Below are 72,089 nucleotides of genomic sequence, written 5' to 3'. Positions count from 1 at the left end.
TGATCCTCCTACATTGGCAAAACTCCTCTTAGATATATGTTTGATGTGAAGCAATGTAGTCTAAGCTTCAAAGATTTAAATTGAAAAAAAGACTGTATAGTCTTCTGCACTAAATGAACTAAGCAGATGTTTAAATAAGCTAGTTCAATGTCCTCATTTGAACATGTGTCTGAAGACACATCCCATGTCTATTATCACTTGTGCTCCATCAAAACTTAGCAACAAGCAAACAAATGACACTGTTTAGGATTGTTAAAGCTGAACTGGATTTGGGAAACCAGTACCTCTGTAGTTATTATTTCAGGTAGTGCAGGTGTCAATCTACAGCAGGTAGCATGTGTGCAGGGTGATAATGAGGAGCTGCCATTAGGCTGTGGTCACCTCTTAACCTAGATCAGCCCCAAGTGGAACAACACATCCAACTCTACCCATAATCTTTTATTTTATTTAGGGACTTTTGAAAATTTAGCCCAGAAGCTGCAATGTCTTCTACATAAATTAGAAGATAGTGCAATCACATTTCTTCATGTCAGCAATTTCATTTACTATTAATTATGATTCAAGTATAACCATGGGCTAAGTTTGATGTGGTGTCAAAGGTTCAGTGCTGCTGTACATGTATAAGAAAGATACTTTTCTTCTCTCTTTTTACCATTTTCATTCTCTGAAATAAGTTGGTATGTTTCCCTGTATTGCAAAAAGCCAAGAGCAAGGTAAATCAATAGCACTGAGATGTGAAATGCATAAAAACAAGATTAGCTGAAGCAACACGCAAACCCAAAATTGATAGAACATCTATTTTTAATTAAAAATGGCAAAACAAAAAGTCATTTCTACTTCTGAAATTTTGTTTTCAGACCAAATTACTTATATATTTTTTTTTGTCAGTTACTTATATATTTTTTTCTATATATTTATTTATTTAGCCCTTGAAGGCCAAGGAAGATGGGAATCCGGTTTTACTGCATAAAACAAACAAACAAACAAACAAACAAAAACAAACAAACAACCCCCAAAACAAAACAAAAACTAGGAAAAGAATACACCTACCCTTTGGAAATAACTGTCAAAAAAAGCTGTACCAAGAGAATACACAGCACTAAGACAGAACAAGAAGAGAAGGTGAAAATAGCACCAAAACTGATGTGCAACAATATAACTTACCCTTGTGCTTTTAGAAGGTCACAAAAATCAGTAGTAACTTTCCCACTGCATTACAACCCATTTTTAAAATCAGTTTGTTTCAAAAAGCTAAATACTCTGCTTTATTGCTCCATAGTCCTCCAAGTAACTTAACATTCCTTAGGACAATTTTTGGATCCAAAAAATTTGACAAATATTTATGGAAGAAAATGTTTTAGAAAAAATGTAGTTTAACCATAGAACTATAGAGTTTTCAGACTGCATCAATATCTGGTCTCCAGGGGAAAACTACACGGTATATTCTGTAAGTAAACCAACAATAAAATTTAATGTACTTAATTCTATATCCCAGAGGACTAATTCTGAAGAAAAATTGAGAGAAGTTTCTGCCACCATATTTCTTATGAATGAGTCTCCAGTGAAGGGCGCAATAAATTCTTTGCTGCTTGGGATTTGAAGCAGTGAGTGGATATAATATTTTTTAAAAAGTACAATCATATTTTCAGATATATTATTCCAGAATTTCTTACCTTAACTTCAAAGAAATTTACCTTGCCATATATACAGTTGTCCACCTGACTACATTTGTCATGTATTCTAACACAGCTATTAGTTAAAGGTTAAAGATAGGAGGTCTTTTTTGTTTTATACCTCTAGAACAGTTGTTACCAATAGGAAAATCTCTACAATGAGCATGTTTCTTTCCCTACCTTTACTCCCACTACCTTTTTTTTTTTTTTAACAGTTAATTTATGCATTAAAATAAAACTTTTTATTTGTTGCTTGTTAAAATTGAACAATTTTACACAAAGAATTTGGCTTGTAGAAAATATATATCTTTTAAATGTGTGTGTTTTGAACTCTTTGTTCACATGGTCAGGGTCATCTTCTGGTTAAAGCAGAGATATGAGCCAGGAAACCTATGTTTTCATTATCACGGTGCTATTGATTTACTGTGAGATTTTGGAGGAATTCTTTTCCCCTCTGTGCCTCCAGTTCCCATGTAAAGAGGATGAGAATATTATTCATAGGGGTTTTAAGATACTTCTGGAATCTCCAAAAGATGCTCAATATTATGATTAATAATTACTCTCAATATGTGTATAGACTAATAAACACTGACCACATTTAAATAGTTAAGATGTCTCTGGCATTTGTACAGTATTCAGCTATGAGAAAAAGAGAAAGAACTACTTCAAATGTTAATCTAATGGTATTTGAAATTTGAGATAAAACAGAGAAGCAAAAAGGATTTTTCTTTTCTGGTAGATAACTACAGCTTTAATAAATACAGTCCAACCAATCAAAAGCTAATCTGGTTAGTTTTATGTTTTGATTAACATCTCCCTTGTTTTAAAGAACATCTGAATTAAGCTTGTAGATACTTAGTTAAATATACCTTACTAGGAAAGTGTATAGTTGCACTCTGAAGATACATCTTACCAAAGATAGTGTGGTTATGGTTTTGATATCTTTTTTTTAATATTCTGACTTCAATATCTATTGTAATGCACTTAAAATGAAGACTACATTATAATTTCAAAATTCTTTATCAGATATAATGGCAACATGGTATAAATGGCATATTAATTGCTAGCTTAATTTTTATTATGTCTTATTTATCTTGCCTATTAAAGAGTCTTCAAAATTGGACCTCCTCATACAGACTACTACTGACAATTAAAAAAAACACTAACAAGAATAAAACCACCCTCATGATAGTCCTAGTGTCAGTTTGAATGAGAAATTAGGATGTTAATAGAATTTATTTTTCTATCCATGTTTAAAATGTGTTTTGCCTTTACAACATTTATTAACAATGACTAGAAAAATTAATGTTTTTTTCCTAGAAACATTTCTACTTCAAGTGTAAAAGGAAACATAAACATAAATGCAATTCAGACACAAGTAATAATATGTGACCAGTTCTTTATATTTTTTGTTTTATAACTACAGGAAATTATTCAAGTTGCAGAAAAAGAATTATAATGGTCAGGTTGTGACCTTTTCTCACTCATTGATACAGAAGAGGTAAGATTCTCACCAGTTCCGTTACACAGCTCACACAGGTTTGAGTTGGGCTGGGAACATGATCCTTGTTTTCAACAGACTCCTCACTATGAACAGCAACCCAGAAGGACAAGCTCTTGTCCTGGTTTGATCTTAACATGTTGGTCTAATGGTTTGCTAAGCAGCAAAGTAACAATGGTTCTCAGTCATCATGTAGATTTGTATTAAACTGGTTTCCCACTCCCAAAATGTTGGAGTAAGAGAATTGTAAAATAAACATTGTCTCATAAGATTAACAGCTTCAGGAAAATATGCATTATATAAAACTGATGTTGCATAAGACAAGATAAGTATTGGGCCATATGTTTCAGCAGCACTTAATGCTAAAATTGCTTCAAAATCTTGTACATAAGCTAAAATTACCTTTGCTATTAAGGGAGGATGGTAAGATTGTGCTGAACCTAAAAGAACCACTGTAAAGCAAAAATGAATATTTTTAATAGAAGAAGAAAAATATCTGGGTAAAGTCAACCATCATGTAAGTGTATTGGGAAAATTATGCAATTTACTACAGAAAAAAATCTGTTTGATGCAGTCAAATACTTAGTATCATCAGCCCTTCATTATGGAGCCCAGCATAAAATAATATCTGTCTGTATGTGTGTGTGTGTGGTTTCCATCTCACGTAACAAAGAGCTTCAAGAAATTTGCATTGCAGTTTATTAGTCTCTTCCCTAAAAATTAATTTGTCAGTATTAGCTATTAAGAGTATTAAATATTAAATAACATTGAAATATTAATTAATATCAAATAACAAACATTAAATAAATCAATAGTTAGAGACATTTCAATTGAACAACTGGTTAATTGTAGTTCCTAGACTTAAATTATGGTTTTCTAATTTTCTTATTCTTCAGTATGAAACCTATTCAGTGATGTGAGATTCATTCAATGATGTGAGTAAACTTTCATGTAAACTTTAACTTTCCTAAGAAATAACCTAAAGTCAAGGTAGGTCGAAATTCAGTGAAGAGATTATCACCCATTTTCTTGTAAACATGCCTTAGCAGGAATTGCATTTTTACACTTTTGATAGGATTTGACATTAGATATATTAACTTTTAACTTTCTGTATGTAATGGAGTTTAGAGAACATATAGAATGATTCAAAAGACTGACTAGTTCAGTTGCAATTCAGTTATCTAAATGAAGAGGTTTCCCCCCATGTGAAACACCCCAGAGCATCTGAGCTATCTGTGTGGATCTGGCAGATATGACATAGGCTTCACAAGTGCCCCCCATGTATACCTGGGGAGGAAGGCAGAGGCCAGGTAGGGTAGTTTAGAACTTTTTGAATACTGGGAAAATGTGTGTGTTTATCTCTTATTTAAATATCATTGACTTTGAAGATTTGGTTTCCACTGGGAGTTTAGGCTGATAATATAAATTCACCGAATTTTAGAAACTAAATGGTGTGTGGTGCCAGAATATGGGTTTGAATCTCTCTCTTTGTAGTCTGTGATACAGGAGGTAAATAACATCAACAGGTTTGGATTTAGTGCAGTGTCCAGTGAGCTTGGAAATATATGTAAACTTCCATGATCTAAAGGTCTATATAATAAGGTTAAACCTTCAGGGAGTTATGTATTTCAAATGTCTGGAAATATAAATTTAAAGCACAGATTCAAGATTATCCAGCAATTTGGGAAGATACACAAAGATCCTGAGGAAAAAATGTGTTTGTTTTATTTAATGATGTGTTTGGATGCGGAAGAAAAGAGAGGTCAATTTGGATTCAGTTGAAAATCTAGAAACTTTTAGGCTGATTGTTAAATATCTGAAAAATATAAGTGTTAAAAAATGGAACAGAGAACTGAGTTCAGCTGGAGTAGAAAATTATGTGCTAAATAGAGGAATTCAATTGCTGCCTGCTTAGCAAAAAAAAAAAAAAAAAAAAAAAAAAAAAGAGTAGCTTAAACCTTTGCCTCAAACAAATTCAAAAATAAATCAAACATTGAACATTTCTGAAATTCCAAAAACCCATGATCAGCTTTTATTTTAAAAAGTAAAACATGGAACGTTCATGTCAGTAAATGTTCTAGCAGGTTTTGACTGGGATGTAGATACAAACATGAAATAATATTAATTCATACATTTGAGAACTATAAATAGACACAAATTATCCACATTCAAAGTATAATTAGAGATCTTTTTGAGAGCTACTGATTACAATGATAAATATAAAATAAATGTTTTAAGACAAATGGCCACCCAGATTAGGAAAAATAATTTTGTGAACCCTGATATTCTGAAGTCCTTTCAACGTGTCCTGTATTTTAAAGATATTATTTACTTATTTTCAGCTTCTGCCACTCTTGCATTGAATACCAGGTCTTACAGTACCAAAAAATTCATTCGGAATCTATGGAAGTCACTACCAAAACAAGCTGGAGAGCAACATCGAATGATTTAGAGAGTATGGACCAGATACCAAAAACAAAACAAAACAAACAAAAAAACCCAGAAGCAGCAGCTTTCTTCAGCCTGCTGTAATATGTAATGTCAGGGCCTTGTTTCAAGGTAGGCTGTTTTACATGGCAATGCACACAATGGAGGATTGTATTTATCAGTGAATGGAACCCTAGAAACAGTCCAGTGCGTAAATAATTACTTGCTTCCAGAAAGTGAGGGTAACTTCTGTACATGTGAAGAAATATGACCATGTTGCTTCTAACATTTCTTCGTTTTTATTTTATTTCTCTGTGGGGGCACCTTTGAGCTGTAGTGTTTTCAATCTACCAGATGAGTTTACTGCAGGTTCCAAGTAGAGTTGTTTTTATTGCTTTTCTGTCAACATAATAACAGAGAAATTAGAATTAAACTCATGTTTCAAAATTGTGATTGCCTTCTAGACTACTAGGGGTAATACTGAGCAACAAGGGATGTTCTTAGATGTTGTATTTGTTTGACAGTTGCAAAAAAGTATTTCACATTTCTTAGCAGCAGAAAAAAGCTAGTGGCTGCAAGCTTTTTGCTAAATATTGTTATTGAGCAGCAGACACAATATTTCTCAGGTATTGCTTTTTGGAGAGGTATTTTTAAATTAACTTATTTATTTTTTAATCTAACCAGAGCTATCAGAATTTTAAAACTACACAAGAAGAATGAAATAATTTTTGCCTTGGAATTTTTTGAGCTTTTTAATCCTGGGTTTGCTTGTTTGTTTGTTTATTTGTTTGTTTCAATAATGTTAGTCCAGGTGAACTACAGTTTAGCTAGGTAAAAATGTGTTGACATTTGAACAAGTAACTGAGAAACTATTTTGGACATGTTGAAAATTATCTCAGAAGATAGGTATTGGCTTTAGCTTACTTTCATTAACTGTGCCAAAATTCACCTCTGACTTCACCATATATGTTTGAAAAAGAAAGATTAAGGATTAAGAAGAACTGTGCTATTATGTTCAGGATTCATTGGGTAGCTTTCATTTTTGTTTATTAAAAAAAAATAAAATAAAAAAACAAACAGGGAAAAATGAACGAGAGATAGATATGTAGAGAGGAAAGGAAAGTCTGCCTATTGGATTTAAGTTTCCAGTTTGGTGTGATGGATTCCTGAGGAGGCAGAGGCAGAACGTAAGGTGTCATATTTTATCTCTTTAGGAATCCTTGATAATGAGGAAGTCTCTAAAGTAGGTAAGCTGCATTCTCATTCTAGTGTATGTTGCTCCCTCCACGAACATCACTCTAAACCTTTTGAAAAATTTCAATCACTGGTCTGGAGAGAATCATAGTAATGAAGGATTTTTCACAAGCTCAAACTCACAGTAGTGACTAGTTCATAACTCTGGATTGTGGACAGAAGTGTTGAGGCCATGGTCCTCTGCTCTTTAGCTTAATGTCAGAGAGACAGATATTTTTATAGTTGCTGATTATGTCTCACAATTTTAAAGAGAACTTTTCCACTGTTATCAATCCAACAGGCGGTAACTAGGGAACAATGGAAAAGGTGAGACAGGACATATCAGAAATGGAAAAGGCACAGAATGTGAATGGCAGTAGACAGTGATATAGTGGCTGCTACATTTATTTCTCCTGCAGTAAGTGCTCCATCTGCGGAAGTATGAAAAAGACTGGAGCCTCGTGAAAACACGTTATTACCTTCTTTTTTCCCCTTGATGATTTTCATTTTCCTTGAAACATCTTGTGCTACTCAACAGAAACTCTCAGTAAGGTAATATGGCCTTTCCACAAGTTCTTAGTAGCCTGTGCTATGTTTTTAAAATTAATACATGAAGAAAGCAAATTATGTCACACGATCTCCTTGTGTTGATTTTTATAGGTAGGTAAAAGGAATTACAGTAAAAGAAATATAGCTTGACATATACTGAGAGCTAGGTGAATTGATGGAAGTGTTGTTAGTGCCTACATCTAACCCGCAAGTGAAATGTGGTATTTTCTCAATTTCCAGAAGTTATCTGTGGCGAAGCACGTCATATTTAGTGGCAAACTTCAGAAAAAAAAAAAAAATTATATTTATTTTAAAGCAATTAAATGGCTAATAATTTAATTCTGTTACATTGTTACACCAAGAAAAAATACAGAAACTGAGTAACTGTTTTTGGTTCTTGTAATGTGACTTGTTGTGTATAACCAATGCTGTGCAATACATTGAAAAAAGACAGCAGATTTGACTTAAATATATCTTGATATTGGATGAACAACGTATGCTTTATTTATTTTATTTGCATATTCAAAGAAGTATTGAGATCAGTAGGTCTTTTATGGAGGTTTAAAATAGAGCTTGAAAGGAAAGAAGACAAATATTAGTTCCCTTGTATAAAAAGAAAAAAAGAAGCATGCAAGAAAACGTTTCCAGACATTTTTTAAGTGTGGGATTGTGGGAATTTTTTGTTTGTTTGTTTTGTTTTGTTTTCTTCCTGTCATAGTACCTTTTCTGTCCTAGGCATTTTCAGTCATTTAATAATTTAATGTCAAATTTTGAGTCTTTAAATTAACTTATTGTTTCATAACTCGGTAAATGATCTTGAGGCTGTGACAATAGTAAAATTATGTCTAGACACACAATATGCCTCAAAAGTGCAGACAGATTTTTTTTTTTCCCCTACAGCTATCTAAACATAATTTGGGAGGGGAGAGTGCACATAAATATATCAGTCTAGAAGTGACAAGGACAGCTTTGCAAAACACATTTTAAATCAGTGAAATATACATTTAACCACTATGAAAATACACACTTCTATTCCTCAGGTAGACAGACAGGGTTTGAGTTCCTAACAGAAGATTTAGAAGTCTTAGGAAGAGTTATAGCAACATATTTAAGGACCTGATCCTACTTCCAGTGAAATGAGATAGATTTTTTTGCCAATTATTTCAAAAAGACAAGAATTGAGACCCCAGCTTTCTTATAAAATATTTCCTCTCACATATCTATAAATCTATATATCACAGTATCACAGTATGTTTGGGATTGGAAGGGACCCCAAAAGATTATCTAGTCCAATCCCCCTGCTGGAGCAGGAATGCCTAGGTGAGGTCGCACAGGAACATGTCCAGGCAGGTTTTGAATGTCTCCAGAGAAGGAGACTCCACAACCTCCCTGGGTAGCCTGTTCCAGCGCTCTGTCACCCTTACTGAGAAGAAGTTTCTTTTCAAACTTAAGCGGAACCTCTTGTGTTCCAGCTTGATCCCATTACCCCTTGTCCTATCATTGTTTGCCGCCGAGAAGAGCCTGGCTCCATCCTCATGGTACTCACCCTTTATATATTTATAAACATTAATGAGGTCCCCGCCTTAGACTCCTCTCCTCCAAACTAAAGAGACCCAGCTCCCTCAGTCTTTCTTCATAAGGGAGGTGTTCCACTCCCTTAATCATCTTCGTTGCCCTACGCTGGACCCTCTCCAGCATTTCCCTGTCCTTCTGGAACTGAGGGGCCCAGAACTGGACACAATATTCCAGATGTGGTCTCACCAGGGTGGAGTAGAGGGGAAGGAGGACCTCTCTCGATCTACTAGCCACCCCCCTTCTAATACACCCCAGGATGCCATTGGCCTTCCTGGCCACAAGGGCACAGTGCTGGCTCATGGTCAACCTGCTGTCCATCAGGACCCCCAGGTCCCTTTCCCCTACACTGCTCTCTAATATGTAATTTCCCAACCTATACTGGAACCTGGGGTTGTTCCTGCCCAGATGCAGGACTCTACACTTTCCCTTGTTAAATTTCATTAGGTTATTCCCCGCCCAAATCTCCAGCCTGTCCAGGTCCCGCTGGATGGCAGCACAGCCTTCTGGCGTGTCAACCACTCCTCCCAGCTTAGTGTCATCAGCAAACTTGCTGATAGTACACTCTATTCCCTCGTCCAAATTGTTAATGAATATATTGAATAATATTGGCCCCAGTACTGACCCCTGAGGCACTCCACTAGATACTGGCCTCCAACTAGACTCCTCACCATTGACTACCACTCTTTGGCTTCTCTCCTTAAGCCAGTTTGCAAACCACCTCACTAGTCTATTGTCTAGACCACACCTCCTCAACTTAGCTGTGAGGATGCTGTGGGAGACTGTGTCAAAGACTTTACTGAAGTCAAGGTAAACCACATCCACCGCTCTTCCATCATCCAGCCACCTTGCTACATTCTCATAAAAGGCTATGAGGTTGGTCAACCCTTGGTAAAGCCATGCTGACTGGCCCTAATAACCCTCTTATCCTTGATATGCCTTGAGATGGCACCAAGGATAAGCTGTTCCATTACTTTCCCAGAGACAGAGGTGAGGCTGACTGGTCTATAATTACCCGGGTCCTCCTTCTTGCCCTTTTTGAAGACTGGAGTGACATTTGCTTTCCTCCAATCCTCGGGCACCTCCCGCGTTTCCCCAAGACTTGGCAAAGATGATGGAGAGCGGTCCAGCAATGACTTCAGCCAGCTCCCTCAGCACCTGCGGATGCATCCCATCTGGACCCATGGATTTATGGATGTCCAGACTATTTAATTGCTCCCTAACCCAGTCCTCATCAACTAAAGCAAACTCCTCCATTGACCTGGCTTCATCTGGGGTCTCAGGGGTACAGGGCTCCCCAAGACAGCCTCCAGCAGAGTAGACAGAGACAAAGAAGGCATTCAGTAATTCTGCCTTCTCTGCATCTTCTGCCACCAGGGCACCCACCCCGTTCATCAGTGGGCCTACATTGCCTCTGGTATTAGTTTTATCTGCTATGTATTTGAAAAAGTTCTTGCTGTCCTTGACCCCTCTCGCCAGCTGTAATTCTAAGGAGGCCTTGGCTATCCTAGCTGCCTTCCTACATCCTCTAACAGCAGCCTTATATTCTTCCCAAGTGGCCAGCCCCTGCTTCCATGACCTGTAAACTCTCCTCTTCTGCTTGAGCATACCCAACAGATCCCTATTCAACCACACAGGCCTCCTGGCTCCTTTCCTTGAGTTCCTTCGTGTGGGGATGCTCTGATCCTGAGCGTGGAAGAAGCAACCTCTGAATGCAATCCAGCTATTTTGGGCCCCTTTTCCTTCAAGTAGTCTTGCCCATGGGATTTCCCCCAGCAATTGCTTGAAAAGGCCAAAGTTAGCCCTGCTAAAGTTCAGGGTTGCAATTCTACTTGCTATTCTGTTCCTGCCACCCAAGATGCTGAACTCCACCATCTCGTGGTCACTGCAACCCAGGCAGCCCTCAACCTTTACTGCTTCGACCAGACCCTCCTTGTTAGTGAGGATGAGATCCAGCAGTGCACCTCTCCTAGTCGGCTCCTCCACCATCTGCATGAGGAAGTTATCATCAATGCACTGGAGGAACCTCCTGGACTGTGGCTGGCTGGCTGAATGGTCCTTCCAGCAAACATCAGGGAAGTTAAAATCCCCCACAACAACCAGGGCCTGTGACTGTGAGGCCACTCTCAACTGCCCATAGAAGACCTCACCAACTTCCTCAGCCTGATCTGGTGGCCTGTAACAGACGCCCACAACAGTGTCACCCCTGCCAGCCTGCCCCTTGATCCTGACCCATACACTCTCAATTCGCTCATCATCCACTCCTGGGCAGAATTTAGTACATTGTAGTTGCTCTCTCACATAGAGAGCAACTCCACCACCACGTCTGGCTGGCCTGTCTTTCCTGAAAAGGGCATAGCCATCCATGACCACATTCCAGTCACGTGAACTGTCCCACCATGTTTCCGTAATTGCCACCAGATCATAATCTCCCGACCGAACACAGGATTCTAACTCCTCCTGCTTATTCCCCATGCTGCGTGCATTGGTGTACAGGCATTTCAGGGAGCGAGCAGAGCACACCAATTTCTCCCTAGGGGCATAGGAGGCCACCCGGTCCTCATCAGTTTTAGAATGCTGCCCCACTGGGACAAGCCCAGCTACAACCCCATCCCCCTTCGGGCCTAGTTTAAAGCTCTCCAAATGAGCCCAGCTAATTCCTGCCCCAGCATCCTTTTGCCCCTGCGAGATAAACCTTTCCCGCTTAACACTGTCTGGACTGGTGACTTATAAAACCAACCATTACCAAAAAATCCAAAGCCCTGCCTGTAGCACCAGTCTTGGAGCCAATCATTTAGACACTAAACTTTCCTATTGCATCCCACATCGTCACTTGAAGATGGAAGGAGTGAAGAGAAGATCACTTGAGCCCCTGAGTCTTTCACCATCCTTCCCAAGACCTTGAAATCGTTCTTCATTCCCCTCAGACTACGGGAAGCAGCTTCCTCCCCATCTGTCTGGAAGACCAGCAGCGGGTAGTAGTCTGTCGGGTGCACCAGTTTGGGGAGCTCTCCAGCAATATCCTTGATCCGGGCTCCAGGTAGACTACAAACTTCCCTAAGATGAGGGTCAACCCTGCATATTGGGCCCTCTGTTCCTTTCAGAAGGGGATTTCCTATTACAATCACACTTCTTTCTTTCTTATCAGAGGCAGTCTTAAGTTGTGAAGTCAACCGCCTCTTCCTATGTGATCTTGTAGGCAGGCTTGGCACCACCTCCTCACCTACCTCTTCTTCAAGATCCAGGGCCTCAAACCTATTACAGAGGGGCACCTGGGGAGACAAAGCAGGCAGGGAGGGGGGCTGCCCGTGACGCTGAACTGGAATACACTTCCATCCCTTGTCATCTTTTAGGTCCCCTACCTCTGCCCGACAGCAACAAGGGCAGGGCTGTCTCAGGACTTCCGCCTCTGACCGAGAGGGCAGGAGGTCCACCTCCTTTTGGGGGGTACCTCCCTGGGACCTTTCCGACTGGCACGTCAGGGTGTTACTCCACCAGTCGATCTCCCTTTCGCACTCCCTGACGGTCCTCAGCGTCTCAACCTCCTCCTTAAGTTTCACAACCATGTCGAGCAGATCTTGCACCTGCTCACTCCTCACACAGGTGGAGTGCTGGCCTCCCTCCCCCGGCAGCAGCAGGCTCTGGCACTCCCTGCAGCCGGAGACCTGAACAGCCACCGTTCAGGACAGAACCTCCTCAGTCTGCGTAGCCACAGTCTGTTTGAGACAAGCTCTCCTCCTGGAGGTGACCATGGTCGTCAGCCCTCTGGGATGCTGGCAATAAGTTAGAGGGGCTGACAAGCGACAAGTGCTCTCTGCACCCTGCTACACAAGCTACCACACCCGCCGCTGCGGCACAGTGTGGGTGGGACTCACCCGCTATACAAGCTGGTTGCTCCTCCCTACACCTGGTGGGCAGCGACTAGTCCTCCCAAATCCTCCCAAACGATTTTTCCAGGCAAGGGGAGGGGGTGTGGTCGCCGTCACCGTGGAAACGCCCCCCGCCACGTCAGCCGCTCTCTCGCAATGGCTGCCGGGGCTGCAGGGATTGGGACTCGACGGGAATCACGCTGTCCCTGTACGTTTCCCTCTGAGCTTCCTAATCTCGGCTGAACCTCGTGGTCGGCTGAACCCCGCCGGCTCCAGCTCTCGCTGAGCTGGCTCCGATCAGCTGGCTCCGATCAGCTGACTGGATCCTACTATATAGTCCTACTGTTAGTGTCTACATATTGATGTCTTTTCCTCATAAAAACTGTAATTTGACATTAAGTTTATACTTGTAAAATCCTTCCTTTAAGAAGTGGGATTTGCCTGTAATGGGTCCGGATCAGACATAGAGAAGGAATATTTTGTTACACACATTGGAGTACTAATGCAAAATATACAGAGCCTAAGAGAACACAGCACAGAATAGGGAGAGAGGTTTGCTATCATTTATTTTGCAGACCTGTTGATGATGACTCAGGTAGACCTAATTAGGGGAACTCTACATTTCTTGTCTGGATTGGAACAGAAAGTTTGGTCATTCAAAACTGCCTATGTTAGAGGGTCATATGTCTGTCTCTTTCTCAAAATGTACCAATACAAGAAGGAGTTCCACTGATTTCTTTAGACTTTACATACTTCTTCCTTAAATAATACTTATGCAGCATAATGGAAGACTAGATATGCAGAGATGTGGTTTTAATGTGCTATTTGAATGGCTGCTTTTTCCTTGTCTAAATAATTTATTATTTTTAAAAACGCAAACAAATCTATTAAATGTTATTACTGTTCTTGGATTTGATGTGATCCAAATCTTTCTTAACAATCAGTGTGTGTAAATCAGATACAGTGCTCTTCAGCAAACGCATAAGATGATACATTTCAATATATTTTCCAAAATGCAAGGATCTTGTTTATATACTAAAAGTGTACATAGTATACATCCATGCTCATAATTCACAAATATAAAGGTTTATCTATCCCTTTCTTCCTACTTGTTTCTCAACAAAATCCTAGAAAGTAAACACATCAACTTTCTGTAAAATCCTAAGCTTCATTTGCAGGTTCCTTACAGAAAAGGGGCAAGATCATACTGTCTTTTAAACTACTACATTTTTGATCCAGATGGCAATGTCTCAATAATCTCTCAAAATCAAGCAACTGGGCTTTCAAAGCAGGCACAACTCCCAGAAATGCTTTTAAGTCTTTCTATGTGATACAAGTATGCAGTATCATGCCATGATGTCTTTTTATATAGGGGTAAACCAGGTAATTTTTAAGAGGCTGCGAATTGGTGCCACTGTTTCCAAGGTGAGCTTTTTAATAGCTCTCAGAGTATAGAAAAGTCTGGGGGGAAAAGGGGTGATTGCAAAAATCGACAAGTCTGGACAAGTCCTGGGCCATGTTGAAGGGTCTCAGCTTTTCCCCTTTGTTTGCCAAGCTGGGCATATCAGAAGATGGGGCTATGTGCTCTCCAGCACATCCTCCATCTCCAGTTTCAGTGAGCTGGCCTGATCTGTGGCTCCTTAGCTTGTCATTGATATGTAAATCGCAGTTCCCCCTATGCTGAATGTGTCACCTCCTGTGACTGAATGAACTAGTTTCACCACAATGTTTTCAGCCATGATCTTTATCAATACACAAAAGTAGTGCATAGCAAATAACTAACATTGTTTTAGAAATCTATCTGAAAGCCAAAGATGGAATTGTCTCACCACAGAGTCAATCACAAAATCATAGGAATGGTGGTTGGAAGAGTCCTCTGGGGGCCATCTAGTCTCACCTCCACTAGAAGGAGGAATATTGCCAAAACCAGATCTTGCTGTATGTTGGATGTTCATTCTACTATGATTTAAACTTCTGAATGTCCTTAGCACATATCTAAAGCCTGATGCAAAGTCAGTCAATGAGTACAAATTTTATCTGGCCTTAAACAGTTGTTGCACTTAATCTAAACATTTCTGTATTGTAGTGTTGTTGCTGGTGGGGAGAGGAACAAAAGTCTATCTATTTTCACTTGACAGTCTTCATGTCCAGAATGTTGTTCAGAAACCAGTGTATACCTGAGAGCAACTGGTCTTCTAATTCCTAAGCTCTGTCTTGGAAATGTATCTTTAAGCCTCTTAGAAAAAGCTTTCCTAAATGGTGATCTGAGTTCCCTGAGGTGAAGTCTGAAACTGACATTTATTCTGTTCTGAAAAGAAAAAAAAGGGCAGGAAAAGGACAGAGAAAGAAAAAGAAACCTCCAAGGTGGACTTGTTGCTTCTGAAAATCTAAACAGAAGTGAACTTGTACCTACCAAAAGCCATCAGTGCTCACCCTCACGTTTTTGCAATCTGTCTGTAAGGATAAGCAATAACTTAGTGTCATACAATTCCCTTTCTGTTTACTGGTTTAAAGACGATTTCAGTATCTGCTGTATAATCGAAGGCAAGTAAGGTGGGTTACATTTTGCAGACCTCAAGAATTATTTCCTAGTTCAGTAACACCCAGAGGAATGCATTTTAGCAAAGTTTTCCTCTGAAGTCATTGCTAAATTGATAAATTGTTCATGTAGGATTTACAATGCTGCTAATGTCAGATTTCCATTACTCTGATGTTGTGAAACTCCTTACAGCCTTTTCACTATCTCAGTGAATTCCAGCCCAAAATCTTCAGTGCAAACATATTAAAGAGTAAGAGAATATTAAACTGATTAAGTGTTTATATATTTACTCAAACTGCATAGATATATACTATAGATATGAATACAGAAACCTATGTGAAAAAATCCCATTAATTTCTCTATGGTATATCCTCTGATTTGAGAATATAATTGTTACCTATCTATCAAACCTAGTGAAATTAGGAAACTTCATTTCACAAGAGCCCTTGACATTGTGCTTCTCACTGTTCGTTCTCACTACCAGCACTTTATGACATTAATGGAAAAGCACTCAGGTTCAACATCCCATTTATTTTAGCTGGAAATATTTTTCACATTCAGTGACCCACTCATACAGTCCAAAATACATTTACGAGTATAAAATCAAGGTAGAGGGGGTCTGTTGGTTTTAACCAGGGGAGTAGTGTTTGCAGCTTGAAGCTATTGTGCTTAGATTTTACTCCATAAATACCTGGTTTTCCAGCTCCTAAAAGGTATTATTTGAAATTCTGTTGAAGAAGCAATAACTATTAATTCCTTTTATATAGAGGAACATATTATATCGCAATGATTATTGAATTTCATTTGAAATAACAAACTTTAGTAAATTTAAGCTTGGACTAAAACTCTTATACAGACAGTCAGGACATAGGCTCAAGTTGACCTATAATGAAGAATGAGCAGACTTACCTAGTAAAATGTACCTGAAAATTAACTTATTGCCAGCTTTAGAGAAAGGTGACAAACAAGTCTTGTATAAGACAGCAGAATAAAAGTAATATGACATGTATTTTACTACATAGATTAATTCAGAAGAGATTAGGTTTTGTCAAAGAGAGGACTTCCTCTAAATAATCGCACAATAAGAAAGATCTTCTACAGACTAGTAAATAAGACAGGAGTTTGGGATCTCCAGGGTGGTTTCTGACATCTACTCTTTAAAATACGTACCAGAACAGAAATACGTCATTCCACAGTAAAACAATCCTTTTGAAGGACCTGGAATTATCTCCAAGCCAACTTCAGATTGCATAGTATGGACCCACTGGCTATTGCTGGAAAGTTACCAAACAAAAGAAAGAAATGGTTATTTGCTGCTTCACCTATTCAATAACCTCTGAGTATGGGGAGATCAGAATTGAAAAATAGCTCACAATCCAGCTATAGTTTTGAAAACAGAAGCTGGAGCTTTCTACAGTTCATACAGCAACTCCAGTCACCAAGTGCTTGGGGAACTTCTAAATATGAAACATCCCTAAGGGTAATGAGTGAAGTCTTTACTGCAACAAAAGCAGTGGCTCCACACACACTGGAGCCAAGATTTGCTTCAGTGCCCTTCAAGTGCTCACAGTGATGTTATATGTTATATGACCATACAGATTCTGAAACAAATCTGTTCCTAATGGAACTGTTTGGCAAAAAGGAAGAGATAAGAAAATAAAGTGATATATCATATTGGTTCAAAAGGTTGTTGTTCTGTCTTTTCCGCATTAAGAAAGGGTAAGATGAAGAACTGTGCGTAGGATGACAACTTTGCCCCCACACTCAGTTACAAACGTAGAATATGTAAGAGAAAAGAAACAGAAGGTGAAAAGGATTGATTAAGTGAGAAATAAGAATACACACAGTCTTTAAGTTCTGCAAAAACAAAGGTTTTTGCAAAAATGGTCTCTCTTTCTGAGGAACATCCCTTTCTGGATGTAGTAGGATCTATTTGTGAATTTATTCTTTACTTCATTATCTTTTATCTTTCAGGTTATTCTAGCACTCAACTAAGAACTAGTATTTCCACTTCAACAAGGAATCCAGAAAATTTAAAAAAAAAAAAAGAAACAAAACCCAAAAACGCCAAAGAAGTAACATTGTTTTGCTTCTGTGCTCCCTGATTTGGTAGTATTCAGAACTGCCTGGAAATACACTTACTTCTCTGATGTACAATCTCAACATTCACTTCAAGTTATTCTATTGCTTCAAAGTAACAATAAGTTACTTGTTCTCCTGGTAGCACTGATAACTTCACACCTGTGAACTTTAAAGTAGTCTGATCCCAGTCTGAGCCTGCAGAGAGGATGAAATAATATTTCTGATACATATGAACTGCCCTTGCCACCTGCTTCAAGACTCAGTGGATGGTGTAACTGTGCAGTGATGTAGCTGATTAATTAAGCTTTTTTTTTTTTTCCCCCTGGTTTCAAAAATAATTCAGTATTTTTGCTTTGCCATTAACTATTTTGCTGCCATTAGGCAGCACAATTTTGTGTTAGGTGTGTTGCCTTTGCAAACCGTTTCTTTTTTCCTTCGTCTTTCTCCATCAAGTGAATTTACTTTTCAGAGCTGAGCAGTTTGGAACCTGTGCTAGAGCCCAACTCTTTCCAGTGGGCAGAACAGCCAATCTGACCTGGGAAATAAGAACTTGGACATGGTCAGCTAGGAAGATTAATTCTTTGCAACTGAATATAAGAGCTCCCGGAGTTAATATTATGCTAAGATCTTTCTTGTCTTTCTCATCAAGGAACATACAAAAAACCTCACTCTCAAATCTAATTACCATAACTGATCAGGCTATCCGAATGTTTGCAACTGTAAGCAGTAATCTTGACTGCATTTCAGAAGAACAGAAAACAAGCCAAAACAAAGCATGCTCAGTAGTCATTCCAAAAATTAGTATTTCTGGAAATGGAAGGAACTTGTGGTGCTAAATGTATTACTGTTGGCTGCACAACTTGATTTTGTTTTGCCACAGTGTAGACAGGGCACTCAGGCACCCTTGTCCTGCAAATGCTGAGAGTACCATGAACTTTATCTGGATTCAGGTTTATCTCATTACTGAAAGCAGTTTGCTTGTTAGGCATACCATTGATCTATTGAACCACCAGCAGGGAGACTGTAGTAAGACACAGGTTGACATCTGTGTTCCCCTGAGGGCAGCAAGGAAAAGGTCTCCTGGGAGAATTTATAATATGTTAAAAGAACCAGGTTCATGATCTGAGCATGAGTACCTTGCATTAAAGGCTGAACAATAAAAATTGCAAGTTTCAAAGCAACCTTGGGGGAAAAAGACCACTCAAAGAGACTCTGCTTCCATTGTAAAAATAGCTATGGAATATTAGAGGAATAACAGGTAATCTCAAGAAAGCACATGCTTAAAATTGAAAGCTATTTAGTGATTGTCCTAAATAATAACAGTCTGAGAAGAAAACTCAACTATGTGTTGGAAACTATACTTTTGAGAAAGTGATTCTTGGAACTGAATCAAAATTGGAGAATAGTTTCAGTTACAGATAAAAAAAAATACACAAAAATCACAACAAAAATGATTAAAAAAACCCTAAACCTCCACCCACAAATAACTATATTTCAGACTTGAGTTTGTTTCTGCACATCTAAAAGTGGCACATTTTCTTGATATTTTAATCTCAGTATGATATCCATGTAACTGTTCATATAATTAAACACGTATTTATTTTAGATTTTTTTTTAGCAGTTAGGCCTAATGATGCAGAAAAATCTAAATATTCCTAAAATTCTTACTATATTTATATTTTTAATAACTAAAACATGAAGAAATTATAATGAATTGTGGTAGCAAACAGAAGTTTATTGTTTTATTAACCTTTTAGTATCCTTTGTTTTGATATAAATGGTCCTTTAATATTGCTTCATTCATGCAGTTTGGAGCCTGATTTACTGTACATATTTATTAATAATATTATACTTGTGTATTAAGATCTAGTGTGTTTGGGTTTGTTTTTTAATTTGAGTAATGGGGGAGTCAAAAACTTTCTATATAATCCATATAATTACATCTGGAATGATAAATAGGGTGGGGTTTGTTTGTTTGTTTGTTTGTTTCTGTTGCAACAGCAGAGAAGAGAGAGGAAGAAAGAAAGAAAGAAGCAAATAATATAATCTATGCTATTTTTGACAATTTGTACTGCAGTTATGAGGTACAACAAACAGCATTTAACAGGCTGTACACAGTTAACAAAGCATCCCAGAGCAATGTCTATTTGTTAGAAATTACTGCATCACTCACTTCAAGTGTAAACTGGTCCTTTCTGTCAAATGATTGCTTTGAAAATTAGACTGGTTTAGTTGTGTCTCTACAGAAGACTGCTCTATCTTCCATAAGAAAAATATACATGTTAGGATGTCTGTTTCCATATAAACAAACAATAAACATTCTTGGAATAACTCTCACCAGTAACTATAACGTACAACTCAGACCAGTAAAAAAACCCTACATTTAGCTGACAGAGATGAAGGAGAAAATTAAATTTCAACAGCATTTTATGAAGTATCTGCCTAAGACTACTACAAGAAAAGTCTGAGAATAAAGGTACTTCCAATCAAAAAAATGTAAAAACCACACGCAGTGGGATCTTACAAACAGACAGATCTAACTTTATGTCAACAAACACCAACAACTGTTAGAACTTCTTTGAGACATGAAGAAGTCCCCTAAAGGCACCTGTGTCACATGGGGAATCCCACGTCTTTGTCATTGATACATTTTGCCCTTAATACATTTTACTTCTTTACTTTGAATGTGACAAAGCACTAAACAAGCTGCCTAGAGAGGCTGTGGAGTCTTTTTCCCTGGAGATATTAAAAATCCGCCTGGATGCAATTTTGTGCAACCTGCTCTAGATGAACTTGCAGAAGGATTGGACTAGGTTATCTCCAGAGGTCCCCTCCTAACCAAATTATTCTACTATTTTGTGATTACTAAACATTTCTTTATGGAAAAATTTGCCATTTGTCTATTTCATAGTCTTTCTGGCTGAATGCTTGGGAAAGAAGGAAATTAAGAAGAAATGCAAGTATTCCTAAGAAAGCCTCATTTGACAAAGATTTTACATGCCAGTAAGAATATTAATACTTTATGTTCCATAATTTGCCATATTTCATAACCCATTCTTCAAGAGCCTTAACAGTGTTACTACTTAAACAAGGACAAAAAGTAAATCAAGACAAAGCATTAGTGAAGCATAAATTTATCTTCTCTAGTGAGTTGACTGAAATTCTTAAAATTAGAAGACATCCTTAGTCTTCCAGTATTCCCCATTTTTCACTGAAGAGTTTCCTGGAAAATCTCTTGGTCACTTGGAAAAATTCAGAACATTTCTTCTTTCTGTGTGAAGGAAGATTGTAAGGCATGCCAGCCAATCTAAGCACTGAAAAACAGGGCCCGACAATGTCCTTTTGTGGGCTTAATCCCACTTTTAGATAACATCAAAATTAAATTCCTGTTGCATTAATGTTATGCCCTTGCTAATATCAAATGTGGTTTGCTAAGTAATTCAACAATCCTGCATTAGCTCAAGGGATTAATAAGGTGCCATGCACTGCTGGATCTCATCCTCACTAACAAGGAGGGTCTGGTCGAAGCAGTAAAGGTTGAGGGCTGCCTGAGTTGCAGTGACCACGAGATGCTGGAGTTCAGCATCTTGTGTGGCAGAGATTTTAGGTGTTCTTCTACCCAAATTATAAATAGCAAGCTACAAAAATCCTGTGAGCTATGTAACCATTAGTTGAACACCTGTCCAATTTGGAAGTGTTTCTGGACACTGCCCTTATGCAACATTGTTCCTCATAAAGTCAGATTTTAATGGACCCAGGCTCGAGGCAGTAGGAAATAGGATTCTCTCTGGTACCAACCTTAGAAAAGCTTAAGGTTTTTCTACGAAAGCATATACAGTTTCAATCACGACTTATGAAATTAATATTTTACGCTTGGCTAGATCATAGAACAGGAAAAAGGAAACATACATATTCATTAAGGGCACAACATTGTATCTCTTTGGAAAAGGTCCTCAAACTAAGATGTCTTGTTTGGTTGTTTTTTTTGTTTTGTTTTGTTTTTTAAATAGCCTTTTGCAAGTCTTTGCTCCTGTTGAAACAGGTCGCAACATAGAAGTTGGTTATTTAAATTCTTAATTAACAGATTATGCTTAAGTAGAAACTTCACTTTACATGCACACTGCAAAAGATGGTGTCTGATGGAATGGGACCTGACACAGAGGACGTACATTTCCAGATACCACAGAACTTATTGATACCAGAAATAAAAACAGAAATATAAGTCTTATATTTTGCTCTGATCATGCCACTCTACTCTCTTGGAGGATGCCAGCAATACATAAGGTATAAAAACAAATAACCTTGCTAAGAAAAATATTGTAATGATTGCAACAGACATGTAACACTCTGCATCTTTTCCAACTGCATAAAATGAAATGTTAATGAAAACTAATATACAAGTACATAAATAGTTGATAAAGACACATTGCAAAACTAAAATAAAATGAATAATATAATCAGAAATGTGATGTTCATCTAATAGAATGGGAAACAAAGGATAATATATTACAGCTCAAAATAATTGAGACCTTACTAATTTTACTATTTCAATAAATCAATGTTTTGTGCTGTGGTGTTGATTCTTTTTTAAATGCTGATTTATATTTCAAATGTGTTACCTCACATGAGTTTGTAAATAACTCATTTACATCTCTGCCTTTGCTTGCAAAGAGCTCTCCTGAGGCATCTCCATGAACTATGTCTTTCCTTTTTTTATACTGTGTTTGTTCCTTGATTTTGTTAGGTGCTGACAATTCACTACCCTCTGATCTTTCATCAGACATCCTTGTTAATGAAGCAGAACCTTTATGGGCAGTTCACCTCCTGCAGTTCTAAAACATGCTTTATACTATTCACTGAATGGTTTAACTTACTGAGAAGGCAACAGCTTTGATTTACCTTTAGATACTGATGAACAGAAATGCCTTACAAGAACTTTTGGGAGAAGCTTTCCTGCAGTTTCATAGATATCCTTGTTTTTCCAATAATGGCAAATTCATTTAATTAAAAGAGATAACAGGGCTATAACTGCATTAATAGGTATTTAATTTTTATTCTGCTTATACTGTAGATTCTTAAACATTTATATAACTTTCTAATTAAAATTTATGCAGACAGCAATAAACATGAAGTATGGATGTTAGTTATTCAGTTTGTTAGTATAATTCTTGTAATAATGTCATGTTTGAAAATGAAAATACAATCTGTGTATAACACATGTAGAAGACTACCCTCAATTGGTATTATTCAATAAGGGACTTTAAAACACCAGTCTTCTAGTACAAATACAGAAATCATTTCAAGTAATGTGGAATGAAAGGTTATTTAACAACATAGGGTCGAATTGGTGTTGAGCTAATAATAACCAGAAATCATTGTCATAAAATTATATTTTATATAGGCATAGAAACAATTTTCTGTCTATCTAATTTGTGTGTTTAAAATAATGGAGCGGTAATGTGGCTATGTTTAATAAAAGAAGTGATAAACACTTAGGGCTGAACTTCTGACAGCATTATGCCAGACTCTGGATGTAGTTACATAAGCATATAAGCATTTTACAATTTCTTTATTATTTATTCAGAATTTATATGTAGACATCCTAAAGTAAAAAGCTAAGCTAGCCATGAGTTATGTATGAAAGGACAGAATAAAGCTGATAATTTTAAAAACAAAGAGATTAAATATTTAAGTTTTTATCTGCAGCAAGAACTTCAAAAGAAAGCAATAAAAAACAAGGAACACAAGGCCCATGAAGATGGCCTTAATATGCTAAACAGTGAGAAGAATCTCCATTCCTTCACCCTTGTTGAAATAAACCCTTTCCTGCTTTCCCCTATTCTGGGATTTGCCTGAACCATTCCTAACATACCAATGCAAATGTGGAAACTTTTCTTAGTTTGGCCCTCGAACATTTTTCTCAGATGTTGTTGAAAAATATTGCATCCTTTATGCTGCTAGATATTGATGTTCTGAGAATTCAAAATATTTTTTACTGGTTTTGTATGTTCTTTCATTCTATTTATTGCCTAGACTAAATTTTTACTTGCCTTATGGTGCTTATAACATTTTGCTTATTCACCAGTAAGAAGCCAAACCCTTTTGCTGTTGTTGAATGCTCTTTGTTGGCATTCTGGATAAAAATACTTAATTTCTTGCCTGTCCATTTCCTCTTTCCCAGGAATACAGTACTACATTGAAGCCAAATTTTGACATTTTCAAGCTGTAAAAGTTCACCTTTAGGTTTCATCTTTTTTCCAAGGCTAAATCCATGTTTCTATGGATGTTCTCTCCCTTGGGACATTTTGTTACCTCTGTAAAATGAAGGTTAAAATTTAAATTGCAATATTTCTTTATCAGCCCATGAATAAAATTAATCTTTGTGTCCATTATCTCTTAGGTCTCTTCATACATCTCTTTGCTGTTTCTTCCCCATTAACAAAACAAAACAAAACAAACACAAACAAACAAACACAAACAAGAAAAACCAAACCAAACTGAAACAAAACAAAATATTTTTCTGGATTCTGCTTTATCTTCCCATGGACATGTGTTTTTTTTTTTTTCTAGTGAACCCTTATCGGCTGACACATTCTATAATAACACTTATTTAATGTAAAGTCTTCATGAAAATAATGGACTCCAGTCTTTTTCTTAATGGAGTGCTTTAGCTTCCAGGTAACAAAAGACAGGTAGTGTTTTGGTTTTGGTTTTGTTTGTTTTTAATTTATTTAGATGACCAGAGCACAGAGATCTGTATTTAAGCTAGTTAGCCAAAATATCCTTATAGTTAATGGAGAGATATTGACATGTATAATGTGTAACATGTCTCATGGTAAGGAGTATGTCTAAAACAGAAAAATTTAATCAAGCCCTAAAAATACATCTTTGCAAAATGATAAACACTGTCACTGTCTGTACTCTCTTTCCCTTTTCTCTTCTCAACACCATGAGGCTAACCTATGATGCATCTTTCTGTTCTAATTCTCACTAGCCTTATGTAACTTGACTGTTTGCAATACAGAGAACACACAGATCTCCCTTATGAGACAATCTGTAGCCTCATCCATAGCCCATAACCTGAAAATTAGGGCATCAGTTACTAGACACTGAAAAAATGTTTGCCATATATGTGAACGAGGACAGAAATAGTTTTATTTGGGGTCTCTCATTCCTTTGGGAAGTACTAGCCACTTGTACGAAACCTGAGTTGTGATGCCATCAGCAACCCCATAAGAATGGTGATAGCGAACAGAGCTGTACTTTTCAGGGCAGAACAGTCTAGTCAGCTGGTAAGTGTCCTAACCGCTACTTCTCAAATCTTACAAGAGACCACCAATAACTGCTGCCACTGACTTCAAAAGCAGACTGGAAAATGTGCTTAAACTGCATATAGAGCCAGGAGGAATACTTGGAAAACTATTACCCCTTCAGGCAATACACCAAGGAGATTGTAGATTGACAGATGAGCAGGATTCCAAATTCCTTGAAAGTTTCCAGAGTCAGATATTTACAGTTTTAGTATGAGGAGTTTTTGTTTTTTTTTTAATATATTGGAAGAAGTTACACTATAAAATTCCTCTTTAATAAGGGACTTTTTTAGCTGCCTTCTCCAGCCCAAATGCAGAAATCATTCCAAGCAATGTGGAGTGAAAGGCACTTTGACAGGATCAGCTAATGCTTAACTAATAACCAGCTATGTCAAATGCACAGCTGGTTTTCAGATTGCAACTGCAATTAAAAAGGTGACTTCATGTTGAAGACCTTCATTTATTTGTTTGTTTTTCCCTCTGTTCATGAAGCCTGCTCATATATCTAAATTTCACCTGTAAAAGAAAAACTTACCATAGAGGTATGATCAAATCACAGAATTTTCCATTCAAGATTTTAAGACTTTCAGAATTATGGAAATAGGAACTCTGTAAGTACTTTAGATCTGTAGATAAGTAAACAAAAAGTAGACAATTTGATCTCTTATGAAATTCAAGCACCATGCTACATCTGGAAATTTGATTAAAAGTATATTCCTCTTTCACTCCCTCTAGTAGTTTTGTGATTGAGTTGGAGTAAAGATGGCTGAATATACAGTTGCTCTGAGGTCAAGACAGTACGGGGATAGTAGTTCATATAAATTATATGGATTATACTACTACATTGCAAGGATCAGTGCATTCTTAGGAAATTCTCGTTGCTTAACTTTTGCACTTTCACTGCAGATATTGCATTGACGCTGATATATAGGACTTTGACTAGAGCTTATCTCGCTTAATATGATCATCCTGATAACTTCTATTTCATTTTGACAGCTATTATACAATACAAGGTCAATGAACCTGATCTTCATTATTTCTTCTCTCATTTTCCTTTGTGCTCCTCTTTAAATTCCAGAGGGCTGATCATTTCATTCATTTTTAGGCACCTCATGGTAAAAGGAGCAGGAAACATCACACACAGCACAGTAAACTAAATCCTCATGTTCTAAAAACATCTACTTATCTATTTTGTAGCAAACTATGTTAGCCCTTAGTCAACATTTATTCTGTTTAAATCTTTGAATGACAGGTAACATAAATGTGTCTCACATTATGGTGAGGTGTATGTCCTGATACTATGTACCTTTAATGTATTGAACTGCCATTATATTCAATGAAATTTCTGTGGACAGGCATGTCATTGGTATATAAGTATGTGAAAGTGGTATATACATATATTTTAAGAAAGGTATGTACCTCAATACCAGTAACAAATATTTCAAACTTACATTCTGTTAGTGACCAGCCAGTTCAAAGGCCATGATCACTATTCTCTTTTCCCTTCCCTTTTTTCTTTTTCTTTTTTCTTTCCCTTTGTTTGCCCTGTTTAGACAAATAACAGAAAAGAGTAACTATACAAAAGCAAATATTTTCAAAAATCCCTGCAAAAAGTTGTGGGTTACTCAAGTTATATGACAGCTAATCAACTTGTTACATATAATATAGAGAAATGAGACTTCGAAAGAGAGCCATCTGAAAAGTGCCACTGAGCACTGACATACTGTATATGCAACATCATCCTTCCTAAAACACTAACTTGAAAGGAAAGCTTAATTTTACACATTAAAAAAAAAGAAGACCAGAGAATCTGTGTTAGACAAAAAAAAAAAAAAAAAAAAAAAATTACAAATAATAATAAAACCCCACTATGCTGACTTTTTTTGAACAGTTTCAGTACAATCTAAAGGCATTGCTCAGGCACATTTTAATCTCCTGACAATAATAGCTGTGATTCTTGAACTATATCAATAGATAATCACTTTTTATGTTTATCCTCCATTTATGTCATAGCTTAACACAGTTCCAGAAGGATGGGATGTTAATAGTAAGAATATAAATTACGTTACTGAGAAGAAAGTTTCAAGGACAATCAGTTTTCATGGTTCAAAGCAACGTTCCTTTACCAGTTAGCTCTATGACTGAATAACTCTCTTTATTTTGAAGCACTGCAAAACCAGATGAGTAGAGTAGATCTTAGGCTGTGTTTTACTCCAAAGAGTATATGATTGGGCCTTTTTGAACACTACAGTTCCTACACTGGATTATGATTATAAGCTTAAATATTTAATACACTTTGAGATGAAAAATCCTAATTTGATTAAGTCAGTATGTTTGTCACTAATGCCAGTGAAGTCAATATGCTATTTCTTTAATGTATTTCTACGTAAAATAATTGGATTTATTACTATTAGGTTATGTTAGTACATTTATGTATTAAATTAACTGACATTGATGCAACCCACCTTTCATAGCATAGAATAATGTAATTCCTAATTTGTGTTTTTCTTGGAATTGCATATTAAAATATTTTGCTAGATTTCGATATCACAATTAAATTTGTGTTTATATCTCTTCTCATATAATATCCAATCCATGCCAAGAAAAGTGGCAGTTATAGGTGTCTCCATCTCCACTGTATGTTCCTGTGTCCACAGCCTCTAGTTGTCCTGTGTTTCATGCACCCTGTGACACTTCATCAGGCCACCAGTTCCTTGGACATTCAGATCTCTCTGCTGTCCTTATCCACGTCCTGGCCAGTTGTGTGGACTGGCTTGTCTAAATTGTTTGTCGTGGCAGACTCCTGTGTGATGTACACCTCAGTCAATGCACTGAGCTATGCACTGACAACACAAATGAGAAATAAAGTGGAGGAAGTTTGGCTCAGGCTGTCCATTCTGCAAACAAGTAATTTTATACTGCTTCTACAAAACCAGAAGTGTTCCATTCATATCAAGAATAAACAAGAAGCAGGAGATAGGATGTATCTTGTGAGCATTTTTTTGGGAGCACAATATTCCTGAGAAATGACTGTGCATGTACTTGTACTCCTTCTGACATGAACACAAACCAGGGATGATTAGGCATGCTTTGTTCAGGCAGCAAGTGCCCTGGCAATAAGACAAATGGTTTCTACTGCAGTACTTATACACTTGTGTGTTTGGTGACTGGTGCCACCTTAGTACAAAGTAAGAATAACAGAAACATAGGTCTGGAGGTGGAGGAGGTGTGGTCTAGACAATAGAGTAGTGAGGTGGGTGGAGGAGGTGTGGTCTAGACAATAGAGTAGTGAGGTGGGTTGCAAACTGGCTTAAGGAGAGAAACCAGAGAGTGGTAGTCAATGGTGCGGAGTCTAGTTGGAGGACAGTATCTAGTGGAGTGCCTCAGGGGTCAGTACTGGAGCCAATATTATTCAATATATTCATTAACGATTTGGACGAGGGAATAGAGTGTACTATCAGCAAGTTTGCTGATGACACTCAGCTGGGAGGAGTGGTTGACACGCCAGAAGGCTGTGCTGCCATCCAGCGGGACCTGGACAGGCTGGAGAGTTAGGCGGGGAATAACCTAATGAAATTTAACAAGGGAAAGTGTAGAGTCCTGCATCTGGGCAGGAACAACCCCAGGTTCCAGTATAGGTTGGGAAATTACATATTAGAGAGCAGTGTAGGGGAAAGGGACCTGGGAGTCCTGATGGACAACAGGATGACCATGAGCCAGCACTGTGCCCTTGTGGCCAGGAAGGCCAATGGCATCCTGGGGTGTATTAGAAGGGGGGTGGTTAGTAGATCGAGAGAAGTCCTCCTTCCCCTCTACTCCGCCCTGGTGAGACCACATCTGGAATATTGTGTCCGGTTCTGGGCCCCTCAGTTCCAGAAGGACAGGGAAATGCTGGAGAGGGTTCAGCATAGGGCAACGAAGATGATTAAGGGAGTGGATCACCTCCCTTATGAAGAAAGGCTGAGGGAGCTGGGTCTCTTTAGTTTGGAGAAGACGAGACTAAGGGGGGACCTTATTAATGTTTATAAATATATAAAGGGTGAGTGCCATGAGGATGGAGCCAGGCTCTTCTCGGTGGCAAACAATGATAGGACAAGGGGTAATGGGATCAAGCTGGAACACAAGAGGTTCCACTTAAATTTGAGAAAAAACTTCTTCTCAGTGAGGGTGACAGAGCATTGGAACAGGCTGCCCAGGGAGGTTGTGGAGTCTCCTTCCCTGGAGACATTCAAAACCCGCCTGGACATGTTCCTTTGCGACCTCACCTAGGCATTCCTGCTCCAGCAGGGCGATTGGACTAGATGATCTTTCGAAGTCCCTTCCAATCCCAAACATACTGTGATACTGTGATACTGTGAAAGACTTCTACAGGCAGATTAATTATACTTTTGTCACCCTTTATTAATATTTCTAAAGAATCCCATGATGGTGACTCCACAACCATTTCATCTTGTCATTACCCTTACCTTAACAAAAACTTTCTAGTCTGAATCTTTCTTTCTGCAGTTTCACACAGCTATTTTTTACCTTATATTTGTGTCTAATGAATTTAATTATGCATTTTCTTCATCTTGTCTTTTTGAATTCTAATCTCATTCTCCAGCCTGCCTGACATGCTTCTCATCATGTTGTTTGAAATTTTAAGAGATATAAATTTTATTGCACTATCCGAGTTACTAGAGTATATAAAGAGATTATAGAACACTAAATATGTCTTGTAAACAACAACCTGAATGAACTGCGCCTGGAGCTCTGTAGGAAGAGGGGGTATTGGGAAGCTCAGTCCATGAGGTCATTTATGGGAGAAAAAAACAATCAGAAGGGTCACACCCTTGTGGTCTTCTCTTTCTGTTTGTCAAACATGCAGTTCTTACCTCATTTATTGCTGATCAAATCATACATGTGCAAAGTATGCCTCCCCTACTTGAACTCCGGTTCTTCACATATACCACCTACACATGTGAATTGCATGTAATGTTTAGATTAATTAGTATAGTTCGTAGAATCAGAGAATGACTTGAGTTGGAAGGGACATTAAGCATCATCTAGTTCCAACCCTCCTGCAATGGACAACGACATCTTCCACTAGACTAGGTTGCTCAAACACCCACCTGACCTGGCCTCAAACACTTCCAGGAATGGGGCATCCACAGGTTCTCTGGGCAGCCTGTTCTGGTACCTAAGTACCCTCATGGTGGAATATCTCTTCCTCATACATAATCTAAATCTACCCTCTTTCTGCTTTCTCCTTGTCCTGTCACTACCTGCCCTTGTAAAAAATCCTTCTACTGCTTTCTTGCAGGTCCCCTTTAGGTACTGGAATTCTGCTAGAAGCTGTCCCTGGAGCCTTCTCTTCTCCAGGCTGCACAACTCCAACTCTCTTAGCCTGTCCTCACAGGAGGGGTGCTCCAGCCCTCTGATCATCTTCATGACCCTCCTCTGGAGTTGCTCAAACAGGTCCATGTCCCTCTTATGTTGGGGGCCTCAGATTTGAACACACTACTACAGGTAGGGTCTCACAAAAGCAGTGTAGAGGGGGACAATCACCTTCTTCAACCTGCTGGTCGATTTTCTTTTGATACAGACCAGATACAGTTGGCTTTCTGGGTTACCAGCACACATTGCTGGCTCACGTTGAGCTTCCTATTAATCAACACCCCCACGTCCTTCTCCTCAGAGTTACTCTCAATCCATTCTCTGCCCAGCCTGTATTAGTGCTTGGGATTGTCCTGTCCCATGTGCAAGACCTTGCACTTGGCCTTGTTGAACTTCTTGAGGTTTGCACATGCCCAGCACTCAAGCCAGTCAAAGTCACTCTTTATGGTATCCCTTCCCTCCAGCATGTCGACTGCATCATACAGCTTGGTGTTGTCGGCAGATGTTCTGAGGGTCAACTCAATCCCACTGTTCATGTTGCTGCCAAAGATGTTAAATAGTATGAGTATAGACAAAAGTACACTGGAAGAAAAGTGGAAGGATCTTGCATCTGACAGACCAGTCCCTGGAGAGAAACTACAGTCTAGTTTACTGACTTATCAACAGCCTTGGACTCCGAAGATCTTCACAGGTGCCTCAGACACAGATGCTTAAATTTCTAATTCCTTCCATTGTAGAGATGAGGTCTACACAGTTAAAAAAGCATCATGATTCACCTGGGCACTAGCAGACATTTCCTTCCCACAAACCTCGTTCACTGTAAAACAATTAAATGTGATGTGATACCCAGGAAGGTCAAATTAGATACCAAGTCTGCAAGTTTGTACACCTGCATTTATTAAAATTCTTTTATGGGTCCCAACTTAGGCTATGGCTTCATATTGCTGTTTAGAAATGCTGCCAGAACAAAGGTTTTGCACTGAAGCATCTTCTCTCTGAATACTGATTAAGTCTTTATCACTTCATAGAATGCTTATTCTGGAATCCAGTTATATTATGTGAAGAGCTACCCCAAAAGGATTTTACCTAATGAGACAGTGGCCTCAGTACATCATGTGGCACATTGGTGTTAAAGTGCAAGGATGAAAATACAACGTCTCCTGAAATTTTGTTTCAAGTCTAGGAGTCAGTCAAGTCAAGGCCAACCCTACAACTTCCATCCTGCTTGCAGGAGTGAAGTCAATCTCAGTTCCCTGAACCTTCCATACCAGGGGAGCCAGAAAGCGTGTCCCAAAGTTTTGAACAGGTACCTACAGACTTGTAGAAATTGAAGCCAAGAAGGCAGTATTTGAATGCAGTCTTGATATGAAGTTAATGTGACTCATACATATGAGAGTTGTGTTTATCTCCTTTAAACTGGGATGTACTTAAATAAGAACTGTCATTGTTCCAATATATGTTATGGAGGTAGTTTCTACTGAGAATGATCTAGCCATTTTTAAAAAAAATAACTCTGATAAATTTTCATTTTAATTATTAATTTTGGTATTTTCGATAATACATGTTTTCTTCATACTGAGTTGCTTTTCCTACTTTTTTTTAATTGTACATAAAATGTGTCTAATTTTTAGTATTATATTTGTAAGATTTTTTTTAGTTATCATCAGAAGAAAAGTCTGAAAAAAATATCAACAACACTATAGTTAAATTAACTGGCTGACATACCTTTAAGAAAAGAAAAACAAAACAAAACACCCTATCAAAAAAAAAAAGAAAAAAAAAAATCAGAATGCTATATTATTGCCTTATTATGAATTCCTTATCCTTCCAGAACATGTTAATGTATTTTCGATTTACAGGTTCATTGATGACAGATTACTTAATTAATTATATTTTTCCATTCCTTTTTATTTTTTAAAAATGTCCCTGCTGTGAATGGCATTGGAAAAACAAAGTGATATATTGTCATCCTTGGAATTTTGGAACATTACCACTGTTTACAGAAGATAAAATCAATATTCTTTTTAATCATCCTGTACTTGAACTGGCATTTAGTACAGCTTTTCAGCTGATGAATGGCAAAGTCTTAAGCTTTGAGAGCACATTCTAATAGTGAGCCTATCTATACAGTATATAATGCCTCAGAGAAATTGTTAAAGTACTGTCATGACACGTTTCTGAATACAGTACTATTTCCTCACATTACAAAAATATTGAGACACATGCTTTCATTGTGTGGAAAGTACAGATTAGGTATGTAATAGGATATAAAATGAACTTTGGGCTCACCTTTTGAAAAGAAGCTTTATGTGATTGAATGGCTGCCATGGAGTCAGAGTTATAGTATTTGGCATCCCAGGTGGAAGGGACAGCCAGCATTCTCCTTAGTGTTGGTGCTGCCAAAAGATGTTTCCATTAAATTACAACAGTGAGGATAAAAACTGAAGTCAGGATATTTTCAGAACTGGTGATTAACTGCTGTTGCTTTAATGTTGGATGTTCCTCTTTATAAAATAATATGTGTATTCAGAAACAGAAACACACAAAGCTCAGAACACACTATTCTAAATCTGAACTGAAACAAAAATCAAGTCGTGTAAGCCAAAATTAGCAATAAAATTATAATGTTGAAAAGTTGTATCTCAGATAATTCCATTAAAGCAAAGGACTAAAAGGCTGGTAAAGTCAGTGTGAGCATTATTAATTACTTTAGAGATGGTTATATCAAGACCTAATGCCTTTGTTCTGGGAAAGGAAAGAGAAAGAGAGAGCAATGAGAAGTGAATTAAAGACTGAAATATGAGATAAAAGAGTTTTGAGGCGAGAAATGCCTGCAGATTTAGAACTTGAACTTAAGATCATTTATTTTCCAATTTACGCTGTGGGACCTAACACATGAAGTGCTGCAGAAAAGCATTTTACTACCTTCTGGGTAATTTGTTTCTCAATTCCAGGACATTTTATCATCACAAAGCATTAAAATATACATATGTAAGTTCTGCAACCTTTTAAAGTTCTCCTATTCCCTGTGGAGAAATACTGTAAATATCCTTGACAGCTGTAATAACTGGACATTGTTAGAGTGATGCTAACAGAGGGGGTTAACAGCTTGTGCGTGTACAAAATACTTGAAGTCAGACAGAAAGCCATTATTATGACCTTGTGCTGACCACATTCTATGAAGTGTTACATGATCAGGGACAGGGAAGTTGCTTAATGGAAGTTATATAGTAGCTAGATGTATCCTTGTCACACTTCATCTAAACTGATACATTGCAATGGTCCACACTGCTCAGACCTGGCAATTACTGTCCAATTCCAATCTATTCCACACTGCCACTATAATGAAAAATAATTAGGAGCCTGAAAATGAGTTTTCACATGAAATGGTTTCAGTGCTTGGACACAATCGCCTTTGGCAGATGGCTTTGGGTTTGCTTTAATATAATAAAGACAGTTAATCATCTCTAAAGAGTGCACAGAATGAATAAACTTTTAACACTACTTTCTCCTCTGAAACTCTCATATTGATTGACTGTTTAATACTGAAGAGTTCATGTTTCTGTGGGTGAGTGTTCTTGAATAGCCAATACCTAGGAATTTGTGCACATTCTGATACACCCTGGAGAATAACCAAATTAACCCAAGGGCCAAATTCCTGATACTGGAGCTTAGAAACTAATAACAAATTAAAAAAAAAAAAAAAATCTCTATATATAGATATATATAAACCTCTTAGACAGTGAAAGTACGGATCTTTGCAATGTTTTCTTGAACTCTGACTTAGAGCTCACTTGAATTGCAAGAAATAACATGACATAATAGTAATAAGATTATTGATAACTTTCAGAAAACATGTGTGCCTATTGTAGTTAGCACAGAAATTGATAAGAATGGGAAACATTTAATCTGACTTCAGTTGTCTGCAGTGCAGTTGTTAGTCACTCTAAGTTCCCTTTGTAGTCAAGGTAGAGAAATAGGCACAGTTAAGGTGCAATTGGTATGACCTGTATGAGATGTCTACTTTTGGTTGAAATTAATTGCACCCCAGAATGTGTATCAATTTCTCTTCTCTGACTATAAAGATAGCCCAGAGCAATTAGCTCAGATGTAGATGTCAATAGTGTTTAAAGTCAGATTCAATAAATCTGTCTTGAATATCTGTTTGATTCTCATTGAACTACTTCCTAGCTTTTATAACAGTTTTGTGTATTTCTATTTAGTATACAAGCTAAGAAACACTCAATGTCTCATATATGTTACATCACATGGCATTACAATTTGAATACAGAAGTTTTGACGAAAGTCTTTCCATTGCATCCATTGAACTATGAATTATATACCTAAGCAGTAGTACTGAAACACAGAGATAATGTTCTCCTGACAAGCAAAAAAAAAAAAAAAAAGCTTAGACGGTTCTTTTTCTGAAGGACTTAAATAAACATGACAAAAACATGGTGAAAGTTATACGACAAGTTAGTAGATGAAGTTAACAAAGACTATGTAGTTTTGTGGGGTTTGATATTTTTTTTTTTTTTTTTTTGTGGAGGAGGGATGGAAATTGAAGGAAATGTGGAAAGAGATATATACAGGACCACTAAGGGAAAAAGAATATAAAACAGGCCAGTGTTATTATTACTGAATAATGGGGATGCTGAGAGAGAGAATAGTTCAAACAACATGATATTAAAGGTAGGAAAGGCCTGAAAAACTATTGCAAGTACTCCAAATATCCCAGAGTCCTTATTTTGTCTGCTTCTACTCAATACCTGTTTGGTTTCTGCAGTTTTTCTCACAGGCTGCAGGACAGTGGGCATAAAAAGCATGTCACTTAGTCATGATCTCTAACACAGAGAGTTGTTTTCCCTTGGAAACATCTGGTTATAATGTCCCCAGTGAGGTCTCTCTTCTTCTGTTCTGGTTCTCTGCAGAAGTCCTTGTCTTTGATTGCTTCTGTAGCAGCTCAGTTATATTAAAAAAAAAAAAAAAAGAAAAAAAAAAAGAGAAAGACTAATGAACAAATCTATTAACAAAAATCTAGACAGTAGTCTGGACTATTTTTTATACTTTTCAGTTCACTATTGATTAGCAGTAGAATTATAAAAATAGATGAATCACATTTTTTTTCCACTGGTAAATGTTTGTAATAGACATCTTGATCATTCTCCATTTCTGTAGGTTTATAGTTTGTTATTATATTCATTAACTATGTAATTAATTTTTAAAATACGATTTATTGAGTACCTTGAGAAAATTATTCAACCAGTGCTTGGAAGAAATATTTATCTAGTTGTTGTTTTGTTTTTTTTTTTTTTTTCTTTTTCAATGAGATAAGAATTCAGTATTTTATAATCATGTATGTCATTAGGAAAATAATGTTGTATTCCAGTAGTCTAATTAATACAGGAAACTAGAAAAATTTATAATATTGTTTTAGATGGAAAAGTTTAATGTTTACAATGAAAAATAATAGGAAACAAAAACATTTCTTTTCAGCTGAGTTAGTCAGTGAAGCTCTAAATTGTCTCTTACAGAATTAGCAATCGGTGCTCTAGTTTTTTCTTTCACTTATACATTATTGCTTTCTTTAATCAGTCCTGACAACTTTTATACTGTTTTTATCTACTTCACCTTCACATTCTGAAATCTTTTTACCTCCTCTATAGTTCTGTGGATATAATTTTTCTCAAATATAAAGTGTTTTGAGGTTGTCTTATTGCAACTGATTTGTTGTTGTTGTTGTGTAATTCCAGTTTAAAATTACCAAATGACACAGGGATTATAAGTAGTGATAATGAAGAATAAATCAAATACTTCTATTGTATACATCTGTTTAATTCTAAACCCCATAATTACTTATCAGTCAAGCAGATTTATTAGAATACTTGTTTTGGAGGAATATTGAATGCAAGTTATAAACAGCTTGAAGACTGATGAGTATAGTTCACTTAACAGTTCAGTTTTAATCTTATTTCTAGTATGTTCAGCTATATTGACCATCAACCCAACTTCATGTAATAGAATTTTTTTGCATTGTTTTTTTCTATGCAATTTGAAGATATTTGTATGCCTGTTACACTGTTCCTTTTACTTAGATTTCTTTTTTTCCCTAATCGTGAGCTCAATGCGCTCTACAAGATGTATGAGCATTATTAGCTAATGATATATAGCACAAAAGTTATGATGAAAACTCTGCCTTTCAGACTTGTTAATTCCTTCTAATGTTTAAAACTCATATAAACATCCATTTAACTTTATTTTCTAAAGAAATTTCTAAAGAAATTTAATTTTCTGCCTTCATATTCTATGACCTACTTTTATGAATAAAGAACTCTGAAACACTTGCAAAGGCATCTCGTCAATATATATAAATATCTCTGTGTAGAGAGGCTACTAGAAATTATCCTGATAGTTGCTGTTTTTTCCACAATGGTTATAGTTAACTTTTAGTTTCTGCAATAAGATAAAAAACAGTCTAGAGGACCTGTGGGTATAGCCATTGAAATCTTACATGTTTCACAATAAACATCCTTGTGTACTGAATTCACTGAGCAGAAGTGCCAACTTGTGGCACCATGTCCAGCTGGGACAGTGCATCAAAAGTGAGATTCAGACAGGAAGAAAAATGATTTTAAAATCTGCTCCTCAAGTACATCAGAAGGGCCATATGCCTTTTTGCTGCCAAGAGTGGTTCAGATAGTACAAATACTGTTGATTTTCCTTACCTTTGCTCCAAGAAATAAATGAATAAAAAAACTAGATACATAAATAGGTATGTTTGGAGAAAGAGTGGGGAAAATTCTTTATAATTATTTTTAAAAGGACACAAATTTGTAACGTGTAAGAGAATTCAAAATACAGTCAATTGTTTGATTTTTTTTCCATCTTTTGGGTCTCATCTCTTGGGCATGTTGGCTCACCATAATTCTGAATCACTGTATGCAAAATAATAAAAAAAATGTGGTTTGGGCTCTCTTTTGTTCAGCAGATTTTCATCTATATTATCTGTATGGAAGTATTTAGCTGAGAAAATGAAAAAGGTAATAGATGAAAGTGACCTGTCTGAGTAGTGGGGAAGAATCCCTCCAATCTGCAAATAAAGAACTCTGTAAATTGGACAAATTAGTAAGTCAGAGGTATATAAGTGTGAAGGGGAGGAGGAGGCAGAGGTGGAAAAAAATGTCAGATTGAAACATGTTTTCTTGGTGTTGTTCAGAAGAATAATGCAGAAACAGAAGAACAACAAATCTAATATACATAAACTACAGAGGGCTGCTGTTGGGAAGATTAAAATAATTTTGTGTAGTATGTTGAGTGGTGGCCTATCTGGGGGCATACTATAATACAACTGGAAGAAAGTTCTTAAGCCAGACGTGTCTGAAACTATTATGTTGCTATCAGTTTGAGCTCCATAGATACAAGTAAAATTGGCACTATATTTAGAAAAACAGAAACAAAGAGATAGAGTCAGGAAGTCACACTCATGTCATCAGTATAAACCTGCTTCTGAAAGGTAGCTGTGACAGTGCTGTATGAATCCCATAGAAGACAGCACCAGCGTACATACATATAAAGCCAATTTCATAATCAAGAGCAATAGACCTCACACAACACTCTGACATCAATGACAATTTTTTCATTACAGGTTGCATCTAGTGCTTGCACGTCTTCTCTGTTACCAATTTCCCTGTGCAACTGTGTCATTTCAGATGTGACACAAGTCCTGTATTTTTAAACTATAGTAAGTATGCATTTGTTCTCTAAATATGTAAGACGACAGTTTTTTATTGACTGTCACATTAAATGGCATGCAAATAACTACCTAACAGACACTAGAAGCTTTAAAAGAAAATGTATTAAAAAATAAGATATGTCAAATATATATAGGAATATATATATATATATATATATATATATATATATATATATGTCAATATATATAGGAACCAAAATGTTCCATAAGTTCATTTTCTTTCACTAGATATATAAATCTCTTCAAATCTTATTGGGTTATGTGCATAGCCACTGAGAGAATTACTTGACTTCCATGTTTCAGAGGACATCACTTGACTAATTTTGAACATCCATGTCAGCTTTAAGCTATTTATAATCATGTATATAAGCTTACTTAAGTCTAAATATGGCATGATGCATTTAGTGTTAGAAAGAGCGGTTTATTTGTCTGTCATAATACTTCATCTACTCTGCTACATAGTTAAGACAAATAGAACAAAGAACTAAAAGTGTCGTTTTCCATGTCAAACTGTAAAATGTTCACACAGAGCACATGATGGTGGCTGGCTTTCCAGTAGAGCTGCGCTCCTCTTCAACCACTGTTGTCACTGTCAAGTGCTATACATGCTTCTTCATTTTTACTCTTTAAACTAAATGAGAGAAAGGAGATGGGAAACTTTTTAGATTGAATTAGGACAGAATGTCCATCACCTTCCCAAAATATTGCCTGATTATTTATTAATTCAATAATATAGAGAGTAAAGCCTATTATGCATCTTTATGCATGCTACATACATTTCTGAATAATGTCAAGGATATTGAAAGTAGCCAAGCAATGCATTAAGTCTCCATCAGCATTTTAAACTACAATGCAAAAATGCTTGGATTCCTCCCTCCATCATCGTGTCTAGAACTGAAAATTATAGTTACATTTCAAGACGTCAGACACAACTTGCTTGTGCTATCACTTCACACATAGTTTGCCCGTATTACACTACATAGCAGGAACTCCTAGTGGCACATTCAGTAATGTGATATAATTACTAAAATGTCAAATTCCATGATTACAATTAATTTTACAATCAGATTTTGAGCAGGCATGATTTTTAGAGCTACAAATAATTTCTGCTTGGTACTTGCATTTGACCGATGTCTACCTTCAGATTACAGAAGCAAATATTGAGCATTTTTAATATTGATTTTGGGACAAAAGTAATGAATGTACAATCGTATGTATGTGCATGGGTGTGAGAGTCAATGTTTGTTGTGCATACAGCTCTTGGCTTCATGTCTATTATTATGCATTCAGTACAGTTTTTAATTACATGATCATGTGCTATTTTTCCATAGGAACCTTCTTCATTCAAGACACAGATGGATTTGCCAATATTGCTCACTTAATATAAAGTGTTCAATATTTTGTTCTGTTTTCTTGATGCTGAATATGCAGGCCCAAACTTGATTCACTGCCTGTTTACTACAAAACCTGTTCTGAAGGTAGAATTACTCATTTCTTCTCCTGTGGCAGTCCTCACTGCAATATCTATATTATAAGAGACATGAAAGAATGCAGACCCGTCTGGTCCCACACACCAGCTGTCAGACCCACCCAGCTGGTTCCTGTCTCTCAGCCCCTGCAGTAGCACTAACATCCCTCTGACATGTACAAGGTGATGCTGTGGCTTTTCTCTCACTTCCTCCCCAATCTGTGTTTTGTCAGTCCGCTCTGTGGGGTCACACAGTAAGGGTAGCCACGGCACCTGCACATGGGTGGGCAGGTTCTGCTGCAGCCGCTCTGTGCTTAGTTTAGAGAAACCTTGTAGATGATACACTCACCAGATGTCACTGCTGATGATGTAATGTGAACAATCTCCATCTCGTACTCCTGGGTAACAAATGCATTTCCTGAGCTATGGCAAACCATGGAACTGTCTCATGCATCACAGGCAAAGGTACTTAGTGCGTGGATGCATTTTCACAATACTCTTTAGTGAGGAGGACATTTTTACACTTTGCAAACTGAGGCAAAAAGAGGAAGGAGAGAAGTAGTGTTATCAACTATGTAGTAGATCAGATGAGGTATTTAGGATTTGTTTTTCAGAATATGTGGAGTATTCAAAAATATCACACAGCTCCCAGGTGCCTATAAATTCATTCACATGATGAGATGAGGACAAGTAACCAGAAACCACCTGTGAGAAGTTCAGCTTAAATAAATTGTTTATAATTATGTAGAAACAATGTAAAGTCAGGGTGCAGATATTCTGACTCAGTTTTGGAGCTTCTTATTGTTTTGATGGGATGGGAGAGAAGGATGGAGTTTGTGTACAATTTCAATTTAGAAAAAAAAAGGCCAACTGGAAAAGCAGAAATCTTGTCATGCAATATTATCTGACAGCCTGGCTGGAAGCTTTGGATGGATGTTGCAGACCTCTGACACTCCATGTAATGGAGTAAGTGATACCAGCAGGTGGGAATAGTCCCCTATGTAGATGCCAGCACTGCAGGAATCTGTGACACTTTGCCAAACACATTTCATAGATGATGCTTAAAATGTGGCAGTATTCAGATTTTTTCTTTATGGCACCTTTCCAGAATGTTTCTGAGCATGTACTTCTCAAGACTATATTATCTTGCCATGTTTCTGGAAATTTAACATTCTACTCCCTCTCTACCAGCCTGTCTGGGTCCCAGTGCCATTTCTTGTCCACACTAGCTCCTGGTTCAGTTCCAGTATTCTTTTTATGTAGTTTCAGACTCCACCTTTTTGGTTTTATAGCTGTACATGTTATGCTTTCAATCTCTTTGCCACAACTTTGATTTACTCACCATACTACCAGCCCTGATTTCCTTCCACTGCTTCCCATATCAGACTTTTTTGCCTAGTGTGCCAGGCAGGGACCCAGCCAATGTCAAGATGAAATCAGTTTAGGACTAACTTCTCCAGGGACTAGCAAAGTATCTTAAGGAAGTCAAAATACATGTAAATGTCTATTTGTAGGTAATTGAACTGTGCGCCATGATGAACCTTAGGATGAACTGCATTACTCTCCTTTGCATTGACTTTATTGACTAGATTTCCATTGCTTATGGCAGTTTTACAGTCCCAGACATGAACTTAGTCCTTGATGCCTGCTAGGAAATTAATAAAATTTGGTGTACTGGGTCTGATTGGGATGGAGTCTGTTAGGACTCAGTCTCATTCATTTTATGAGACAGGTGTATCTTTACTACTTATCTCTTTACACTTCAACACAGTATGCATGAACAAAGCCAGTCATTTTCCTCACAGTTGGCAAGCCTGATATTCCCATCGTTCAGTTCTGAACTAAGCCTTCTCTTTCAGCTCTTGACTAGGTCAAAACTGCTTCTTTAGCTGTTCGCTGGCCTTATCAACAATGTTTTTGCTTGTAAGCATGCATAGCATGATGAAGAATAGGCTACATTTACCACCAGAATAGGCTACATTTACCACCAGTCATACAGAAGCTTCACGAAGTACCTTGCTTACAACTGAAATGTATTTCTTCAGTTATCTCATTTTTTTAAAGAGGCTTTTTTTTTTTTTTTCTCCAGACTAAATTGGGTAATATATCTTACAGATTATATGGTTAATTAATTAGATGTCTTGCTATGATTATAGGAGGGTTTTTTGGGTTTCTTTCTGCAAAGGGGTGGGTTATGTGGCCCAAACCAATTAAATGGAAAAATGCTGAAACTGCCATACTAAAATCATAAGAATAGCCATGTACTCAGAGTGCAATTGCCTAGATGAACTTGATTTATCATACATAGAAGACTGCCATAAAAAGTGTCATTCTGAACTTTGCCAAAAATATTAAAAACAAAAGAGATGAAAATTTTAGCTTTTTTTCTCAAAAGTCTGCCATCTAAGGCTGAGGTGGAAGCAATTTGACTTTCAAGGAAGCACACAGGTAGGTACATTAACTAAAAAGTCTTTGTCTTGCAAAGACTTCAAGATCAATCACATATTCCTTCCAAAGTGTCACTTACATATGATTTATTTATAACCAAAAAGTCAGAAAAGTCAGTATTATTTTTTTTCCTGGGAATATATAGGGAGTTTACCTTAAAATTGTACAACTATTAAGGGTTTTGATGAACTGACCCAGAATGATCAAAACCTTTAATTAAAGATCAAGCTATGAATTATGCTAATGTTGATCTTTAAAAGTACTTTTCAGTTATGAACAAAATGGGTTTCTTTTTTAAAAATAAATCTCAGACAGGACTTGATTCAAGTTGAATGATATCAAGATCTTTTTTTAGACTGGATGTTTTAGTCTCAGTGGATGTCCATCAAATGGACATGTCGGTCTGTGTATCAAAGCTATTTGCTCCAATGATCAGACTATTGGGTATTTTCTCATAGTACCAGTGTATTCTGCTGGAATTGCTCAACATGGTTTAATAACATAGTAAATACTCATTGGAACAGCACACTGAGCCTGGATCATTTGAATCATAGATGAGAGCCTTAGTTACTAGGTTGTTGTCAGTCTTATTCTTTTGCATTGAATGCATATCTAACTATAAATTTGCAGAGCAACAACATAGCCTAGTGGTTAGGTTTCTGGAGAGGACAAGGACACATGTTCAACCTTGTGACCCAAATCAGACAAAGGAGGGAAAGTAGATTTTGTCACATAAGTTGGAGCTAAAAAACTCTTGTCAATAGAAGTTTTTATCATCACTGAAAAGGATTTGGTTTGGGGTATTTTGTGTTTTTTTTTTTTGGTTTGTTGTTTTTTGTTTTGTATTTCCACATTGTTTCAGTTCCATTCGTGTTTCTGTCCAAATAAATAAATGAATTTATTACCAGATTTCTGATTGAAATAATATCGCATACGCTGCATACTGACTTTTTATAAACCTTTTCCTTTTATACAGACTCGTTAAGGCCTTATTTTAAAATAACACATTAAGAATAATTATTTCATCCAAAAAGTAAAAACAAATGGAGACTGACAGGACAGGTGTATGGAATGTTTCTACATGTCAAAAAAAATCTGGCCCATTTATGTTTCTGAGTTTGACTTTCTATATTCATAGACAATAAACTTTTTCTTAGCTTTTGAGCAAAGCATTCAGTCACACTTTAGAATGATAGATATATGGATCTTGTGGTTAAGTCTGTGGTTCCATTTCATATCACAAATTCCTGGAATTCCTTAAAAATAAATTGTAAGTTGCTACTGCTGACAACATGTTCTAGGATAGAAGATATTATAGATTATTTACAAAACATGTCTGGTTATTCAGATAAGGCACTAGGCACAACAAGATATAGTTAGCCATGGGAAGTCCTGTGAAAGGCAAACACCTGCCTTGTCAGAAGTTGTCTCTTCCATTTTGTTGTATATACCTGTAGTTATATTGGGTACTTTTTAGAACTTCCAGTGAAACTTACTGCTTCAAACATGTGGCACATTAGTATGTATGTTTATATAACAGCACATAAAATTAAGTTCCTTAATTCAACACACGGTAGTTTTAAAATACTTTAGTGCGCAGCACTTTTGATTGTGATCAATAGATTTCAGTCTTTTGATGCAATTATAGCTGCTAAAAAAAGGACAAAACCTTCTACTCTTCTATAAATATTCCATTTTTTTGGTGAAACTAGAGTGGTTTGTGGAAATATTTCAATATTGACAAAAAACATGCAACATACTATCTGTGGAAGTTCAGATAAACTGATGGATCACTCCCATTTTGTGAATTGTTTAGCCACTAAGCTACTGAACATTCTGAGATATCTTAACTCTTGCTTTTATTTCAATTAATATTTAATTAAAAATCTTTATGTATCACCTTGAAATAAAAGATTAAACTGCATATTTTTATTATTTTTACAGCATTTAAATGCTATTTACTGGCCAGCCTATCAGTCAGTTTCACTAATAGAGTTAAATCTAAGACTAAGACCAAAAGTGAAAAAAAAAAAAATTTTCTAGAAAATAGACTTGTATAGCTTTAGATTTTTGGGTCACATAGCAAATGAACACTCTGGATATCACCCACATTCCTGTAATTACAGAGTTAGTTTTATTTCTGCAGTTCTGTTGCAAATTAAACTATGTATCCTATAACTGTGAAATCTACAGCATCATTTCTAATGACGAATGTCTCAGTAATGAGGTCTGATCTCCATATTATCCCAGTCTCTCTACTTCTAGCTATTGTGATATACAAAAGAGAACATACATTTATATCTTGTAGGGCTCAAGAATCAGCTTGTGGGGGGCAGGGGGATTGGGGACTGGAGGGAGGTGTTGTTTGCTATTTTTTTTAATATAATTTTCTTTTAATAGAATTTCAGAGGGCAGACTTTGTCCTGTTAGGAGGCTGGTTGGCAGGGTCCCTTGGGAGGCAGCTCTGAAGGACAAAGGAGTCCAGGAAGGCTGGTTGCTCTTCAAGAAGGAAATCTTAGAGGTGCAGGAGCATGCTGTTCCTGTGTGCCAAAAGATGAGTTGGCAGGGAAGAAGACCAACCTGGCTGAACAGAGACATTTCACTGGAACTCAGGAAAAAAAAGGGAGACCAAATGACCTCTTAAAGAAGGAGCAGGCTACTCAGGAAGATGAGGAGGATGTTGAGAGGTTATTCAGGGAGAAAATTAGAGGGGTCCAAGCCCAACTAGAGCTGAGTCTGCCTAGTGACATAAAAAACAATTAAAAATGTTTCTATAAGTATATTAGCAACAAATCAGGGCTAAGGAGAATATCTATCCTTCATTTGATGTAGAGGCAAGCATCATGACAAAGGATGGGGAAAAGGCTGAGGTTCTTAATGTCTTCTTTGTCTCAGGTTGTAGCGAGGTGGGTGTCAGTATCTTCTGCCAAGTAACAAGCAATAGGAAAAAAGTTGTGTCAAGGGAGGTTTAGATTGGATATTAGGAAAAAATATTCACCAAAAGGGTTATTAAGCATTGGAACAGGCTGACCAGGGAAGTGGTGGAGTCACCAACCCTGAAGGCATTTAAAAGACATGTAGACATGGCATTTAGGGACATGGTTTCACGGTGAACTTGGCAGTGTTAGGTTTATGGTTGGACTCGATGACCTTAAAGATCCTTTACAGCCTAAATTATTTGAAAGTCTGTTCCATTACCACAAATATTTCCTGCTGTAAGCTTGTGGAAAGTGACTTCCTAGGGACTTATTGCATGGAGTCATGTGTCCCATGTGTCATTCCAGAATACCTTCTAGTGCTGCATAAGATACACTTTCAATGCCACGGTCAAAGCTGAAAATCTTTACACATTTTTTGGTCATAAATTGCAGTTGTGGGTCTGTGCACATAGAACTATACCTGAAATATGTTTCTTAATAGAAAAGAGAATGGAAAAATAATTAAAAAAAAATAAAACAAAACAAAACAAAACAAAAAACACAAACAAACAAAACCAACCAAACAAAAAAACCCAGCAGGACAGTGCTTGATAATTTTCTAGGAATAAATGAAAAAAATATATTAGAGGGAGCCCTATTTCTTATTCATTCTTTTGAGCTTACAAAAGTAATTTACACTAAAAGCATTAGCTCATTGGGGTGTGAATGCTTTCATTTTTTTTTGTGCGTCAATATTATGTTTGTGTTACAGACAACATGCAAACATGTTTGTACAGAACATTTATGAAATCAGTCAGAAATCTACCTGGAGTTACATCCCATCATTACATGAAACACCAGGGAGTGTGAGATTACCTATAATTAAGTTTATCAATAAATTAAAAGCTTTAACTTTATGATTGCTTATATGTCTTCATTGGAAATCAAGGAACTGATCCAATATGTCAACAATTACTGAGTTTCTGATTAGTTTCAGGGATGTGAGAAAAGTAGAATACAGAAAACAAAAAATGCAACAGAATCAGCCATTTCAAAGCTAAATAGGAGGAAAGCTGAGCATCTTTACATTCAGAGTATGTAGTAACACAGATTCTGCTTTTTTTGCTATACTGTTGAACAGCTGTATATATAATACAGTGGTGTGAGGTGTTAAAATTTTTGCTGTGCTGTGAGAAGCAATATACTGCTGATTATGTCTTTTTTTTTCCCTCTTACAGAAATATTGTGCCTCATAGCAATTTTTGAATTAATTTTGCTGACATTAAAAGAAAGTCTATAAATTTTAGAATAACTTCACAGATTTCTATGAATTTCTGAAATTTCAGAAGACAGACTTTGCTCTTTCTAATCACAATTTCTGTAAGGTTTCATCTTCCCAGCTCAGTGAAAGAAAAAAACGGAATACAAAAAAGAACATTCAGGAGTATTGAAATATCATAATGAATGGAAAGTGAAAAAAGAGACACACCTGTTTCAGCTAATACTATATGTCTTACTTTATCAAGCTCTTAATGTTCCTCAACATCAGACAAACCTAGCAGAGAGGTAAATTATTGCTGGTCTTTCTTATCACTACCTGGTCTTGCAGGACAACACCGTAAAGTCTCCAGGGCATCACTTCTGAGTGTAAAAACTCTTGCTGCCATTTTTTGCCATTGCAAATTCAGTGAGATTTTCTTTCCTTTAGTTTATGTTGAATTATATGTTAGAATATTAAACACCATTTCTGAGAAAATGTGAAACAAAAAAATTCTGAGTGCAAATTTGCAATATTTGATCCCAAACCAAGTCAACTTCAACCCCTTAAAAAGCTTTTTCTTGTAATCAGACAACACAAATTTTCTCTCTCTGGATATAGTGTAACATCACTGAACAAATGGCAAAATACACTTAGACTTTGATACTCAGTATGAATTAGACATCCAAATGCCTTTGAATGTTTGACCCACCATTATTTGTGTATTGTTTAGAGGACTGAAGCATAACTAAAGATATTGCAAGGGTCAATTGCTATGCCTTCTGCAAAAGAATGCTTATTTAAGTGGGTGAGGATAATGTATTACAATAATGCCATGGACATCTTTAAATTAGAAATACTGAACTAAACAGGTTCTCATTTGAAACTAAGTAAACTCTTACTCAAAAAACTTAAATCAGCCTATCCAGAAAATGGGTGTTGTGGGTGCTCAGGATCTGAAATTTAACTTAAGTTGTGAAATGAAAAATCTGAATTAAAAAAAAAAATCCCCTATATTCTCAAAAGCTGGAAGTTTCTACATGTTTGATTTTGTGGTTTTACTTATTCTTTTTGGGAAGAAAATAATATATACTGCAACTATTGATTGACTGACCTGCTACAGATTTATCAACAGGGTGATGTAAGACCTGTTTGATAAAACCAAAAAGAATAAAGTCCATTGTGGGTATTCACACTGAACCTCAGAACACACAGAAGCAAGTAGTAAGGTAGTGAGAGGAAATATTTCAGAGTTGGCGATAAGGTAAAGCTGTTGGATGTCTTTCAAATTATTATGCTAGTCCAGATATTTTTTGCATAATGAGAACATCTTTCATGTGTCAGAACAGGTTTTGATTATAACTAAATAAGTGAAAGCAGGAATATGTTGATAAGGTCACCTTTAATGTAAAGTTTGGTCCGAGATGTCTAAACTATTTCATAGAATAGGAAAACCTGCTGATGAAGTGAGGCATTCAGAGAAAGAAATATTGTACAACACCATATTCTAGAGGGAAAGAGAAGCATGCCTTTTCTTAAAAAATATATTTTTGAAAATCACCTATATTGAGAAAATAGAAGATCATTTACAGTAAACAGATGAAATGTTAATAATAAAAAAGAATTTTTTTACTGTTATAAATTAGTTCTTCAACCTCATGATATTAATTTTTTAAATTATTTTTATTACAGTAACCATGAAGAATTTGCTCTAAATCAGTATAGCCTCTAGCATATTTTGCTACAAAAATCAGGTATCCTCTTTTAGTCCAGTTCCAGAGTTGTTCCAAGAACTTTTAGCTTCAATTTTCATTTTGATTTTATTGTTTAAGCTACATTTTTGATGGAAAATCCCAGAAGAATTGTTCAGCACTGAAGTTTGCAACTGAACATAAAGTAATTAAATAGCAATGTCAGGTGTATAGATGTTAAGGTTATTTACTTGAAAGCCAGGAGGCAAATAAGAAACATCAAGCCTTATTTTAGTACTGAAGGGCATGATCTTTTAGCCACTCTTATAATACAGAGTCCTGTTTCATGAGAGTAGAACACATGGCACTGGCAGTACTGGAGATCCTGCTTAACTGGATGGGGGTCAGGGAGCTGCTTTGTTTTGTTTTAATCTTTTTTATAGCAATGCCACCTAGCCTAATTGTTTAGATACATTATGATGTCCCTCTGAACAAAGAATGCACTAGTAAACAGCAGGTCTCTAGGATATGACTTCATTATTGTTTTCCTAAAGGTTCAGTTCTCATGATCTACACCACCAACACCTCCAGTTGGGCTAGGAAAAACTGAGGTAAGCGGAGTGCTGCAGATGCAGTGATTTTCCACTTTTGTTTCCATAAATACCGAGTAATACTTTTTTTTTTATTTCTTTCTTTTAAATATGCTTGCTTTGAAATCAGTAGTCCTGCCCCTGTGCCTTCATTTCTTTGATGTCTTTTCATATATACCTATGAGTGCACATATATATGTATATATGTAAATACATGTGTACATTATGCATGTATATACAAACTATATCTATATGGCTGGTATAATCACAGCTAGAAACTGAAACATCCAAGAGACTTAATTCTGCATTTAATCACTTACTTATAGTTCTGTGGAACTCAGAATTTAGCAAAACATCAATTGTTCTTATTGTTTTCTTTTTTTTTTGTTTGTTTGAATGAAAGCAATTATGATTATAACAAATAAAGCATTGTATTTTCTTCTTTTGGAGTGTCATAAAATGTTTTTCTTCTTCACCTACTAGTCAAATCTTTGAAAAGGTCTCGATTTCATTCTAAAAAAAAAAAAAAATGTTTTTTTTCCTTTTTTCTTTTCTATTTTTTTTTTCAGATTCGTAAGAATGGATAATATTAATAACAGGATCAAATAAAAGTAATCTGCTGAGAGAAATTAACTTAAAAATTGGAAATTAAAAAATGACAGAAATACAAGGGAAATTTCATCAGCATAGAGTGGATAAGACAAAAGTACAGTTCAACGTCTTTTAATGCTATGTCTGGATATCAATGTTGGGGATTGATGACATATTAATTAAAAAATACTAAGTCTAATAGTCTTGTGAATACAGATGAGAGAAATGTGGAAGTAAAATCCTTCAGTAATCCCAAGTCTTTCAGGCTTCTTTGTGAGGCTTCTCATTACTTCAATATAAAATTTAAAACAGTTAATGTTCTCACCATTCCTGCTAGGTATCAATAGTGTTTGCCTTTATTATTTGAACTGTGTACAAGTAATCCACTAATTGTAACAGGTTGCTAAGCATGCATCCCTGGGAAATACAGTCACCAGGAAAAAGCTAGTCAGTTCACACAGTTTAGGCCAGAATCAGAATCGAAACACTTTATTAATTTATTAATGACATGTAATTAACCCTCAGTGAACTATACGCTCAGGATCAATATTGGTAATACCACAAATAAATCATGATATCAGACACAGAGCACTAATAAACAGCTATGTATTTCCCAGGCGCCGGGACTAGTCCTGAGGAACATGCCCCGCCTCCGGCACCCCCCAGGTATCCCAATCTCCCCCTGCTCACGGCCAGAAGCACCGCCTCTCCCCCGGAGTGGGTCCCCGCGGGTGCCCGGCCCCTGCCGGGGCGGGGGCCGCTGTCGGCGCCCGCCGGGCTGCGCTGCCCGGACCAGGGCGGTCGAGACGGGGCGCGGCAGGGATGTTGGAGGCAGCGACCGGCCAGGGGGTGCTGCTGCTGGTCCCCCTTCAAGGTCCCCTCTACTTGACAATTCTTCATTCTGCCTCTGTGCCGCTTTTCAGGCTGGCTCCTTCCGTATTCCTATTTCTGTTATTCCATTCAACAGAATTTCTCTCTTTAACAAGGTCGGTTTTCAGGCAAACACCCTCCCTCCAGACTTGTGCACATGACACGCTCACACCCTGATGCACACACATGGTCCTACCCTAACAGCTGGGGTTATCACAGCCACCCCAAGTGTGCATCATGTGAGCACCCCACCAGGTAGTTTATGCTACAGCAGTGAATGGTAAAAACATTCCTCTGACGAAAAACATAGAATCAATTTCATATAGACGTTGTTGTTGTTCAACTTGTGTCATTCCACTCATTTCACCTTTTAAGATATGTATGTTAGGATTCAAGAAAGTCACTTGGGTGAACAGTAGATGGGGAGGTGCCTGAAAGAGGCAGAGGATACAGCACGGAGGGAGGGCAGTACACAATTTAAGACATCTTAAGATTTTGTTACCTAAATTCAAGAGATACACAGTAATTTCTGTAGGCACACTAACTTAGTCAGTTTTGTTAGGACAGGGTGGATTTTCCTCTTTAAGCGACTATTTCAGGGCAATGAATTTGAAGGAAACAAATTGAACAGTGTGGGGTTATACAACATGGTTTTAGACATCTAAAGTCATATGAGACCTAAAAACTGTCTATGCAGACTTTACTCCTTATGAGTAGTCATCAAAGCAGAAGTCCTTGAAATGTCTGCATCTCAACACAGTTTCCCATAGAATACTGCAAAATATTTCCAGCAGAATGCAGAATATAATTCTATCTCTATACATATCCTAGTCCCATAAAGTAGTAATGAAAATGAGCTTCCAACTACCAGCAAATTCCTCTACACCTCACTCTAGCTGTGAAGGATTTTTAATTCTTATCAAAACAAGAGTATTCAGCAGATCATGTTAAAAAGAAGAAAAAAGTGATTACGGCTATCAACCATTTCTGTACTGCAGATTGTACAGTGTCTGGTATAATAGGATCCTGGTCCATGACCGAATATCCTGCTAACAGAACACAAACGAAAAAAGTAATATTTATTCTGTCCTGTCAGTATAACACATTGGCATCATTTATCATGAAACTCACCTTGAAAGTGGTGTGAAAGAGCTGATGATGGGACAGTGACCATCACTATATTTTAGCTCAGGGTAAGTGTGAGGCAGATAACAGCACCTAATTAGCACAAAACTGAAGGAAGACAGTTCCATGTAGCACTGGGTTCCCTGTGGACAGGAATTGCCAGGGCAATTAATAAAAGCAGATTGCTGTAACTGGTGGTGCCACCCTCAATCAGATGTTCTGTTTGGTTGTGTCTTTTCAATCAGTACCCATCTTAGTCCTTTACAAAAATATGCTTGTGCAAGTTTTGGTAAGCACCACTTCCATTTAAATGATAATGAACAGTTGCAACCCATTAGTCTTGATTTGTTCACACAGGCATAAACTTAATTTGTTAAAATCACTGTATACCTAAAGCAAAATGAGAAACTGATGCTAAGAGAAAGATTTCTTTCACAAATGGTCCAAAAGACTTCTACGGGGATAGATTACTGTCTGAAGTATATTGTCCATTGGCAGAGTTGTCCTCTCCCTCTACAGTTGTTATTCCTTACTGCTTTTCACCAAACCTGTTTGCAAAAACCTATAATAATGTGTAATCCAGAACCTCCCCAGGTAATCACTTCCAGAGCTTTTTTTCTTTTTTTTTTTTTTTTTTTTTTTTCTGGTAATGTTTCATATTTTGGGTAATGTCTAAATTCAATTGCTTTAATCCCATTATTTATAGTTGTATTCCCAGCTGAGATGTGAACAGATTTTTCCATTCTTCTTCTTGTTTGCAGTAATATTTTTTTGTATTCAAAGACTGTTGTTACATTCTCCTGTATACTCTTCTTCACACTAAACAGCCACAGTTCTTTCTTTCCTCATAATCACAGTTTTTACATTGTTGACCTTACTTGTTATTCCTCTCTGGATTTTCTCCATTTGGGCCACAGCTTTTTTGAAACATGGTGTCCTAAACAACTCTTCTCCAGTTGAAGGTGTTGCCTACATACTTTTAGCCAGTCTTTCAACTGCTTTTAATGAAGAACAGTTGAACTGGATTAAGAATAAAATAAATGTGACTAGTTTTTTGTTTGATTGGTTGTTACTCTTTTTCTGACAAGGAATCTAATGATATAATGACTGTAATGTCAGAAATCATTAAGACTGCTGTTACATATCCTTTAAAAAACACATCAGCTATTCTCATATTCATGTCTTTATAGGCTCTGAAAAGGATTAGGGCCTCTATACCACAATTTATTTCAAAGCTTTCTGCTCATTGTAGTGACAACTGATGGCAAAATAAACTTATTCATTAAGAATTTATTTAATGAGGAATACACCACTGTGAGTAATCCTCTTTTGCCTCAGTGATCTGGCACTGTAGTCACTGGGATCAGGCACTTGGTCAATGCCAGCTGTCTAACTTAATTTTCTACAGACCATGGTTTCTCACATTTGTGCATTTGTAAACTTTCCAACAGCTTCTTTGTGCTAATGAAGAACAGAAAACTTGCTCTGCTTCACTGATACTTCTAGATATTCTTGTTGCTGTATGTACACTAGCTGCACTTTTCCTATAGCTCAGGTCAGAATTTAACATACCAAGTCTTGAGAGCTGAATGGCAATATGTTAGATTCCAAATATCTATGATGACTTTTAAATCAAGGATTAATGTTATTTAAATGGCTCTTCCTAATGACCTTGGATTCTTACAAAATTTATTATGCTAAATATAGAATTGCCTCAGGATATGATAGATACATATTTCAGAATCTCTTTTCACAGATTGGAACAGAGCTTTGTATTGGTGATTATTGCATATACTATTTGGAAATAATATTTATTTTTATAATCCTTGAAAGCTGATTTAACAAGTGACAATGGGAAACATTGTATTCCTGACAGACTGCTGTACTTGGCAGTTCCCACAATTTCAGCAACAACTCTGAGGCACAGGCTTATCTTTTTCCGTTAGCTGAAACTAGAGCGGAGCAAATTATAAAAGTAGCTCAAAATTGTAACTAAAATTCTCTTCATCTTCAGTATTAACTTTCCATATTCCTGTTTCTGACCATTATCACAAAAAAGTTTACTAGCAGATTGTTCGCTCAAAGAGTTCATTTAAATGAAATATATTTGTAGACATTTGTAAATACAATTATTTTTACCAGAACAGAAAAGTAATGCTGATTCAGTTCTGGAACAAAATATACTACATGCTTCATGTATTCAGTCAAAGATAACCAATGACATCCCAATTTCAGATATTGATTATTTTCGAATACTTCTTCCTGAACAATTTTAAAACAAGAGGTCTGTGAGATTGTTGTGTGAATAGCACTTCAACTAGCAAACAAACATAAGAAAATTATAAAGGGCAAGTAATATAGAAGATGAGCATAGAGAGAGAATAAATTATGTGGAAAGGTTACAAAATAGGAAACACAGAAAACACCATTTAGAATTAAGGATAGATTTAGAAGTTGGAAAAAAACAATGGCTGGAATTGATTTATGAAGCACGGAACTGTATAAATTTGTTTAGAATGAGGAATCAGTTACATTATTCAGGTCTAATGTGTTTATTACTTTAACCCATTATGCTCTGCTTCAGTGCTCAGGATGTTAAAACATTAAATATATGTTCACATTCTGTTGTTTCATTTAATGAATCTGTATGCTGCAAATACTTCTGATGCAAGAAGAATAAAACATTTACATGTAAATACATATAATACCACATTGAAGCAAAAACTACTTATTAGATACAGGTGTATTAGTTTTGTGGGCTGCGTAAGAATTTTCTCTAGTACGACAAATATTTGACAACAATCAAAGTTTAATTTTCCTGTAATCACTGTTACATATCTCATTGTAAGATCTGTATAGACTCAGCATATGTGACAGAGTAGCAGATGTATTTTCTTTACTCTGTATTAGTAGTATGACTTACCAAAAAAAAAACCCAACCAACCAAACAAACAATCAAAACAAAACAAAGCAAAAAACAAACAAACAAACAAAAAACAAAAAACAAAACCCAACCAACTGAACAAACAAACAAAAAAACCCAAGTGTTTAAAGCTCCAGGCATTCTGGGAAGTGCCTCTGGCAGTTGCTCATTAATAGCAATAGAAGATTAAAGTAGGTGGATGTATGTTACTGGTAAATAGGAACTGGATGTGAAAAGAACAAAATAGACTACAAACAGTAACAAACTGCAGGACTATCAGTGTAACATGTAAAGGTATTTAGTGAACTAGGGTTCTCTGCTGTATTGAGGCTGGCTTGAACTCATATCCAGGAATGACAAAGACTCACTTTTGGCTTAAAACAGAAGGTGACTTTAATATGTAACCATGTGGCAGTGGCAGCTACAGTGTTAAAACAAAACAGTGGGTATCTTATGATTTGAGATAAAATTATGAAAAGTGATAAGGCCAGAACAGGAAAAGAAACATGATTTTTAACTTCAGAAAAGGAGTAGGGTTCAACAACTGGCTAACATCTCTGCAGTTTACCAAGGCCAGGATAGATGTTAATAGAGCTAAACTGCAAAGTTAGATGTGAACCTCCTTCACTAATCTCTTGGCTTTCAGGCCAGTAGAATAAAGTATTGCATAAGTTGTGGTGGATACAGGCAAATTTGTACAGTTCTGTAAGGGGATTTATCTCATGTTAAAAGAGATATCCCTCATTCCCTTACTTTCAAAGCACTTTCCTCTGAACATTTACAAAATTGTGTATCTGCTTTCCCAGCAGGCTTGAAATAGCAACACGTGTCCAAACTCCAACCTAATCAATTTCCAGTTTTCTAATCCAAAATATTTGTTGTAATCCACTAATTTAGAAGGAACACAGGCCTTTACCTCCTTTTCTCCCCTATGCATTTTGAGGAGATAGCTTTGACTGATGTTACCATCAGGGACTTTTTTTCTGGGAAGGAACAGGACAAAGTAGAAAAATCAAGTAGAATAAGATCACTGATCCCCTGAACTCAAATTTGCATGGATTTTTGAGGTGCTTTACAAATATATATAAGTTTCTGGTTAAAGTTACATAATCTCTCTTAAGGTCACAAATCCCAAGACTGAATAATAGCATACTCTACCCACCATAGTAACTATGAACCAAAGTACATGTAATGGCATTGCTACTGTGTGGTGGGTTAGCTGAAACAGAGTTAATTTTCCATACAGTTAGAAGCTTTTCTTCATAATAGTTGGTATGGGGCCATGTTTTGGATTTGTGCTTAAAATGATGTTGATATACAGCAATTTTCTCATTCTTGCTGAGCAGTGTATACACAGAGTCAAGGCCTTCTCTGCTTCTGACACCACTCCACTAGCGAGTAAGCTGGGAGTGCATAAGAAGTTGGGAGGCGACACAATCAGGGCAGCAGACCTCAACTGACCAAATGGATATTCTATGCCATATGGCGTCATGCTCAGCATATAAACCTGGGGGAAGAAGAAGGAAGGGGTGAGATGTTTACAGTGATGGTGTTCATCTTTCCAAGTAACTGTTATGCATGATGGAACCCAACGTTCCTCGAGATAGCTGAACACCTGCCTGCTGGTGGGGAGTGGTGGATGAGAAACCCTTGTTTTGCTTTGCTTGCATATGTGGCTTTTGCTTTACTTATTAAACTGTCTTCATCTCAACCCATGAGTTTTCTCACTTTTACTCTTCTGATTCTCTTCCCCATCCCACTGGGGGAGAGTGAGTGAGGAGCTGTGTGCTGGCTCAGATTAAACCATGACGTACAGTGAAAGACAAAATATTTTTATACAGTCACTGAAGCAAAGACTGCATGCTGATGCAGCAGTGCCAGTATCACTAATAGACTGTGCCATTATGTTATTTAGGAAGTTAAGGTGATAGTATGCAGCTTCTGTGACTTCAGATCTTAAAACCAATTATTGATTTGCAAAAGAATATAATCCCAGACACAACTCTTAATAGCGTATGGGTTTTCCACTAGGCCGGTGTCCTAATACTGATAAATGATGGCATGGGAAAAAGGCTTCATGTTCTGCAAAACATGGGTAATGATGAGTCAGGCTTATTGACCTGCACAATTAGTAGCTAATGGGGTGGAAAAAAAAAAATCCAGCTTCCCCTGGGCTTAAAATTTGTAGCTCAGAATGTATCAACCTTTAAAAATTGTCATCTGTAAGACCCTATTATTATTTTTTTAATTAATGTGAGAAACACTATAATATTACAGGTAGTAAATTCTTTCTGCTTCTTATACTGTGATCATTCACAAATAATATTTATATAATATAGCATAAGATAATATAATACAATGTAATAATATGGCCTTTAGGGATAAATGAGAATCCTAGAGAAGTAGGATAGAGAGATATTGAACACATATCCCATACTAAGATACTAAATTTAATCTGAGACTATCTTTCCTCTAACAGCTATTTATATGGACACACATTTGCAATATCACCCTTCAACAGCCTTTTCTGTTATTTCGAAACTTCTTCAGGAGTTGCAGCAAAATACCTGAGGCTGAAGTAGTTGCTGGAGAATCACCTCTGCAAGAAAAGGAATTATGATGAATCAGAGGAGTGACAGAGACACAGGTCAAGGCAAGCCACAATTACAACTCTTCAACTAGGATTTTTATTAAAAAATGGATTTATCCGAGAGCTCACAAAAAAGCTAAGTATTCAGGGAGAGAGTGTGTAACTTCCTGAAATTTGACCTCTAATTTTCTGGCAGCTGAATATTTAACTTGTGTAAAATGTTGGAATAGGCAAATTTCTTAATTCATCTTATGTGCTATTGCATTGCAATACTATGGCTTTTACGAAGTATTTATCTACATATTATTAAGCTATTTTACATCTCTGCTTTTGATGCCTATGATAATCTTGCTAAAATCGAAGATTTGTCAATAGACCATTATATTATAATCTTTGACCTGAGAGACTAGAAGCTAAAACAAAAATATTTGAAACTGATGAAGAAACTTTAAAAAATATTAAGTTCATAAAGCAGCTATACTGTTTAACTTAGAATTAAAATGCAAATTACCTAAGACTCATATTGGGCCATAATGAATAGAACACAATTCATTGAAGAATATTCACTATTATTTGTTGAAGATACCAAAACGTCAAAAAAGCCAATATTTGTTTTGAGTAAAGTGATATATCTGTTTATCAACAAGCATTGAGAACTGTCTCAGAAACTCCTGTTTCTTAGTGCACTGTATTTTATCCTGTGAGGTATATTCTGCTGGTGAACTACTTTGACTAGAAAATTATGTGTAAAGCCGTCCCTATCCCCAGCGTCGTCTCTCACAATGCTTTACTTTTAGCCTCTCAAAGCAGGAGAAACTAAGAAAGTAGTTTTGTAAAATAAATAGCCAGTTACAATATGAAGTTATTCATTAATAATTATCTCAAATGATTTAAAAGATAGTTTTAAAGAAAAGGCAATTTGAAATATGTCAATACATGGACTCATTAAGCCTAAAAAATCGTAATATTTGATAAATACATTACAAATATGGATGTTATTACATTAATTTACACTGAAACTTGCTGTATTTACATATTTACACCTGGAGAAGCAAATTTCTTTATATTGGTTGCATGTAGTTATATTCGTATATTTGAGAAAGGCTATTTTTTCTCTCTTTAGTTCTATTTTTTTGCCACTGTACTTCTCTGTTATCATCTGAGTTTGCATAAAAAATACACACACTCAACACTGTCAAAAACCGAAACCATCTTGTTTCTCTGAAGCAGTATTAGAAGTCTACAGGTAATACTGTTGGGAGTCTGCCATTCTGTGGCTTAATGTGGCTTAAGATATTCTTATAGAGCTTTTTTTTGTTGTTTTATTTTATTGTTGGTTTTGGTGTTGTTTTTCTTTTGTTTGTTTGGTTTTTTGTTGTTGTTGACTGGGTTTGTTTGGTTTTGTGTATGTGTTTTTGTTTGTTTGTTTGTTTGTTTGTTTTTCTGGAAGGAGTTATCATTTTTGTTCCTTAATCAAAACTGAAGGTCTTCAGTCACAGAAGCTGTATTTTTCAATTAAATTGTAACAGATCTTAAGGTACCATAAAATGTGTGATTATGATAATAGACTACATAGGATGTTGTTAGTCATTTAGAAAGCCGGGTATTATTTTTTCCTCTAGTAAAGCTTTCTTTATTGTTATTAATGGATGATAATTCTGATTACAATGTGATATTTGACATGTGATATGAGTCGCCCGTAAAGAAATTAGACGGTAAAAAGGTTCAGAATGTGTACATCTTAATTTTTTTAATGTCATGATTTCTAAGTCAACTTCACATTTTTCTGAAACTTGTTCTTCTAATAGTTAGGATATAACATTCTTCTGTGATACTTTTACGTACAAAATGAAAAGAATGAATGGAGAACTCTGGCAAGGACTTTCATGTGGAATCACTGTCAGAGCACAAATTGGACGGCTTTTTATTTGATTTTCTGATTATTCATATCAGCCATCCTTTCGGTGTTTTCATTTATCTCTTTCTTGGCTGTGTATAAGCATCATCAGAATATAAATATAACATTTGAGTATCATAGGTAAATCTTGTTTATTCACTTTCAAAATGCTTTTCATTATCACATACATCTTTTAATCTTTAAACTTTGGACACAGCCATTTTGTTGTGATCTGCTGGGGCAAAATGCCATTTGATCAACTGCTTGATTTCTCAGACGGTTCTGTCAAAACTAACTAGTTAATCAGGCTCTTATTCTTGTCTCCTTTTCTCTATTTCCACTCTTTCTGAGAGTACTTCTATCAATAAAAATAGCAACAGTAATTATAATAATGTGAAACTGAAACAAAATTTGCTGCAGTCACTAATTTGCCAAGGGCATCTAAGCAACCAGAGAGGCTTTCAAGGCAACTTTAGAAATGATCTGGTTTTGACTAACATTTAGAACTGTTACTCCACTGAGGTAAGATACTGTGGTTTGACTGTGAACTGACTTTACAACTAACCTTCTGGGACAAATCAGGGAAGTCAAGTAATTGACTCTGGTGGGAAATAACTCACTATCTCTAATTTTCGTCTTGTCTACATCAGCTTTATGGGAATATAGTTCTGTCTCACTGAAGATTCTCCTCTCTGATATCATTGTTACTGTGGGGAACATCCTACTACCTTTGGTGGAGTAAGATACAGTGTTAGACTCACATGACATTACTGTCTATATCAACCAGCTACAAAGTTTTTGCAAGTCTTTTGGGCAAGTTCAACTTGTGTCCATTTTTTTTTGCTTTTATTTTTGTCAATACTCATACAAACTACGTGTGTAAAGAGATACAAAAGAAATTAGGGAAAGATTCATAGATCTTCACATATACAAAGGTAAGGTACTAATTGTAATATTACTAAGCATGATTCCAGAAGACTCTGTAATGAAACTAATATATCCTTCCTATTTCGCACTCACTGAAATAAAAGAACAATTAGTATCGTGTGAAAGTCATGGAAGAGGCAAGAAACCTCTGTTCTCCAGAGGAGAGAGGTTAAGTATGCATTAATGCAGAGGTTTATCTAGGGGACAGAGGGATCATGTCTAAGTGATAAATTATCATGACCAGGCACATGATGCTTCTCCTCTAGAGGGTAACAGAAGGATGGATGATGTTACTTACATGCAACTGCAGCAGCTCTTTATCATTACCCTTCGTAAGTGTGTAAAAATACCTCTCACACACCTCAGAAAGAGCAACTGAAAATCACAGAGCAGGATCTGGGAATTAAAAAGCATCAGTCTCGAGATGATATCACAGAGGTACCTCAAATCGTGATGAAGGGGTTAAAGTAAAATATTTCACTCCTAAGGAAAAAACAGTGTTAAGCTGCCCGACAGAAGACTTCAGGTGAAGACATGCTTCAGAATTTCTCTCTCTAGACCTCTTCTTTCATGGTATATTTCTGAAGCAAAACAGGCAATAGAGCATTGTAAATATTGTCACAGCTATTTGCAACTTTTGCCGTGTATTTGTATCTGAAACAATAATTATTATTACGTATTTTTGTAAAATAGTCTCTACCTATATATATTATTTCCTTTTGAGTGGGCTTGTCTTGATTTAGCAGCTTATTTTTTACCGTGACTACATTTTTTCTGTTCCTTTAATATAATTAACATTATTCTTGGCTCCCCTTTTAAACTCATATCTGTTATATATCTGTCAAAGAATGTTAGAATGTGCCAAATACATAAACAAGGAATATGGAATAAATTATATTTTCATTTTTGTCGACTTAATTTAGTCTCCTGTAATCCTTCTATCAGTAAGTCTCACAATATTTCTTTTTCACCCGTTCCAACAGCATTTAGACCATGACCTTGATTGACCTCTAAGGGTGAGTGGGTTAGGAAGAAGGAGAAATGCCAAAATACTGTCGTTCAGGATACAAATCCTGAAAAGTATATTTCAGGACTTATCTTTTCAGATCATGCTTGCCCGAATCATATGAGATCTAAAAGGTTGTTCTCTGTCTTTATTTAGAACTGCTTGAATCAATTCCGAGAGTAATAATATTTAATAATATTTTTTATTATTTCATCAAACACTGATGCATGAAAAGTGTTTGGATTGTGCTATTTGATTTATGGATTAATGGACATGAATAATACCACTATATTGACCAAAACTTGTTTTTATTAGTTTAATAGCTGGTTTCTGCCCCTGTATCACCCCCTGGGGCACAATACTAATGACTTACCTGCACTTGGGCTTCATGCCACTAAGCACAACCCTTTGAACCCAGTTTTAGATCCACCTCACTGTCTACTTATCTGTTCCATATGTACTCAGCTGGTATATGAGGACAGAACAGTGTTGAAAACTTTACAAAAGTCAGCATAGACAACATCCCCTGCTATTTCTTCATCAGCCAGATCAATTATCTCATTGCTGAAGGTGCTTAGGTTGGTAAAGTATTATTTTCCCTTCATAAATCCATGCTGACTATTTCCTATGTTGACTGCTTCCTACAACAAGGAAGAGTGAAAAACTAAAAAAAAAGTTACCTCAGCAGAGTACTTGGTAGGTAATTTTTCTTCTTTGGTGCTGTCTTGTTTTAAAACATGTATTATTCAAAATGTCTTAAAAGAAATGTGTTGAGCTTTCTTTTTTTTTAAATTTTTTTAGTAAACCAAGGGTAATTTCTGTCAACTGTTCTAAAATTATCTGTATATAGACAGAGTAATTTTCTGCAGAAAGCATGACTACTAGTCCTATTTCTCTCTATTTTTTGTTATGTAGTTTATAGAGATGACTCATGAATACTTCTACACTGTCGAGACATATAAAAAAAAATATTCTCGTGGCAACACGAGATGTTCCTTGTTATCCTTGTTTCCTAAACAGTGTGTGCTGGCTTTCTCTTAGAAGTATGTTATGTGAATTAGGAGTGATCTGCTGCAGACAAGCCCCTTGGGCCATTCACAGTTCAGTTTGTGAAGTTTCTCCAGTTGTCTGGAAGACTCCACAGGCTATGTGTTATTCTTCTGGAAAACCTAGAAGTCTACAGCAAACAACAAAACATAATAGTGATTAAAAACTAGAGTATGCTACCATACTTTTGGGAGTACAAAGACATTGTTATTTTGCTGAAGACCACCTCCAACAAGGCAGACCATGGTGAAAAACTTACTGCTGATATTGTGGTACTGGATGCTGCTCGATAAAGGTGTGCTTTGAAAAACAGTCTAGTGAGAGATCGTGTCTCAAAAGTCTTGGAGGTCAAGACCATGAAGTTTAGCAATGGTTCTGTTCAGGACTTCAACTGATATGTGAATTGTGGTAAGTCAAGTTTTCTCAATGATATGAAATCATGAAATAGCAGTTCTATCATGTTTAAAGAAAAGAAAATTGTAATTTAAAAACGAACTAAGAAACACCCCTTCCAAAAAAAAAATAAAAAAATCAATAATCAGTGTAGAAATAACTGTATTTTAACTTGGTTTATGGAAGTCTTAAAAAGATTAGTGATCATTTAAAAAAAATTCAAGCAGTGAAAGTTCAATAAAAACATTAGGGATTTTTATTTAGTTACTTTAGAGAATAATAATCTCTAAGAGAACTGAAAATTCAAAACCAGGATATAGAGGCATTAATTCTGTTTTGAGCCGTTCTGCTGTCATGCTACATGGCTGCATGTGAGCGTCTAACTTGAGTGGCAAAGCATCTTGGTAATATTAACCGAGACAGATGAAAAATCAGATTGACTGAGATCCATACAGAAAGATGTCATCAAAAAGCTTCTAGGAACCCCACATTAAAGGTATTCAAACACAATTTTGTATTATGCCTATCATTCCCATGTTTCTATAAACAATCTCCAAGTGAAATATGGGAACAAGTGACATGCTGGAAAAAAAAAAAAGGAATTCCTTTTTTCAAGCTTGAAAATAATTGCAGTCATGTTAGGGAAACCAAGGCATATGGCCATCATGGTTTTCTTATTGTCCTTGAAAATGTGATCACAACTTCTCTTTCTAAAACAGCAGCAGTACATATTAATCACTCATGGAATCGTATCTGGTTTTGGAATAATGAGGCTACAGTTCAAAGGTTTTGTGCCACTTGGATAACATATGTGTCCAGATAATAATAAAGCCTCAATCATTTGCTGGGGATGTTTTCTCACTTTTCTCATTTCCTTTGTTCCAGGTTTGAGCTTCTCTCTCTTGTACATCTTTTGGAGGATTTGAATTACTGTGATGATGCTAAAATGAGTCATTAGAGGGTTAAACACTTTAGAAAGTTAATGTATCTAGCTAATTTTGTCATTATTGACTAACGAATTTGGTACAAAGTGTCGTGCTTCAGCAGCTGTCCTGAATGATCTGTATAAATTATCCCAAGCTTATTTTCACTTCATATAGGATGAAACTTTACATTCATATTTTAGGAGGTATCATTATGATAATCTGTAGCAGTACAGCACAGGATGCAGGAACTCTCTCTTTCTTTGCAGCATGCAGACTTGACAAAGCTCTGAGAAAACTGATCTGATCAGATCTGCTTTGAACAGAGGGCTGGACTAGATGGCTTCTGAGGTCTATTCCAGCCTGGATTATTCTGAAATTCTGCGATCTGCAAAATGGTCTGAGTTAGGAACTGTAATGAAACTGATGATTATCCCTGCATTGGGAAAACAGCAAATTAAGGTGATATGAGTGCAATCATCTAAAGACTTCTTCTCTTTCCAGTGAAGAAAAATACTTTTCCGGAGAGAAAATTATATAAAACTCACACTGACAAGTTCAAGTGACCAAATATATTTGTAACAGGAGATTTGGATAGTATCAGGAAACCTTAAATCAAAGAATTGTAAACTGCAGTCAAAACTCGGTCCAGAGCACTATGTAAAAATAAATTGTATGTATGGTTTTCCAGAAGCCAGGAGAGTGTAACATATTTAATTGTAAAAGCTTTGGAATGAACCTGGGCCATGTTTTTTTTTTTTTTTTTTTTTTTTTTCTCTAAGCAATCCTACTGACTACAGTAATACCATCTACGGATTAAGCAATAAGTGAGCATGAGTATTTTATAATCTGGTCTCCAAATGCCAGTTTTCTAGATGGAACAATATTTTTACCACCAAAAAAAAAAAAAAAAGAAAAAAAAAGGAAATCTGAACCGAAAAGGGCTATGATATTAGGGTAAGAATAAGTTATGTTACAAGGAAATGTTATCAGAAAATGTTTTAAAAATCGCTTTACAAGGAAACGTTAAATATTTTTGATGTGTTGCATCTGACTGATCTTTTTCAGAGAGCTGACTTTTGAAGAATGGCTTCCAGTTACTAAAATTTTGTGCATTTATGTCAAAATACGTTTTGCAGCAACTGAAAATGAAGCCACACATTTTTTTTGTATTTTTAAACAAAGCGTTGCTTCATTTATCAGGCAGTTTCATTTAAGAAATCTATTTAAACCCAGTTTAAACAGGGTTTAAACATACTTCCCAGTTTAAACAGGGAAACATACTTCTTGCAAAATATCCCAGGTGGTGATAAAAGTGTTAAACACATCCCTAATGCTGACTTCAGCCAAGCCATCAGTAAGGTATTCTAGAGTTATATTTATTCTTCAAGTGTAAAGAAACTGAGTAAGCTTCCCCCAGATCTGTAACAGAGTCCAGAGTGCAGAGGGAACACTGGAAAAAGCAGCATGCCTGCCTGGACAGGAGCCCAGTGTCCAGCTGAGTAAATCCTCTGACTTTCAAGCTCAGAATCAGATCCACAGGTATGCAGATATATATCATTGTTTAACCAAATCTGATAATGTTGCACAGCACAACTGTATGACACCATACTAACCTGTTTTTTCTGTTTCTGGTATCACAGCATTACTGTGTTTGTGTGCCAGGTAGAAATTACAAGATGGGTTACCTCTCTTTTTCTGTTTGTGTGTCAATATAACTTGTACACTCCTTGCATAATGTTTGTGTTAAAGCAGCAAGTATATTTCTGACTTTAAGTTATAATATTTTAAAATATTTTGCAATTTTCAGCTTTATGATATCTTCTAGAAAAAAAAAAAAGACAATTGCAATAAGACTAATATTTCTAAATACATATGAGTGCACCAATAATGTAATCCACACAGTGGGGCACAGGTAACTCAAAGCTAGTTTTTTATGCCTAAGCCAGTCACACAAGAATTCTGATGGAATCAGTAGAGATAAATAGTCCTCTGAGAAGGAAATTCACTTCATGGTAAGGTAGGTGTCTACAATAAGTGAGATGAATCAGTCTTTGGATGTGCTTATTTCTTTCCCAATATCTCAGCTGATGTGCATTTTTCCCTTGGGATCTACATTCAACACTATTGAGGCATGTACAGAGACTCTTCTCAATAACAAATAAGGTACTATAAAATATATCTATACAGTAGGCTCTGGAAACATTACCCAGTCTGGATCCTGATGTGTGGCACCCCTGGCTCCATGTTTAGATGAGGGCTAACACTACACCATCATTCTCTGGTTTCTATGCAAAGGAAACAGGGACACACAGACCAGCAACGCTGAAAACAAATGTTCTGTGCAAAAGCCTTAGTAGATACCAGCTGTAAATACTGGTTGGAAAAGTTTCCTGGCAACCTACATGAGAAACAAAGCAGTTTTCCTAGGCAGAGGATAATTCTACACATTCCTTGCTTATTATGCACTCTTTTTTTTTTTTTTTTTTTTTGTCATCATGCACTTCTGGTAATGTTTGCTTATAAAATATAGAATAAGACTGACCATTCAACTGATCCTATAGTTCATGTAAACTTGGGGGAAAAGATCATCAAAAAGAACTCTATGTATACACATAATTTTGTCAAGTATTCTAGAAAAGGCAAATAATAAACATATCTCCACATCTAAAAGATTATATTTTGTCTAAGTTGCATGAGATGAGGATATTCTGTCTGGAGACAATTACAAAGAGCACTGAAATAATTACATCCATCTTTTCTATGCATTTTTTTTCCTGTTTTTCATTATATAATTTGTGTATATAAATGTAATCATCCTAGTGGCTGACGAAGAAAAAATAAATAAATAGGGATGTGCTCTGCGGTTTATACATAACTTGTAAATCTGGAAGATTGGAAATATGTTTCTTTTATTCAAAAGAAAGCAGCTGATACAGGGTACATTTCTTTATTTTTATGTAGCAGAATACTTCTTGTTAACTGTGGGTGGTGGGTAGCACTGTAGAATAGATCTGCCTAATACAGGAAATAAATATGTCAGATAATTGTATAAAGAAGGAGAAATTACTGAGGGAGAAAGTGAAAAAGAAAAAAAACCAACAAACCTATATCTGTTCTTCACATGACAAGGGTTCAAATTCAATCATGTGCCTGACCCCTAAAATGATATGTTCCTAAAAATTATTAAAATTAAAAAATATTATTTTCATTATTTTTTAATCACTGGTTCTTTTAAACTCGAAGGCTGGTCTCTATTCACATTTTCAGATACTTTTATCACTCTTAAACTTGCACACATAATTTCTAAAACTCGGTTCTTATATTTCAAAACACATGGTTCTAAGACCTTGTACTTTTTAGAAACACAGTAACCATCAAATACGTTTATGAAACTCATAACGCATACATAGGATCTGACAGAACCAGAAAATCACCTATTAACAGGATATTTGTGTTTATTCTCTACAGTTATTTTACCAAATAGGTACCCTGACAGAAATGTTCACAGAACTGACAAGTAGAAGAGTCAGGAAAAATGTCAAATGTATAGATATTTCCCCAGTATTAGCTATTGCAAACAAGTTATGATCCCAGGGTGGACAGAGTTCTTAAAAACATGTAGAAAATGACAGAATAAAAATCAAATGGAACCCATTTCCCTGATAGTGTTGAACCTTTGTTCTGATTTAGTTCTCAGTGTTAGAGTGTTTTAAGGGTTGTTTTATATGATAAAAACCTCTCATTGTTGTGATTCTTTAATAAGCTTACCAGGTAAATGTCAGGTTGTTTGTGGATTTGATTTTATTAACTGCAACTAAAACCATCCAAGCTGACATTTGTCCTTCATTTACAGTGTGGAATGGGTTAATATGTTGTCTTTAAAGACGTGGTTTGTGTCTGTATTTTTAAAAGTAAGGGAAAAATTAATCAGTGAAGCATAAAATGTTGAAAAATTGTATTAAGTGCTTTATCCTTTAACTTTGCTGATGGAACAGTTTTCATCCATAATCCCCAGGACTGTAACCAGTGCTATTAGAAAATCTAATTAGTTATCAAAGACCGCATTTAGAAATAAATTATTTACTCAAATAAAAGTATTTGCTAACACTTAATGAGAATTACCAGTTTCTTGCATGAAACCTTATGATTTTGTAGGTTTAATATTTTAAAAACAGGAAAAAAAAAAAAAGAAACAAAAAGCATGGTTTATGGGAGTTGAAGTATTATGCATCAAAAGATATCTTAATGGAGAAATACTCATCTTTGTCTAGAAAATCACTAGTTTCTTTTGTTATATAGAATGAATCTTCTACAGTCAGAGACAGATGAGCGAAGTGTATTCATGGAAAACATCATTGCAGTCAATACTGCTGTTGCTGTTACTTATTTGTCTGCTTCATACTTCAAGGGATGCATTTTCTTCATGATCTCCAGATGCTATTGCAGGGAAAATAGATCTTAACTTGGAATCTTTGATTTCTTAGACTAACAAAATCTACTTGTATCTAAACATATAGTTAATAGGCATGAATTCTGAAACAAAAGAAAACTGTACAAAGCATCTCATTATTTGATAAAAATGTGAATTTCTAAATACCAGAGAACCATCCACATATTCAAAAAAGCTAAAATCTAGCTAGGAAATGTAATCTTATTCACTTTCTTAAGAACAATGCTTCTTGCCTTGTAGCCACTGAAAGTTATTACACTTTGTGACTAAGCCCTAAATATATTTTCAAAGTTAGAAACTACAGCAGCAATAGTAATGATATCTACCCTCACTATAGATGCATTTGAATGTTTGGGGAGCTTGTTTGTTTGTCTGTTTTGTGGGGGCTTCCATCTGCCCCCCACCCCAGTTTCTTTTCAAGAAGAGGCTTCACTTGTGAACTCAAGCAATGGCAACGTACCTGGATTGATCCATAGCAGTGGAGTTTAAAATTTACTCTGAAATATAAAGAAAAACAGATGAGATGCCTTTCTAAGTTGAAAAAAAATCTGTAGAAACGGACAATATACTAATTAATAAAAGGTCAGGAAAAACATATTTTAAAAGCATTACAAATTTAACAATCTACAAGTGTAATGAAATATTTACTGGGGGTTCTTTATGTCAACAGTCTTCCTTTTTCATTGTAATGTTATCTGACCTTACTGTTCTGAAAAAGTAGCCATCTCCTTTACAATGTATTTAGTCTGTGCTATGTTTTCCCTTCTTGATCATGTTTTCCAGCCTTCCCAAACAGAAAACAAACAAACAAACAAAACCTCAAACAAACAACAGCAAAAACCCAACCAACCAACCAACCAAAACCACATAACACCCCAAAAAAACAAAACCCAGAAAAAAAACCAGGCAAATATGTAGCAATGAATAGGGCATGTGAAAAATGATGAAATATGAAAATGCAATTCTAACAACACTATGTGTTGGAAGTAATATGATCTGAATGTCGTGACCTAAATTTCACTATCCAAATTAGTGCTTAAGCACGTCAGCCCTACGACACTAGGGCACACCTCTAAGTTAAAATTCTTCCTTTGTTTATTTTCTGCTAGCGGGAAAAAGCCCAGCTGTTGTTAGATGTCAATAAAAAATAATAGCCCTTAATGAATCTGGCCAATGATTCTGGCCAATGACCAGTGAAAACTGAGACAAATTCCGGTCCCATTCATTCTTTCTACCTGCCTTTTCTCTTTTCTCCTCTGCTAATTCCTGTAGAATTTCTAGTAAGGAAGTGCTAAGGATGCTGATGCTGATGTTTTATTTCTGCAGGCATAGCACAGTCTAACTTGAGAGTTATGCCTAGGTGTAAATCTACTATGCTAACTGATTAGGAATAAAGTAGGTATTTATATTTGACAGATCTGCTTGTGCATAGCTGTTTGCTTAAATTAATCTATATTAATTTAAAGAGATTCTGCCCCAACCCCCATTTTGCGCCTCACAAGATGAAGACAGCTATGAAAAAAGAACATCATATTACTTGTGCATTGTCAAGAGTTGTTAATTTCTAATTATATAGCCACATGCTCTCTTGTACTACCATAACTCAATGAAATTACCAAGATACCACCAAAGCTCCAGTTTGTCCTGTATAAAATTGTTCTTATTGTTGAGGATGCACAAGTCTGAAAGAAGTTTAGATAAGCAACCTGTCATTTAGAGAAGTAACATGCTGGATTTCACCTGGAGAAACAGAACAGACAATGTGGACTCTAGAATGACACTGCTAAAGCTAAATATTTGCATTACTTAACTGTTGAAGTATTTCAACATCCGTTGAAATATTTAGTTTCTAGTTAGCTGTTTTCTTGTTACATTTCACCATTGTAGTAAATCAGATGAATTAAAGGTCTGATAACTTTAGAGTAATCTCCTCCTCCTTTTAGTTATTTTTTTCCCCCAGAAATGGTACTTCTTCTCAACGACTATGCTCTGTAAAGCAATAGAATACTTTAAGTTCAAATAATAATAATAATAATATCATTTAAACAAGCAACAAAAATGTAGTAATTTTATTGCACTTAAGGGGAAATGCCAGAAACTCTCTGGATTTCATTTTGGCTTGCCCAGTTTACATGCAAAATTCTCAAAAACAATGTAGATTGGCATAAGTCTAGAATCCTATAGAAGTGATCAAATTTGAGTGACTATTGACCAACTCCAGAATTAGATAAGTAGTTTGGATCAGTTTCTGGCTTGATTTAAAATAGAACAAAATACAATAACATAAAATAAAATAGCCGAAATAAACATTAAAATTAGTAATGTTTGTTCTGTTGCAGAGCATCTGCTCTACAGCTTTTTTTTCTTCCATGCATCTAGTTCAGTAGCATATGATAATCTGTTATCTACTACAATTTACACTTCTATAATTCAAACTCTACTTTCAAGGAGCCACAAAAACTGCAACACAGGCAAATAAGAGATTTAAATTTCCAACAAAAGTACATAAATGGTAAGAGAGTATATTATGTACAAAAGTTATTATGTGAAATATTGTGTACCTTATGTTATAAATGCATTAAAATTATCCCAATTTATGATAGAATGTTAGGTAGATTGTTTATTATTTGTAAAATGAACATTTTTGTTAACTAAATTCTTATTTAAGATTATTGTCAATTTCTCTGATACATGTTTGAATCAATCCTGCTAACCTACTATATATTATCAGAAAGCTGGATATTATGAAGCATCTGAGCCTCTGGATGTTTTCATAAACTCATGTGGGAAAACCTATTATATTTTGTTCATCAGTGACACATGAATCAAATTAAAATGAAACATTTTAATATCATTTTATTTAGTGTAAATTGATTATATCTCAATGAAAATGTTTTTGCTATCCTAGAACTGGCAGACCTATTCACTGTACATGTGTTTCTCCAGCTATAGCATGTCTTTAAACTTTTGAACAGTTATGTCTATGAAAGAGATTTCATAAAACACAAAAATCATGAAATCTGGTGAAACTAGGAATGGCCATGGGTAAATTGTTGTGTCACTTTATAACAATACAATCATAAAATAATAATATGTAGGTGTATGCCGATATGATTTACATTTCATCTGGAAGTTACAGTAGGCCTGTTATGCACACACAGAGAAAGAGAGAGCAACAGGATACACAAAGAAAACACCACAGCTTACTTAGCTCCTCTCTTCATGGGCAAAGCACCTAGGAAATGAATCCATGTTTATAAACCAAAAATCTTTCTTTCTGAGCCTTTTGTACAGCATTTAACCAGATAAACTGCTACTTTGACAACTCTGCCAATGACCAGGCAAAAGGACTTCATATAACCCACAGGTCTCAGTGTACAAATCTCCCTTGGACAGAGTTTTTGGAATGATATTTTTACCAAATATGGTCTTTATTTAACCTTTGCAAATGTCTATATATGGTCTGTAAGCATTTTTGCAACTACTGTGTTGCAAAATCAATCTAACAGTCTAATCCAGAACAGGTGTCCTAGAAATGTCTTTGCAAGATTAACATAGAGAGCATAGCCTCATGGATTATTTTAGTAACTATGATTAGCATTGAGAAGCAAATTCATCCCCATATTCTTGGTGCGAAAGAATCTCATTTCAACATGTGCCATTCCCCCATGCAAGAAAAAGAATGGGTTGGGGGGTCAGGCTGAAGTGGCAAGAATAAGCTGGAGATGGAAGGATCAATGTGCTGCAGCGCAGGACTGGGAGGAGACAGCAGTCAGCAGAAAAATATATTCAACTTCATGAATTCTCTGTTTAACATACCTCAGTAAAGCTGTATGTGGAACACAGAGGCCAATATCAGGTAATCAAGAAATGTCACAGGCACTGCATAGGTTCTAAATAAGCTGTTTTCATTTATTGACAGATCTTCCGTTGTTGTTGTTGTTGTTGTTGTTGTTGTCATTGTTGTTGTTGTTTTATAAGTAGTAATACTAAAATAGTCCAAACAGTCTCATCATGAAAAATAGAAATAAAATATCACCAAATGAGGGATATTTTAAATGTCTATTTATCTGTGTAAATATAAACAAGCATTTTAAACTTTTGTTGTAAATTTAAAAGTTTTTTCCATTTTCATCACATAGAAATCAGTTTTCAAATACCTGAAACAATTAGCAAGGTAAAAACAATAACAGTAACAGTAAGTGTTACTAATGCTATTAAAACAAATGAAAACAGTATTCTGGATTTTCGAGCTGTTCAAAGAGCTATTTTCCTCCAAAAAGCTTTCTTGAAAAACATTCTATAGTTTCAAGCAACATATACAATTTTTGCTCACATGTGTTCCCTGGAGACGTAACCTAAATGTGTAATACAATGAAACATCATTTAACAGAAGACATTTCTCGAATGCTCATCTCTGACTGTGGCCTCAGTCTGTTCTCATGGGAACTAAATACTGCCACAAACCTCATGGCCTTCCCTCTGAGTGCCAGCTGCAGTTCTTTAGCTTTCCCTTTTCCAACACAAATGTATGACAGAACATAAATGTGTGTCTGTTAAACAATAGTGTCACTTATATATAATTTTAAATGAAAAACCTATACTAATGGAGTTGTCTTCTCTAAGGCATGTCACATTAAACCCCAACAGTTTCAGAGAATGTTACATATCCCTGATCACTCCTGTTACACTCAAACATATAGTTTAGCTAAAAAAATATAAAACTTTTTGTAGTTAGCCATCTTTATCAGAACTTGGTACAGGTGTAAGGATGTCAGTGAGCATATATTATTTCTACCAAGCTCAGTTTTACTTTACACATTAAAAATTGGTTGAAGTCTAATATATTCATTTTTTGCAAATGGCAAAGTACAACTAAGTAATGCAAAAACTTCCTCTGAATTAACTGGAAAGTCTTTGAAATTTTTTCATGATCCACACAAGATGTCATGATACAAGCAAGATGTAAAATGGTACAGACAGAGTCCAAAGTGCTAGACTTTAGACAAAATGTATCCATCAGCACTGAAAGAAGGCCTTTCTGCTACAAGCAATACAACCTAACAGGGCCTGATGATGGAAAGTTT

At 36.1% G+C, this 72,089-nt stretch overlaps 1 long non-coding RNA gene across 1 annotated transcript; it reads right to left on the bottom strand.

Annotated features, from left to right (window-relative positions):
* Positions 1 to 49,015: 49,015 nt before the first annotated feature.
* Positions 49,016 to 68,987, bottom strand: LOC135579012 (uncharacterized). Its single transcript, XR_010471245.1, has 3 exons — positions 68,814 to 68,987; positions 67,463 to 67,499; positions 49,016 to 56,365 (listed from the first exon to the last, which is right to left on the bottom strand). It is a non-coding gene; the product is annotated as an uncharacterized LOC135579012 (long non-coding RNA).
* Between the last annotated feature and the right edge of the window lie 3,102 nt (positions 68,988 to 72,089).

This window comes from Columba livia, chromosome 3, assembly GCF_036013475.1.
Source record: "Columba livia isolate bColLiv1 breed racing homer chromosome 3, bColLiv1.pat.W.v2, whole genome shotgun sequence".
NCBI lineage: Eukaryota > Metazoa > Chordata > Aves > Columbiformes > Columbidae > Columba > Columba livia.
This window is presented reverse-complemented; position numbering and strand designations above follow the sequence as displayed.